The following is a 72089-nucleotide window of genomic DNA, read 5'->3' on the forward strand; positions in this document are numbered from 1 at the left end:
ACACACAACACACACACACACACACACACACACAAATATATATATATATATATATATGCATATATATATACAGAAAATTATAGTTTTGGAGAATTCATGCAAAAGTAAAGAAAATACAGAGAAAAGGAAGAAACTACCATGCAAATCAGATAGTGGGGTGGTGGGGAGGGGGCTGGGGTCCTCTCCTGCAATAACCTCTCTGCTTACCTTGATGATAGGATGTGATCATTTGTTTTATAATATTCTCTAAACTGAACTTTTACATCTCAGGCAATTTGTCTCATTCTTGCTATTTTTAACCATAAAATGCCTCCAAAAATATAATAGGAAGGGATTGTTTTTGATTGCTGCATCCCATTAAATGCGCTTCTGTTTTAAGAATATAAAGATCAGGTGCATGATTTAATCAGCCATGCAATTTGGGGCAAAAAACTCAGAAATCAGGAACAATAGAATCTTCTTTCCCCTAATTGCATCAAGGTGTTTCCAGGCAATTAGTTTCCCAGCCTCCAGTCAGTGTGCCTGTGAGACAGAGAGATGGAGCAGAAATGCCAGAGGAACACTGGCGGGGCACAGCTGAAAAGAACGTTCCAAAGGGAACTGGAACCTGCCATGGCAAGTTGCCTCAGACTTATAATCCCAATACTGGGGAAGCTGAGACAGGAGCATCTCATAAGTTTGAGGCCAATCTAGGCAACAAGAACGTGACTCAAGAAAACAGGAGATGGAGAGAGCTAGGAAGAAATCTAAGTTGATAAAGTGCTTACAAACACCAGTACACATACGCGCGTGCGCACATGCACTCTCTCTCTCTCTCTCTCTCTCTCTCTCTCTCTCTCTCTCTCTCTCTCTCTCTCTCTCTCTCTCTTTCACACACACACACACACACACACACACACACACACACACACACACATGAGGGGGAGCAGTAAAGGCAGAAGTGATGGTGTGAACCTACAATCTCAGCACTGGGGAGGCAGAAATAGAGGAATCCACAAGGCTTGCCAGCCAGCCTTACCTGCCCTTCCAGACCCAGACCACTGAGGAAATTTGTCTCAGAAACAGAGGACCTGCAGGACCAGCAGCCTCTTCAGAGTTGAGCGCTTCTGTTTTTTTAGTTGCCCTGCACTCTTTCTTGAAATGGCTGTTAAGACATGATAAGTTACATTGCATTTATTTTATATTATTGGTTGAAATAAAATTTAACTGACTTTGGAATAAAAAGGGGAATGGCACCTGCATTGCCCTCTGCTTACTTCCCCCATTGGTGCACCCGCATACAAGCACACAGGTCTACAAAAAAAAAAAAAACTTAAAAAAAAACAGAGGTGGACACCTGTAATACCAGCACTTGGGAGGCAGAGTCAGGCAGAGCTCTGTGAGCCCAAAGCCAGCCTGGTCTACAAAGAGAGTCCAGGACAGCCAAGGTTACACAGAGAAACCCTGTCTCAAAAAAAAAACAAAAACAAAAACAAAACAGAAAACACAGAGGTGGAAGAGAAGAAATATATAAATCAGAAATACACCAAAACCAAGCCAGTTTTAGTATTACTAAGGCAACTGTATTCAAAAATTGAAGATTATAAACACTCAAATATCTGGACTGGAGTCATTAACAGAAAGGTGACTTCATTTATAGTCTTGTAGCTCCTAGCTTCCTGATAATTCTTAAGAATCCTTAATAAGATGAGGAGGCAATAAATTTAAAAAACGTCAGTTTGTCCATAACTATACAAGAAAGTTGTTTTAAAAGGGGGGTGTTAAGTGAATATAACCTATATTAAGTGTGCTTCCTTGGAGTCTCGTGTAGTCTCTGTTCAAGTTAAAAGTAAAACCCAAAATACTAAGGGGAATAAACACAGTTCCAAGGGATGGATGGAGAATGTTTCATGTAGCCACTGAAATGATTTGTTGGACAACTGAGTGACCTACCATGTGGAATTACAAAACATAGCCAAGCTCCACTAGCTGCGTGTGTTCACTTCAGACAAACCGAGTTGCAGAAATTAGGCACTTGGGCAATGAGTGACATTCAAATGCTATTGTGATAGCCTAATGAGCCAAGAAACGAAAGGACATAAAATTCAGAAAAGAACTCGATCTTGAAAATTGCCCATTAGCCCACAAACACATTTTGAAGTTAACAAAACAGCCCACATTAGAAAAGCTTCATTGTCGTATAAAGGATAGCTCAGAGCTCTGTTGGATGAGAAAGCCTGCAGTATATACTTAAGGTACTTAGTCTGCTCCAGACTTTTCTAATTAATACAGGGTATCACAGGAAGAATCATTTTCTGCATATAAATATCTAGCCATATTTCCTTAGTACTTTCAAGAACATAAAATTACATACTAGATTTTGGAAAAAAAATTTTTTTGGTTTTTCAAGATAGGGTTTCCTGGCAATGAATTTCTACTTCAAATGTCTATTTTCTTTTAACTGTTTTGTATATGTCTATATTTAAATGTTATATTATATTTACTTTAAGGATTTGTCTATATTTGCACGTGTTAAAAACTCAGTGTACAAGAAAATGTATGCCTAACATGTTGCCATTTCATTAAGCCAAGTAGGACTTCTAGTGGAGTGAGTGGGACACCAACCCACCCATAAAGCCTTCAACCCAAAGTTTGCCCCACCTACAAGAAGTGTAGGGATAAAGATGGAGCAGAGATTGAGGGAATGACAAGCCAATGACTGGCCCAACTTGAGATCCACCCAATGGGAGAAAGCCAACTCCTGACACTATTAATGAAACTGTGCTTTGCTTGCAGACAGGAGCCTAGCACAACTGTCTTCTGAGAGGCTTCATCCAAGAGCTAATGGAAACATGCAGAGACCCACAGCATGGGCTGAGCTCAGAGAGTTTTGTGAAAGACTTGGAGGAAGGAATGAGGGAGCTTCAATGGTCAAGGACATCACAAGAAGACCTACAGAAGAAAGTGGGTCTGTGTCAGTGCATAGAGACTGAACCACCAACCAAAGAGCATTCATAGGCTAGAACTAGACCCCCTACATATATGTAGCATATGTGTAGCCTGTTTAACATGTGGATGCCCTAACAATTGGAGTAGGGGCTGTCTCTGACTCTATTGCCTCCCTTTGGATCCCTCTCCACTAGATGAGCTGCCTTCTGGCCTCAATGGGAGGGGGTGTAGTTAGTCCTGCTATGACTGGAGGTACCAGGATAAATTAGTACCCCTTGGTGGTCTCCCTTTGATAGGGAAGGGGAAGGTGGCATGAGAGTAGCAATGAGAGGCAAGAAGGGACTGAGATCAGGCTGTAAATTGATTAAATAAGCAAACAAACTAATAAATAGAAACATTTTCTCTTGTGCCTTGTGGAGGTTTGGGTGAAAATGGCCTGCATTGGCCCTTAGGGAGTGGAATTATTAGGAGGTGTGGTCTTGTTGGATTGGCCTTTTTGGAGAAAATGTGTCACTGGGATTGTAGGCTTTGAGGGTTAAGAAGCTCAAGCCAGGCTCCGTGACTCATTCATTCTGCCCAGAGATCCAGACATAGAACTCTCAGCTCCCTCTCCAGCACCATGTCTGCCTGTGTGCCGCCATGCTTCCTGCCATGACTAAACCTCTGAACTTGTAATCCAGCCCTAATTAAATGTTTTCCATTATAAGAGTTGACATGGTCCTTATGTCTCTTCACAGCAACAGAAATCCTAACTAGGATACAATCTTCTTCCCCAGGCATCCAGCTCCATTTTCATAAGCAACTATTATTATTGACAAGAGTCAACTCAGAATATCTCACTCTCGTCTCTCCTTCCTCATGGTGAGTAGTAATAGTGAAAGGACTTCACTTATGTCTTCATAAATTCTTTAAAGAACAAAGTAGCTCAGAGACACCTGCAAGTTTGGACTTTAAAACCAGCTTGAGACTCTGAACGTCCCATCAGAGGACAAAGGCTCATCAAACTCATTAGTGTGTGTGTTCATCATCAACAAGCATGATACAGAGATAAGGTCTTCCTCACACTTCGAACTTCCTTGGACATTGAACTGCACTTCCTGCCTTAGGAGGCCTTTTCTTCCCTACAGGCTGAACCTATCTTCCCTGTGTCAGCCTATTGACAACCACTGTTTCCTAGTGCCCTGTTAACTGATGATCACCAGTAGATAGTATACAAAGTTCTACAGAATCAACATTTGTCATTACAGTTGCTCTAAGCATATGTATCAGTGTCTGAGATTTTACTCATCTTGTATGACACAAAACAGCATCTTATTATGTGACACAAAGACTATATATGCTGCCAAATGTATTGGTTTTTTTGGCATGATAGTATTCATTTTACCTCAAAGTAAAGGTGCACAAGGAAAGGGGAGTGATAGAGTAAAGTATAAGTATTAAATTTTCAAATTACATATTCCAATGCACACAGAAGCATAATTACATCAAAATTCGACTCAGAGTACATGCCATTTCTTCCAACAAGATGGGTTCTACAGACAGGCTACCTATACTAGGTTAAGGGCCTAAGGAAGTCATTGCTGAAGGGTGGTTCTCAAAATTGAAGACACGAAGGTAAACAGAGAGTCTCATAGGATGAAGATCAAATTAGTTCTTTCCTCTGGGATACAAAATAAAGATTGAGGGTTTATTTTACCTTTTCTTAGCCTATCTGAAATTTTTCATGAGTAAATAGTTTATGCTTCTGTGACAAAAAAAAATTTTCAAGCAGCCTAGGAAGCTACTGTTCCTATGTACAGACAGCAAAACTGAAGCAGTGATGGTTGGGGTGACTTTCCCCCCTGTTCCCCAGTGATTTGGTACAAAGTGGAATTTCAAATAGAGTCCCTCTAGTTCCTAGGTTTTCTTATTCCATCAACTTCTCCTTCCTCTAAGGATGCTACAACCTCGAAGCGTCTCCTGGAGACACCTCTGAGGTTAACGCCTCAGAGAAACATATCAAACATAATGACTTTGATGGACACCACTTCTACCAGTCTATGTGTCTTAGCTCGTGCTCACAGAAGTGTCTGGCTTTCTCACTGGTTCTAGTTTCTAACAATACAGTAGGGGAAAAAAGAAAGATAAGTTGATCATCTGTAGGGCAAAAAGAAAATGACAGTAGAAAACACTTCTACAAAGCAGAGAACTCTTAATATAACTCCATCTTGGGAACTATCATTATTTTATTACCTAGCAATTACTTACAGCAGACACAGGAAGAAATCCTGGCATCTCCACAAGACCCTTGGAGAAACTTCCTTACCTATTCCCTACCCCCACAAAACATACCCCAGACCGTTCTTTGTAGAGATTTTGGCTACCAATGTACGTAGCTCCAGACCCTGAAATAGGAATATATAAGGGAAACCTTGCAGGTGTCTATGGCAGACAGAGACATGTACTGCAAAGAGGTGAGAGTAAAAATTCAGTTCAGATTGACTTCTTCGACCAGGATCAAACTTCAAGGACTCTGATGCCACTCAGTTCATTGATGAACTATTTAAATAAAACACAGTACAAAGGTTTCCTAGTATAATACAATCCATGGTGCACAAGGAAGCAGTTATATTGAAGCTCAAGTCAGGGTACAAGTCATTTCTTCCAAGAGGATGGGTTCTAGGTCTAGGATATCTGTACTAGCTTAAGAGCCTAAGGAATAATCTGGCGTGGTCTTGGTCATACAAATAGCATACAGGTCATTCGGGCTTTTTGCCATTTCCTGGTGCTGAGCTTGGGGAAGCCCCTGGCCATACAGATAACATAAGAGTCACTCAGACTATTAGGTATCTCTGGATTGGGTTGTGGGAGTTTGAGGAGCCCCTTGCTTTAAGGGTCACTTAGATTACTAGCCACCTCTAGTCCTGATTGTAGAAGCTTGATGTGATCTTGCCCTACAGATAAAGCAGATCGCCAGGCTATTAACCACTTCCAATTCCTAGCTTTCTGGATGGAAGAATAGGTCTTATATCTTTCCAATTGGGAAAAAAACAGTCCTGTGTGCTTAACATTCCTGGCCTCTCTGCAGATCTACAGGTGCAAAGACCTTCTTGCTTTGCTCCCAAAAAATATAACGGTGGGAAGTGGGAATTATGTTTTCAGGCGTGTTAGCACACACCTTTAATCTCAGTACTCCAGAAGTACAGGTAGGCAGATCTCTGTGAGTTATCGATCAGCTGGGGCTACATAATGGGACCTTGCCTTGTCACAAAGAGTGTGTGTGTGTGTGTGTGTGTGTGTGTGTGTGTGTGTGTTATGACACAATACACAAATGGAGGTTAGAGAACAACTTACAGAAGTTAGTTCTATTAGTGTGGATCCTAGGAACTGAACTCAAACCTTCAGGCTTGGCAGTAGGCGTATTTACCCACTGAGCTATCTCACAGGCCCTAATTTGTGAATTTTGATCACTTTCTTTGGGTAAGAGAGGGAAGCTTAGACTAGAGTCATGAAGCTGGCCCAACATAAACAAAGGGATTGGGCATATTAATCACATTAATGTGTCATATGGAGCATCATATGAAGCCCAGGAAAGAAAGGCTGGCTCACAGATCCATTTGGAGATACATTCATGAGCAACCCACAGCTGGTGAAGGTTGACTCTGTAGTCTTAGGAGGGATGGTAACCACTGGGCTTCATTAGAGAATGTCATTGGCTTCAGTGAATAAGCTAAAGGCTTGGCAGGCAACTGAAGTTGGGGACTGAAATTCACTACTCAGATAAAAACAAGAATCACTTGTTCTTTACTTCTGGAGGGTGATTTGGCTGTAGGACCTTGCTCATAGCAGCAGACTGAAGAGCAGAACTTTTAAAGTTAGGCCACCGAGGGCCCTTTTGACTTTTATAATTGTCAAGGAGTACATTTGAGTGAACCACAATTTTACATCTTATTGCACCATATATAAAATGCTTGTATCCAGACCGAGTAGAGAATTCCTACAGATCAAAATTTAACAAGAACAAAAGGCACAATCATAAAATGAGTAGAGTGTTTCAGAAGACATTTTCCAAAGAATATTTGCCAATAGCCAATAAGCACATGGAAAAATATTCCACATTAGCTACCAGGTTATACTACTGTACAGCCACCTGGCTGACTCAGAAAGACAAACAGCAAAGATAAGATGAACTGGGAGCAACTGCTCGTTGCCAGAGCACTGAAAAATGGCACTGGTGCTTAAGAACACGGTTTGGCATTTTCTCAGAGTTTCTATATGAGCCAGGAGGTCTACTCCTAGGTGCACACCCAGGAGAAATGAAGACAGCAGTGCAGACCAAAACATGAATAGGAATGCTCATAACCACATTATTTATAATGCACAAAAGGCACAAGTAGTTGCCATATCCATCACCTACTGAATGGATAAGTGAAATATGGTGATTAAAAGAGCACTGAGAATGGTATGGAAGAGTAGGGGGATGGAAGGACCCAGAGGGGTCAGGAACCCAACAAGGAGACCATCAAGGCCAGTGGATCTGGACCTAGGGGTGTGGGGCTGCACAAACTGTTGCACCAACCAAGGACAATGCATGCAGTAAACCTAGAACCCTGTTCAGCTCTAGCCAATAGACTGCTCATTCTCCACAGTTGTGTGGCAAACAGAGACTGCTTCTGACATGAATTTTGGTACCCCCAATTTGATCATTTCCCCTTGGTGGGGAGGCCCAGCAGGCACACAGAGGAAGGGGAAGCAGGCTATCGGGATGTGACCTGATAGGTTGTGGTCATATGGTGGGGGAGGAGGTCTCCTTCTGTCAGAGGTCTAGAGAAGGGGAATAGAGCGAAAGGGGGAGGGATGGTGGGAACGGGAAGATACAAGCAAAGGAATAGCAATCAGGATGTAATATAAATAATGTATATAAAATAAATAGAAAATTTTAAAAGTGAGATGGCTAAGTGAGTAAAGTGTTTACTGGTAAGCATAAATACAGGAGATCCCCAGCACAGATGTGAAAAACGAGACATGGCAATTCCCATGGTGCTAAGGTAGGAACAAAGGGATTATGGGAGCTCACTGACCAGCTAGCCTAAGCAACTGGTAAGCTCCAGATCCAGTGAGAAGCCCTGTCTCAAAATATGAATGGAAAGTGATTAAGAAAGTCACCCAGCATTGGCCCCTGGCTTCTAAACACCTATGTATACACACACAGACCATATGCAGACACACAAGAATAGGCTATATAAACAACGAAAACAAACTAACTAAAAGGAGTTAATCACAAAGAGCACTCAACTGTACAGCTCAGTCTGTAAGAAATGTTCAGAAGAGGCAGGTTCATCAAGGGCAAAGTAGGTTAGTGCTCCACTTCGGGGGAGCAGTAAGGAGTGACTGTTAGTGAGTGTGAAGAGTGTGGAGGTTGACATTTCTCTAAGATTGCCTACACTCAGGCAATATTTTAAAACATTAAATCATATGCTCTGATATATTAATTACATCATGAGTTATAACTCAATAGAGTTATATATTTACAATTGATATCAACACATATTTTACAAATATTAACCATCCTGCCTCAAGCTCCTGGAACAATGATTCATGAGACTTAAAATATATTCACAAATACTTAGGCCATATAGCTAGGCTCTCCTCCAACTAGCTCATAACTAAAACAACCCATTTATACTAATCTATATTCTGCACATGGGTGGTTACCTCTGTTCAGGTATCATGCACCTGTCCTCCTCACGTTTTCCGGGTGTATATCCCACACCTGGCTCTATTCCAGAATCCTTTCTGACTGATAGGTGTCACAGCTTCTGTTATACTTTTTCCTATAAGCCAAAGATTTTTTATTGACAGGTGTTCCATCCATCCAATGCACAAAATATTCTCTCTACTGTTTGGTGTGTGTGTGTGTGTGTGTGTGTGTGTGTGTGTGTGTGTGTGTGTGTGTGTGTGTGTTTCATGCACATAACTGTGCAGAAGTGAGGGCAGAACAGGACCTCAGGTATCTGTTGCTATTACTCTATGCCCTGCCTCAAGGCTGGGTCTTTCACTGAACCAGACACCCCTAGGCTGTCTAGCAAGCACAGCTGGAGCACCCACTTATCTCCACCAATCAAATGCTTGATTTGCAAGTACAGAGAGGCACACCAGGCTTTTTATCTTGGCACTGGGGGATTCAAACCCAGGCCATTGTGGATAAAGAGAAATTGATCTTTCCTCTGTCCCTCTCTTATTATAATTGCTATCAATAGTGATCCAGGGTCTCACTGTACAATCTGTGAGTTACTATCTGTAAAAAAAAAAACAAAAGAGCTTTTATAAGACACTGGTCGATCTTTGGTTAAGAAGAAAAAAAAAAAAAAAAAGAACACAGGGGACCAAAATGGCTTGCCCTTAGGAAGCTTAATTAAATGCAATAGCACAAAGTCTCTCTGTATGATTTCACCAGCTGTACAGGCGAAGAGGCACCCTTCCTGAAAGTCTCTCTCCACGCTTCTAAAGCCTGTCTCCTCCTCCACCCTCCTACCCAGATTGAACAGGCTCTTCCCAAAAATGTGAGTTCTCTCGATTCTCCCGGGAATAGTCGACTCTAAAAGGTCACCCATCAGAAACCTAAAATGTCAGTATTTCCCCAGACACAGAGGCTTGTCTCATTTCTTTAACCACGAAACTAAATGACAAATCAAAGACATTCTAAGGGATAAAAAAAAAAAAACTATCAGCGGGCCTACTTGTAAAGTAGAATTGAAGTTGAAAAGAAAGTAAGAGTGAGACACAGTGTATAGGCATCAGCAGCCACGGGGGAACTCTGCCAAAAAGTCAGAAATAACTTCTCAAGGGTAACCATTTCCAATCTATTTTATTTCTTTTTATTACTCTTCCCAGGTAACACAAAACTTCAACAGATATGAAACCTTTTACAAAATGTAGCTTGTACCACGCTCTATTTATATTCTCATTTCATTTGATTCCGTTATTTCCTGATAATTCTCCTGGTATTAAAAGTCTTTTTTGATGCCTGCTCTGTTTTCCATTTCCAAAGCCATTAACCCCCATTCCCTGCTCCGGCACGGGGACTGCTTCTTGAGTGACAGCCTTGTTTACAGGAGAGAAGAAGAACTTGGCAGCTGTTCCAAAGTGTCAAATGAGATAGCCTCGAGAATGCTGCAAAAAGTGTCACCAAACGGGGAGGCAACACCACGCTAGCTGGCCTGCCTCTTTGTTGTGCACTAATAGAATTCCCTGACATGCACTTTTCCTAGGAAGGACAAGTGTTTGGTAATTTCTTTGTACCTTTCACATGACTTTCAGTACTTAGACTATCAAAATGGTAGACATCGGCTTTACTACACGTAATGAGCAGAAAGTTTTATTTTTTTAAAAAAAAAACTATTAATTTAAATTGAAACAGTGCCCTCCCAAGGATAAGCAATTTCATTTTTAATATCTCAGTTTATTCTAATGCACCAAACTTTTAGTATAAAATTGATGGTATTTTTAACCCATTTCAAAAGGCATATTTGAAAGCATGTCAGCCTGTTTATTTGAACTGCCATTACTTTAAAAGCATCTGATCATACAATAATTAGCCAAAGTCCTCTAAAATATTTGCTGTATTTTTTCTCTCTTCTACCCTCTTGTTAGATGCATTACCTTGATGGTTTCAGTCTGTTATTTGAATGGGTTCCCTTGAACAAGTAAAGCTGCAATTCCAAGCACTTACGCCCCAGTCAGAGCTCCAGCTGTACTAGCCACATTTAGCTGGTTTCAAATAGTTCACAACCTTGTAAGAAGACTGGGAAGTGGCTCTCAGTGTCACAGTATTCATAGGCATGGCCATGGGAGTGTGTTCCAGTACTGACTCTGTGCCCAAGCCTGATTGTGAGTTCAGACTGCTGCTTTGGTTGGGTACAGTACAGTACCTTTACCCCAAAGCTAGGATATTTAAGATAAATCATTCCATCTTTACCAAGTGCAGCCTGGTTGCCATCTAGACATCTGTCAAAATAGTAACCGTGAAATTACCGCATGAAAGTCCTTGATGTTACATGCATCACAGCAATTATTCAACTAAACTTCAGAAAAGTACTATGAACCAGGCCATAATATTACTCCATTTTAGAAATCAGTAAATAGAGATCTGTAAAGGTGAAAGAGCTTGCCTAAATAACCACATAGCTAGAAAGTGTTGGATGCAAACAGATTAAAAAAAAAAAAATGAGCCTCCAGACACAGGTTCTCAGCCTGTGGGTCGCGACCCCTTTGGCAAACTCTAGTTCCAAAAATATTTACATTATGATTAGTAACAATAACAAAATTACAGTCATGAAGTAGCACTGAAAATAATTTGATGGTTGGGGGTCTCCACAATATGAGGAACTGTATCAAAGGGCCACTGCATTAGGAAGGTTGAGGACTACCACTCGAGAGCCACACCACTCAATAGCTACAAAAAGCTACTAAATATTTGAACTATGGCTAATGCAACCAAGAAGTTAACTATTATATTAATTTTAATTTAATTTTAAAACCAGTACAATTTAGTTGTGCATATGTATGAAATATCTTTTTCAACTGTAAATCTAAATCTATTAAATTTAAATACATATATATATATGATCAAAATTTAGCTTTCAAATTGATGTGTGCTGAGTCATAAAATTATACAGCAAATTTTGAAGACAAGGTATGAAAAATAAAAATATTAAGTACGTATCCCACCTGCATGAGATTCTGAGTTCAATGGAAGTAGGGCAGTATTATATATAATATATATATGTATTATCAGTAACTTGTATAGTGTCTATGTGTTGAAATGATACTTTGCATATATCATGTTCAAAAAAAAGATATAGTACAAGTAATGGCATCTATTTCTTCTTATGATAGAACGTAAACACTCAGATCTAGTTGGCATTGGCTTTCTACTTTTGGTCTAGAGAAGTGGTTCTCAAGTTTCCTAATGCTGCTACTTTTTAATTCAGTTCCCCATGGTGACCCACAGCCATAAAATGATTTGGTTGCTACTTCATAAGTGTAATTTTGCTACTGTTCTGAATTGTAATGTAAGTATCTGATATGCAGGATATCTGTTATTCGATCCGTGTGAAAGGATCCGTCAATCCCCAAGGGGATCAGACCCCACGGTTGAGGACTACTGGTGCAGAGGCTTTCCTCTTAACAAGTGCACACTCTCCACTCCTCCATAGACATAAGCACCTATTACTGAAAGTGGCCAATTCCAGTCGCCTTGCCTTTTCTTGCCTTTTCTTTTGAAATTCCCTTTCCCACTCTATACTCCTGACAAAGACACTTTATTAGCTCCAAACTCAACGCCATAAGAAGGCTTTTCTTGCTGTCTGTTCCAGAATTCTGTTTAATTATCTCACTTCAACATCAAATACAGAACTTGTCCAACTGTCCATCTCAGGACGCTGTTGCATCCGTGGCTCCTGGACCACACATGGCGCCATGGTAGTCTCTAGCAATCCCCTCTTCCTATCCATATTCAAGTTTCCTCCTGCAGTTTTGCCATATAAGTTCCCTCACATAATTTTAATTCACTATAATTTCTGCAGCTCAGTCCCACACAGCTACTTACTTGATTTGTGTAAATGCAGCTCACTCAAGTTTTGAGTAAGGCCACACTGTTTCTTCACAGCTTGGTGAAGACCCTGTGTCACCTCACCCATTGCTACTTCATAAATTTCACTCCTGTCCTGCATTGGCTCTAACTTTGAAGATTGAAGCTGCTTCACCATCCTATAAATGGTAGATATATTTGATCCTTTCATCTTTACCTAGTATTTTTTTTAAAATGTGTTAGGATTGGCCACAGTCTTCCAGGCTTCTAGTGAAAATATAAAAGTATAATAGAAATGTTTCTGTTTAGTCTCTCACTTTCTCATAAAATGCTAGGTTTTTTTTTTTAACTCTGGGCCATGTATCTAGGTCTGATATCACCAGGAACTATTCTGTAACAATCTGTGGGGGGAGGTTAGGTGTCATCTAAAACTTTGATTGTTTGTGAAAGCATAAAATAGTTCTGTAATTTAGTAATTTAATTCAAATTCAATTAAAGTTTTTCTACGTATCTGTGCTCACTCTTAGGTTTTTGCCTCTGTCATTATGTTCTTAGTATTAAACTTGAGGCTAAGAATTAAAACTCGTGTCTAATAGCAATAACAAAACAAAACAAAAATTTGTTTGTTTGTTTTTTAATGAATCGAGCACCATGAAAATAGCTTAGTAGGTAAATGTGTTTACAGCAAATCCTAATCACCTAAATTACCAACCTGGTGAAAAGAGAGACCAACTCCCACAAATAGTCTTATGACACGGACAAGATCAACGAAGGCCAAGTGGCAGTGACTGGAGATGAATTCAATGAGGAAAGCACTGATGGTCAGCCTAATGCCTTCACTTGCCATTTGGATGCAGGTCTTGCCTGAACTACTACTGGCAATAAAGGTTTGGGGCCCCTGAAGCGAGCTGTGGATGGAGGCTTGTCTATCTCTCACAGTACCAAAACAGCTCCCTGGCTTTGACTCTGAAAGCAAGGAAGTTCAATGCAGAAGCACATTGGAAGCACAGCACGGGTCAGAATGTTGCCGACTACATGAGAGACCTAATGGAGGAAGATGAGATGCTTAAAAGAAACAGTTCTCTCAGAACACAAAGAACAACATCACTCCAGACATGATGGAGGAGATGTGCCAGAAAGCTCATGCTGCTGTCTGAGAGAATCCAATCTATGAGAAGGAGCCCAAGAGAGAAGTGGAGAAGCAGTGGAACCATTTCAAATGTCCCTTGTCCAGAAGAAAGATCAAGTTGCTCAAAAGAAGGCAGACTTCCTCAGAGCTCAGGCACAGGATGCTGAGAGCTAAAGCACTTTTCTATGAAGATTGTTTTCATAAAGACAATAAACTTATTAGCCAAGCAAAAGAAAAGAAAAATAGAATATAAAAAAGAAAAATTTATTTATATTCAGTATTTCTTTCAAAAAGACAGTATAAAGGAGAGGTCATAAATAATAATTGGGAGTCACTCATAATATTGAAAGCAAGAATAGATACAACAACTTGCATAAAACCTGCTCAGTAAGATGAAGCAGCAACAAAAAGCCAGAAAAGGATCTTTAAAACTCAGAAAAACTTGACAGCTGACCCTCAAAGAAATAATGACACAGCTGGTAGCCGACTTTCTGTAGCCAAGATGGAAGGCGAATGGAACAGACAGTTCCAATGAGCTGAGCTTGAACTGCACACAGGGTGAAAATTCATTCATAAACCAAACACAAAGCATTTTTCAAATAAACAATCACTGAAAAAAATAGTCCATCAGAAGATATCCACTGGAGGAACTTTATATGGGACACTTATTGAAATAATAAGAATAAAGTTGAGGTTTAAAAAAAAACTGGAAATCTTGAGATGTTTGGAAGATGAGTGAGTAAACAGTGATACTGTCAACCATGGTGACAAATTTAATATGTAACTGTACAAATTGATACCTGAAATGTGACATATCCAAAATATTGACTAAAACTTAGATAGAAGATGAAATAATTGATGAAAGCGAAAATGTGTTAGGAAGGCCTTTCAAAGTGGGGGAGGACATTGAGATGTTGACAACTACTACAATCTCTTCAGATAGAATGAGCAACTTCCACAAAATGTGAGAGAGATTTTAAATTTAAATTTTCGATTAAAAATTTTAAAAACAAAAAGCAATAAATTCAAAACACATAAAATCAAAAATGTAAGAAAAATAAAACAGGAAAAGCAATACATTGAAAATGCCACAAATAAAGTAGTGTAAAAGAAAATATTAGGAATGAAACTAGAAATAAATAGATTAAACTTGTACTAGTACTATAAAATGAGAAACATCTTCAAATTACCTTTTTTCTTTTTGGAAAATGCATCTCTTTTCTGTATACAAAAATCAGAGAACATAGAGGTCATGATGAGGATGTCGATTCAGTGGAAGAATGTTTGCCTAGCGCACGCGCGCACACACACACACATTCTTGTATTAAAACCAGGCCAAGCAGAAAAGACTAAACATGGAAAAGCTATCTTGGTAGAACTAATCAAACAAAAGCCATAGTATTCCAATTATATTGAAAAGAAAAAGAAGGCATGCAGAGGAGGAGGAGGAAGGGCTGTTGGTGTCTGGCACTGGCCAGCCAGAGGCTGGTGTGTGTGTTTCTGGTTGCTGAGCCTCTGCTTCAGGTAGAGCCATGGTGCTCAGGGTCCCTAGGAACTCAAAAGTTAACACAGAAAATAAGGCACGGTCAGCATGGCAGGTGCCAAGCGTGTGCCTGTGGCATTTGCTGCAGCCTCCAAGCCCAGGCTGAGATCAAGAACTGTTCATCGAGACTGGTAACAAAGTCAGCAAACAGGTACAGGTAAGAATGACTCTGAAAAAGAGCGAAAAATTCAGGTAATGGAAAAGTCATTTCTAAAATCTCACCAAAACCTGTGAAGAAGGTGCCTGTGTGTGAGCCAGAGGTGGAACTTTCTGAGGCTGACCCTGAACCTGAACCTGCTATGGAAGAAAAGCGTTCTCCTGAACCTATTTTGGTTGATAACCCCTCTCCAAGCCCAATGGAAACATCGGGATGTGCACCTACAGAAGAATATGTCTGTCAGGCTTTCCCTGATGTAATTCTCCCAGTGAGTGATATGGATGCAGATGATGGAGCTGATCCAAGGTCTGTAGTGAGTATGTGAAAGGTACATATGCTTATCTCAGACAGCTGGAGGAAGAGCAGTCAGTTAGTCCCAAATACTTAATGGGTCGTGAAGTCACTGGAAACATGAGCACCATCCTAATCGACTGGCCGGTGCAGGTTCAGATGAAGTGTAGGCTGCTGCAGGAGACCATGTACATGACTGTTTCCATTATTGACTGGTTTGTGCAGAACAATTGTGCACCCAAAAAGATGTTGCAACTGGTCTGTGTAACTGCCATGTTTATTACAAGCAAATATGAAGAAATGTACCCTCCAGAAACTGGTGACTTTGCTTTTGTGACTAACAACACCTACACTAAGCACCAAATCCGACAGATGGAGAAGAAGATTCTGAGAGGCCTAAACTTCAGTCTGGGTCACCCTCTGCCTCCGCACTTCTTCCATAGAGCATGTAGAATTGGAGAGGTTGACGCTGAGCAGCATTCTTTGGCCAAATACCTCATGGAGCTCACTATGCTCGACTATGACGCAGTTTACTTTGCTCCTTCTCAAATCCCAGCTGGGGCTTTTTGCTCAGTTCTTAGAGGTCAATAAAAAAGGAAAATAATGCTCAGCATACACATGAAAAAAGCTATCACAGATATGTTAATCAAAACTATATTAGGGGTTGTCCCAGTGGTTAAGAGCACTGACTGTTCTTCCAGAGAACCTAGGTTTGATTCACAGCACCCACAACCATCTTAACTACAGTACCAGGTGATCTGGTGCCCTCTTCTGACCTTCATAGGTACTGCATGAATGTGGTAACACACATTCACATAAAGAAAAAATACACTGCAGTTCCATATCACCCCAGTCAAATTGTCAGGCATTAAACAAACAAATAAGAAATAATAGTGAATTGCAGAGAGAACTTAATCCTATACAATGCAGGTGGGAATGTAAGCTAGCCAAGTCACTGTGGAAGTCAGTATGGGGATTTCTCAAAGATTGTGACCTAGCTATGTCACTTGGGTATTTACTCAAAGGACTCCAAGTCAACAAATCACAGATACACTTGCATATTAATGTTGAGGGCAGCACTGCTCCCAACAGCTAAACTATCGACCCAACGTCAGGAATGGATAAAGAAAAGAGGGTACATATATGCAAGTGATTGTTTCCTGCCATAAAGGTGAAGTTAGGTCCTTTGCAGAAACACGGATGCAACCTGAAATGGTGCTAATTTAGTGAATACAGCCAGTCTCAGAGAGACAAATATGATTTCTTTTTCCTCAAATGTGAGTCTTAGATTTCATGTAAATCTGCAAAAGTATGTGTGTGCCTATGACATGAAAGTGGAAGCAAAATTGTGGCGAGAAATAAAGAAGCACTAACAGGAGGATGGAGTGAGAAGAGAAAAGACAAGGGATACGGTGGAGTAATGCCAACATACAATGCATACTCCTATCACAGTGTCCTCATGTAACACATTTTCATGTACAATTTATAAACACAATGAAATGTTCAAAACTAACAGAATACCTTGAGATCTGAGAATGAGGAACAACCAGAAGCCAGCAAGCCTGAATTTAAACCGCCACAGCCCTGTGGTCAGAGACAGCTCTTGGTAGCTGTTGTGAAGAGCAAGAGGGTCAAATGCTGACAAGTTAAAAGGTTCAGGTGGCAGGAGACGTGGCTCAGTCAGTCGAGTGCTTAAGGAAAAGTAGGCCAGCCCTGGGTGGCTGGCAACAGACCTCATCGTTTAAGAGTAACTCTGGAGTTTGATAGCACTCAGCCTGTGATCAGCAGGCCAATCCAGGTCCCCTGGAGCCACCACTGTGCTGCTTACCACCATAGAATCTGAAAACTCTCAAACTCTGGCAAAATACTCTACACCCACTGCTGCGTCCCTCAAGCAGGGAGATCAGCTGCCTAGAGGGTCGGGGAAGAATAGACAGGTCCTTGCCAGTATGTATCACATTGTTATGGCTTACGCTCCACTTCCAGCACTCACGAGGCACCTCCTCGTTAAAGCATTAGCCACTGTGTGGATACGACCTGTAAAACATCCGCTACAGACTGCAAAGCTAAGTATGGCTAGCCGAGGGTCTTTTTATATTCAAAGAAAGGGAACCACAAATGTGAAGATGGCTCCGTTAATATTGTACACTTGGCCCACACAGGCTCAGAACCAAAATAAACCAGGGTAAAGACGGGGGGGGGGGGGGGCGGAGGGGGCGGGGCGGGGGGAAGTCCATGAGTCCAACAGAGCACCCACCTTTTCTGTATCCAACTATGCTTCAAGTGTCAGAGATACAAAAGTAAGCTTCTCCAATGCTTCGTTGTTAGGTTGTTGTCCACTCCACCCCATCCTGTCCTTCGGTGTATTTTTTTAACTACACTTTTCCTAGAATTTTTAACTTATTACATTAAAAGATTTTGGTTCTATTTTTTATTACCCTTCATCTATCCACCTAATTTTATTCATGTATTTCCCCATTTTTAAGCAGTCTTTTTTCTTCTTTTTCTTCTTTACCCTTCCTTTCTCTTTCTATCCCATGTTTCTGTCCTTTTCTCACCAGTATAAAGGAAACATTCCTAGTCATGAGAGCACAAGGAAGAATAAGTTTCATGAAAAAAAATGATGAAAATTAAAAAAGATGGGCACAGTAAACCAAAAGACCCTGCATATACGAAATGGGAAGAAAGTAAGAATGCTGATCCAATCCACCAGGAAAACAACCAATGAAATTACAGGAGATATTAGCCATCTCTAAATAATAACTTAAAGTTGAAATAGTCTCAATTCATCAATAAATACACCATGTTGGTTGGCTGGATTAAAAATCAGAATCAGCTATCTGCTGTTCCTAGGAAACATACCACACTGACAGAGAGGCCTGCAGAGCCAACACTCAGTGGGGGCTGGAACAGTTCCTCTGAGGTCAACAGCATGACAAAGGTGTTCACTTCCCCACCTCAGTAAACATGGTACTCACCATGTTAGAACAGTAGTCAGGAGAACAACCAGGTAAGAGAAAGGATCCGTATCCGCAAACAACATAATCCTGCACTTAAAAGTCTCTGGAGATCCTAAGAGAAAACTTTTAGGAGAAACACTTTGAGGAAAAGAGCAGGACACAAAGTAAACACAAAGTTCAGTAGTTTTTCTATGTGCCAATAACAAATCCCCTAAGAGATTAGGGGACAACATTAACAACAGCTTCAACCCAAATAATCCATCCTCTTCAGGGAAAGATGAAGGGGAGAAGCGTCAGAGTGGGTGCAGTAGCTGTCCTTGGTTGTCCACATGACTATATCTGGAATGAACTACAATTCAGAAACGGAGGGCACACTTGTGAGAGGTTTTCTGCTTAGTTTGAAAAGGGTGGATCCACTTCTTCTAGTCCAGACCTTTGAAGTAGGAAGGCACACACCTTTGATCTGGATCTTGAGGCTGGAAGACACAGGACTTTAATTCAGATATTGGAGTGAGAAGACATACCTTTAGTATGGGCCATTCTTTCTGGAAGAAGGAAGAATAAAGCTTTTACTCATTGCCTGCTTGCCCTCGCCTTGCTAGCACATCCATTCCCTCACTGGCATTGGAGGATTCCAGGATTCCAGCATGTACAGAAGACCGGCTGAGACATCCAGCTTTGTGGGACTGAGCAACTACTAGATTCTTAGATTCTCCATTCATAGCCAGCCATTGTTGGATTACATGGACTGTAAGTCATTCTAATAAACTCCATCTCTCCAGATAGATAGACAGACAGACAGACAGATGATATATTATATATCTATATATAAGTTTATATAATAGATAGATAGATAGATAGATAGATAGATAGATAGATAGATAGATATTCATTCCATAAGTTCTGTGACTCCAGAGAACCCCAATAATGCAGTAGGGTTATAGAATATTATGGAAAAAGTTAGTGGAACTTGCACTTGTTAACAAGTACAGCACCATGCAGTACCTACTAGAGTCATAGAGGTGACCTGTCAACTCAGCACAGGTGTGCCAGCAATTCACCTTCTAAGTATTCTTAAATCTTTTCTGTTATCTAATTTCCGCTCTTGCATATGTATATTTATATGGCTCATTTGTGTTTTAGGGCTGCTGTTTGTTTCTCTGCCCCCTTTACTATAGAGCATTCTCTATTATACTCCTTGGCCATACTGTGTACACCACCTCTCATTTTTAAGTCTTTTCTTCTCTCTTTCATCCTGATCTTATCTTTTTATTTCTTGATTGTAACATTTCACCATTATCACAATATCTAAAATCAGTGTGCCTCAACAGTATCCGATTCTCCTCTCTGCCATTTTATTCACTTCAATTTTTGTCTCATAAAATTAATCTGATACTTAATCTGACCTACTTCCTTCCCATCCCTAATCCTATTGATTAGAATCAAGTATTGTCCATAATAACCTCACTTGTTTGTACTCCAGCTGTTGAAATTGCCTGTTATTGATTGGCTGGTACAACATCTCCATAGCTCTCTTCCAGTTACTATTCTAGTCTGGGAGTAAAAAGAGCTTATACTAGCAACTCTGGGCTCTGATAATGAGGGATTGTTTCCTGAACTGCACACTCAAGCCCCACTTGAACATTAAAAATACTTCAACTGAGAGAATCTCACTGATAAAAAGGCATACGCTAATCAACAAAATGCCATAAGATGCATAAATCCCAACCCACAAGCATAGGAAGCAAGAAAAAAAACAATATAACTTCTCCAAATCGTATTAACCCTACAGTCATGGAATTTAATGTGAGTAAATTAGATGAAATCCGAGATAGACAACAGAAAGTACCTATAAGTATTTTCAAAGGCACAAACAGCTGAATGAAAAACAGGAAGGCAATGGATAATATGAAAGCATAGTAATACTGAAAAAAAAACAATCTGAAAGATTAGACGTGGAAATACAGTAATGCAAGTTTTTTTTTAAAACTATAGAAAGTCTCAGCTATAGAATCATTCAAGGAGGGGTCGGATATCTGAGTTTGAAGACGAGGTGGAGGAAATGATACTATTCAGTAAAAACAAAGATAAAATAATAAATAATAAGGTACAAGTGGGAGCTTCCGGATATAACCAATACTCTGAGAAGACCAAATCTATAGACAATGATCATAGACAAGAGAAAATAATCTAATACTAACAGCATAGAAAACATTTTCAAAAGAGTTTTAACAGATGACTTGCTCTTCCTTTCTTTCAGCTTTCAATACCTTTTCTGTAGTTTGTACTTAGATGAAATCCAAACCTGGCACCACTGTGGGATCAAAACCCTGTGGCTACATAAGTGATGGGCCCTGGAGGAGAACCTTTTTTCCCCTAAATGGACACAGTGTTAAGCCAAGTCCTAATGACTTACCATTATACTCAGATTAGTACAGCCCTCGCCCTCATTAGGAATGCTTCTATTTTCAGTAGACAGCAGTTAATATAGAAGCCAACAACTTGCCAACGTGCAGAGAATAAGACACTGTTGAAAGCTAAGCCATAAATGCGACATCTGTATCATTCCTTCCCCATAAGGTTCAGGGATCACTGCAGAAGAAGAAACAGAAATACTCTAAGAGCAAGGGACAGCGAGTGAATAGAAACAAGGCAACCGCATCCTCCAGATACAACAGGTCAGCTTTACATGTGAACCCGCAGCAACTGTGACAGCACATGCTAGTCTGATGCAAGCTCAAGCCAGAGGAAATATCCATACAAAGATAGACATGAAGTTCCATTCCTAGATGAAGGACTATTAGCAATTTCAAGCTGCAGGGGAGAGGAAAAAGCAGTACCCTTAAAAACGTTGCCTTGTTGAACTGCCTACACTCAGCAGAAAGCCATATATTCAAAAATTCTCCACTGTTGAGTGGAGAAGGAGATCTAACTTTCACACAAACTCTGGTGCCCCATATTTGAACATGTCCCTTGGATGGAGATGCCTAGTGGCACTCAGAGGAAAGATAATAGGTCACCAAGGAGAGACTTGATACCGTATGAGCATATTCAGGGGGAGGAGGTCCCCCTCAGACACAGACTTAGGGGAGGGGAGGGGAGTAGGGGGGAAGTGGGAGGAAGGGAGGAATGGGAGGATACATGGGATGGGCTAACAACTGAGATGTAATATGTATAAATTAATAAAAATGTATTTAAAAAAAGAAAAAAACAAAAATATTTGAGCATCACAAATGGGATATGATGGGGGCAGGGACATAGAGATGGGTTGGTAGAGATGAGGAAATGATTTAAGAGGAGTTTGGGGATGGGCTGAATATGATTAAAACACACCATACAAAATCCTCAAGGAGCAAATTATTTTAAAGGGAGTCGCAACAGAAAATATCCAAGACTTAGAAAAAGAGATGACAGTCCCGATACAGAGACATGTAGAGCACCAAATAGACAAGACCGGGGAATCACTCTTTCTCCTCATGTCATTGCTGGGTTAACTTGTGACTTTACCTCTAGAAATAATGGCTTTATGAAATTAGATGTACCTGTGTCCTGGGCACACGTCTTAGAATCGTAATGTCCTCCTGTTGGAGTGTTCCCTTATCAGCATGCAGTGATTCTCTGTGCTGCCCAGTTTGACGCCAACTTAACACAAGCTAGAGCTATTTCAGAAGAGGGATCCTCAATGGAAAAAATGTCCTCACCAGATTGGTCTATGAGCAAGCCTGTGGGACATTTTGATTGGTAATTGATATGGGAGGCCTCAGCTCCCTGCTGGTAGTTCCAGCTCTGAGCAGGCGGTCCTGAGTTCTATAACAAAGCAAACTGAGCGAGCCAGGAGAAGCAAGCATGAAGCATCACTCTTTCATGATCTCTGCATCAGTTCCTGCCTCTGGGTTCCTGCCTTGGCTTCGCTGTTTGGTGACCTATATGATAAAAAATAATTGTTGACTCCCCAAGTTGTGTTTGGTTGCACTGTTTTATCACAGCAATAGAGGCCACAACTAAGATACCATCTTCATTTTTTTTTCTTATTCATTTAGTTTGGAGTCTATTTTGACAGATATTAGAGCAGAGACATCAACTTGTTCCCTATATCTATTTCTTTGGAATACTCTTTCCACCTATTCATCCTAAGCTACTGTGTCTGTCCTCTCTGGTGAGGTACATTTATTAGAGTCAATAAACAAGTTGTTCTTGCTTTTTTATCCAACCCACTAGCCTGTGCCTTTTGATTGAAGAACTGAAATCATTAATAATCATAGGCATAAGGTAAAATGATACAGACAGTTACCATTGCTCTTGGTTACCCATAATAACTAAGTAATAAGATCTTGTTGCTGAAGACATAATGTGCTTTGTCTAAAGGACATAGAGAAAACAATCAGGGACTGACATGGAAACCTCATTCCCACTGACTGTCTTTTGTAGTGTCAAAATGTGCTATGTAGGTTTCTGGGGAGGAAAAGACATCAATGATTTTACCCAGCACTGGACCCTTTATGCCAAAGTACCAACCAACCAGTAATGCAAGATGTGCTCATTGGTGCAGTAATGGCATGATTGTTAAAGGGTAACCAGTCATTTTCCTACTGTATTTGATGCCTGCTTTAAAAAGGGAACTCATGCCTACTCAAGAGCAATAGTCAAGGAGGCTGTAGCACCTAGGGGATAATCAACTAAGTGGTTTTGCTAAATCAACATGTTGTGAAACTGCTTTGTCAATATGGTCATTGCTGTGCCATTGCACAGCCATTAAAAGGTTAGCCAACCAGTAATTGGAATTGAAGCTAATACAATAAATTCTGTGGGTAAGTTTGATTTACTAAGTTTCATTAAAATTTCATCACACAAGTGAGGTCCTAGAAAGGATGGTTAGCAAAATGAAAATGAAAATAAATACTAATAAGGTCTATATACCTGGTCCATAATTGTTATTCATATGCAAGCCTGGACTCTTATTGACATATCACCATTTTCAATAGAACATTCACGTACTTCCTACATATAAAGATCAAATCAGAAGATCTCCTACTAAAGTACTTCCCATGCTTCTCACAGAAAGCCAAAATTTTGATAGTTTCTAGCTTCAATCATGCACTCCTCTGTCTCCTTTTAGCAGTTACTGGCATGTAATTTTTCACTTTTACTAGATAGAAAAATTCAACCTGTCATCAGGTACAGTCTAGCTTACATATTGTTAGTATCTATAACATAATATCCCTTATTTCAAAAAATATGGAAGGAAATACAATAGATTCATCAAGGTTTATCTCAAATCACTAAAAGGAAAATGCCTATATGAAAGGAAAAAGAACTCTTTGACAAACTGCCTTTGTAGGTGGAGGCTGTGCCACACTCAAGTCCTGAGGACAGGTGCTGGAAGGAAAGCAGAGTTCCCCAGGTCCCCAGAGCAACTCTGAAGATCACTATAAAACTATGAAAGCAGTTTCCTTCACAAAAATGAACTTAGAGCGATCATTGTGGGTTACTCAGCATCTGTAAGCCAGGCTGCTAACCCAGGGCATCACTGGAATGTAGTGTTTATGTTCCTCTCTAAATGTATAACTGTGTTGTGCTGCACACACTGACCATTCACACATTTATAAAAAGCAATGCTAATTTCCTAAAGTGTATGAAGCCACGGCATTGTCAGCGGGAACAGCACATGAAAACAATAGCAGCACACTCCCCATGAGCTCCAGGTACTGAAATGATAACAGCAAAGGAGATCGCTGACCTTGAAATGGCAATGAATGAAGGCAGGACTTGAGGTCTCAAAGGATAATGTATGCACCAGCACTTTCCCGGTTCAGATGGGCAAGCAATGAGGCAGAATTAATGCCCCATGGAACTCGTGGCTCTGCATCAAAATCTACCCTGTTCCCAAGACCCACAGGCCTTCCAGACAGCCAGGTGAAGGTGGCCCTCTCCCCAGCAAGCCTGACTCACAGAATACAGATTCGATTTTCCGACCCTTGAGCAAAACAAAGCTGTTACTTTGAGCTAAACCTCCAAAGTACAACTGTGGTTCGGCTTAGATTTTTATAAGCTGCAACTTGCTGACTAAGGCCATGAGATTTGATCTATGTTTTCCTATTAATGGAGTTTATCAGAATAGAATTGCTCCCCAGGTACCACTCTGAATACATTGGGTTTGCTGGATGCCGAGATGGGCACACTTACTCTAACCTCATTGTGGCCATCAGGAAATGACTTTGCTAATTAATAGTGTAAACCCAAGAATAAACTGAAAGAGTACATACAGAACAGAACTGCCCTTAGCCAGATGACAGACCAAACAAAATACTCAGACTCTGTAATTCGCAAAGAAAAAAAAATCAGAGAAAAAAGGAAAAATCAGCTAAATATAGAAATAAATAACTTTTTTTTTTCTCAAAAGGCCTCCAAAATGCAACGAAGGCTGTTTTAGGTGTAACTGAAATGACATCGGGAATGAAATTATGTTGGAGTTTGGTGAAGGCACATTAGGAAAATATAGTTGCCTGAGTGAAGAACTAACGGAGCTCTCAGCTCAGACTAATGGTGCATAGAAGGCACACTGCAGGGTCACCCACCTCAGCGCCACAACAAATCAACATGATGGAGTACATTGACAAGCCTGGCCAGGACCCGTGAGTGTACAAGTCAGCAAGGCCTCCTCCTCCTCTCCTCCTGTGCTGCTCACAGCGTAAAAAGGAACAAGAAACAGAGCCCAGCCTACCACGAGACAGAAATCCTGGAGACAGTGCCTGTTCTTTACCTGCCAAGGGCAGGGCCCACTGCTCCAGAACTGGAAGGAAAAATATGGTCCTTCAAACAACTGAACAAAATTTCCCACATCTAACCAAGAAGCTATCGGCAATTGAAACCTGCTGAGAAATGGAAAATCAGTTTTCCCCAATGGGGTGTGTGTATATATATACCAACCACACTCCAGGCAGGCCTCGTGGTCAGGAGCAGTTGGTCAACACAAAACAGACTGTATTTTTTTTTTAATTATTTTGTTTCGTTTATTTGTTTTTTTCTTATTGGTTTTTGTTTGTTTGTTTGTTTTGATTTTTTATTTGAGAGAGAAATGAAGCTGGGTAGGTAGGGAGGTGGAAGGATCTGGGGGGCGTGTTGAAGAAAGGGAAAGAATATGACCAAAATATACTGTATGAATTTGTTTCCTTATTTTTAAAAAACCTGATTATGGGCTCGAGAGATGGGTCCGTGGTTAGGAGCGCTGGCAGCTCACTCACAGGACCTGCGTTTGATTCCCAGCACCTCCATGACCACACACCGCCATCCCGAACTCCAGACTCAGGGCATCTGACGTCCCCTTCTGGCCTCTGCAGACACCAGGCACACATGTAGTGCATAGATGTACATACACACAAGACACGAATACACATAAAATAAAATAAATTATATGCATATATACACATACATAATAACCAATTAGTTCAACCAGTATTAACTAAGGTGCGCTGAAGAGCTTAGGAAAACACAGTATTTGTCATAAAGTCACTGCATAGTGGCTGATAAAAACACTGTGGTGCGTTTTGTTTGGTTTTGGTTTTGTCTTGTTTACTAAAAGCATATGTGAACTCAGAATGATTCCGTTTGTCTGAGCGGCCAGAGAGAATGCTCATGCAGAGAAAGATGCTTACCTGTGGCTTGGAAGCATAAGTCTGAATTTAGCACGTGGATGAGTCAGGAGAATGCCACCAGCATTCTGGACCTAAAGGTCCAGAAGCACAGACACCAGGAGCTCTTGAGGAAACTTGCAGCCAGCCCACTGCCGAGCACATCCAGTGCTTGTTTGTTTGTTTGTTTGTTTGTTTGTTTATTACAAGGTTTCTCTATGTTATCATGGCTGTCGTGGACTTGCTCTGTAGACCAGGCTGCCCTCGAACTCACAGCATCCGCTTGCCTCTGCCTCCCGAGTGCTGGGATTAAAGGCGTGCACTGCTTTCCCAGCTCCACACAAATATTCTCCAATCTGTTTCCTTTTTCTTTAACTCCTTCCTGCACATATTTCTGAACCCACTGAAAACAGACCTTTGACTTACCAGTAAACAAAATAGCTTATGCCGAGGTCACAAATAATATTTCTGTTGCTAAACTCAATTACTTTTGCAAATTTTTTGACAATTTCATACATACATGCAAGGTATTGTGCTTATATTACCTTGTTATGTCTGTTATCACCTTCTTTTCCCTGCTAGCCCTTTCTTCTTCCCAACAAATCCCCTAGTGTCTACAATACTGAAGAAAATAACACACACGCACACACACAATACACATGCACACACAGCCCACCCACCCACAGACAGATACACATACATACATCGAACATATAAATACATGTACACACACATGTACATATAGAAAGACACACACAGAGACACATACACAAAATAGACACACTCACATGCACAAATGCCCACAGAGATACACACAGACACTCTCACAGTGACACATGTAACAGACATGCATAGACACACATATAGAGACAAACATACAAACAGGCATGGATACACACACACATTCATACATACATACATACATACAGAGACAAGTACACAGGCACACATACACACACAAACACACACACATTGACATACTCAGACCCCACACACAGACATATAAAGACATACAAAAACACACACATAAAGAACTCAAGAAATTAAACACCACCAAAACCAAATAACCCAATTAAGAAATGGGGCTCAGAACTAAACAGAGAATTCTCAACAGAGGAATATCAAATGGCTGAGAAACACTTAAAGAAATGCTCACCATCTTTAGTCATCAGAGAAATATGCAAATCAAAACAACTCTGAGATTCCGTCTTACACCCATCAGAATGGCTAAGATCAAAAACTCAAGTGACACCACATGCTGGTGAGGATGTGGAGAAAGAGGAACACTCCTTTATTGCTGGTGGGAATGCAAACTAGTACAGCCACTTTGGAAATCTATCTGGAGCTACCTCAGAAAACTGAGAATAGGGCTTCCTCAAGACCCAGCTATTCCACTCCTTGGAATATACCCAAAAGATGCTCCAGCACATAACAAGGACATATGCTCAACCATGTTCATAGCAGCCTTATTCCTAATAGACAGAACCTGGAAACAGCCTAAATGTTTCTCGGTTGAAGAATGGATAAAGAAACTGTAGTACATTTACACCATGGAATACTACTCAGCAATTAAAAACAAGGAAATCCCAAAATTTGTGGACAAATGGATAGGACTAGAAATGATCATACTGAGTGAGTTAACCCAGAAGCAGAAAGACTCACATGGGATATACTCACTTATATCTGGACACTAGCCCACAAGACATGTCCCATGAAAGTCTTCACTTACGAGGAGATTGGGATAGATGTGAGGACATCCTATTGGGACTCTAGGTGAGAGAAATATAGGAGAATGGGGGAAATAGAAGGATCCAGATGGTCCTAGAAACCTACAAGAAGAACATCATGATGGGAAGATCTGGGCACAGGGAACAAGGGGGTTGCTCAAACTATTGCACCAACCAAGAACAATACAAGCAGCAAACACCAAACCTCTACTCAGATCTAGCCAATGGACAAGACATTCTCCACAGTTGTGTGGAGAGTAGAGACTGACTCTGACATAAACTTTGGTGCTCCATATTTGACCACCTCCCCTTGGTGAGGAGGCCTGGTGGCCCTCAAAGAAAGAATAAGCAGGCTACCAAGTTGAGACTTGATAGCCTATGACCATACAGTGGGGGAGGAGGTCCCCCTCAGTCATAGACCTAGGGGAAGGGAATAGGGTGAAAGTGGGAGAGGGAGAGGAACGGAAGGATACAATTGATGGGATAACAATTTAGTTGTAATCTGAATAAATTAAATTAAATTAAAAAATAAATAAAATAAAAATGAAAAAACGCACACATATACAGATACACATTCAAACATGTACACATATTTGACACAGACAAATATACACAGACCCACAGAGACACTCTCACACACAGGCATACACACACATTGACACACACAGAGACACACAGGATCACATCACACACAATACACAAACATAAATAGGCATACACATGGGGACACACATGCACATACACAAGGACACACACATACATACAGAGAAATACACACTGACAGACATAAACACACAGAGAGGCACACACACACACACACACACACACACACACACACACACACACACACACATACACAGACATATACATAGACACTTCGCAACCATTAGTAGTCAGTGGCTCCTCAGGAGAGATGGAAAACTGAAGGTCTCAATCATTGTTCTGTGTTCAGCATTTCGGTGAACTCTTTTTTTTTTATTAATTTATTCATATTACATCTCAATGATTATCCCATCCCTTGTATCCTTCCATTCCTCCCTCCCTCCCATTTTCCCCTTACTCCCTTCCCCTATGACTGTGACTGAGGGGGACTTCCTCCCCCTGTATATGCTCATAGGGTATCAAGTCTCTTCTTGGTAACCTGCTATCCTTTCTCTGAGTGCCACCAGGTCTCCCCATCCAGGGGACGTGGTCAAATGTGAGGCACCAGAGTACGTGTGAAAGTCAGTCCCCACTCTCCACTCAACTGTGGAGAATGTCCTGTCCATTGTCTAGATCTGGGTAGGGGTTTGAAGTTTACGGCCTGTATTGTCCTTGGCTGGTGCCATAGTTTGAGCGGGACCCCTGGGCTCAAATCTGCCCATCATAATGTTCTACTTGTAGGTTTCTAGGACCCTCTGGATCCTTCTACTACAACAGCAACTCATGACATTCCTTTCCATCCTCCAACACGTAGATTCTTACTGACTTTTCTTCTATGGTGTTCCCTTGAGCTGAACATTTGTGTGCAGGGTTCGGGAGTTGATATAAATGTTCTGTTCCTGTCTTACCCCTTAGCAGCCCGTTATTCTCGACACTCTGACCTGACTTGAGTCTCTGGATCAATCACTGTGCTATGACAAAAGGAGCTTCTCTGCCCACCACTCCATGGGTCTAAACATAAAGTTTTCAGAGGGAAGTTTGACAACGTACCCATTTAAGGAAACAACAGAAGTATGTAATCTCCCCCACGTTGGGCTTGTGACCTCCAAAACCATAGGCTCTAGGCCAGGTTTCCAGTGGCAGTTGTTATATATTTCCTCCTGTGGAGGAGACCGCCAATCTAATCACAAAGTGGTTGGTTACCCTCGGTGTAGTCCTGCCACTTAGATTAGGCAGATCTTGTCTATCAGCTCAGCATGGTCTACAGCTTTAATGAGATCACTGATGTTTTTTATAGTACATTTTTATAGAGGAAATTTTGGAGAAAAATGTGTATGAAAAGCTTAACCCATGTTTTCTATTAGCAGTTCCACTCCGGGTGTATAACACAGGAACGCCCTCCCACACGTGTGCAGAGGAAGTGAACACAAAATGTTTACTGCCGCATCATTTGTATGAAGGAAAATGATAGATATCTATTGATGGGAAGTGGCATAAATGCATAATGGTTGTGTTCACAGAGTAGAACGCTAAACAAAGCATAAGAATTAAAGCTTTTCTTTATTCTCTGTGGACCATGGTGAAACATCAGCACTGAATACTCAGATATGGTTTTGCATTTTTTTTTCTACTTAAATGTTAACCAGGTTACAGAGAATGCTATGTAAACATGGATGATCATTTTATTAATTTTCCAGAGTTTAGAGATTTCAATCATGTATGTAGCATAAACAACACATTATTCCCTACCAAATTATCAACGATAAATGCTTCAGTGGGCTTAAGGAGTGCACCAACTAAAAAAAATCTCCAGAAGTACCTATTCTGGGGACACTGGGGACTAGCCTGTCTAATGACAATATAGTAAATGTAGCTTTGCAATAAAGATTTAATAATTTTCAAAAAAAAAAAAAGAATTAAAGCTTTTGACCCAGCCCGCAAGTCGGTCAACAGGAGTCCTTGGAAGGGGGAGGGGGAGTGGATGGGACAAGAGACACGAGAAATAAAGACAAGACAGGATGGGATATGACTTTCTCACATACTCTGGTGCCTCACCTTTGACCATGTCCCCTGGAGGGGGAGACCTGGTGGCACTCAGAGGAAGGACAGCAGGTTACCAAGAAGAGACTTGATACCCTATGAACATATACAGGGGGAGGTAATCCCCCTCAGGAGCAGTCATAGGGGAGGGGAATAGGGGGAAATGGGAGGGAGGGAAGAATGGGAGGATACAAGGGATGGGATAACCATTGAGATGTAACAAAAATAAATTAATAAAGGAGAAAAAAAAGACAGGATTCCAAGCAAGTCTTTGATTATTGTGTAGCAGAGCAGCAGTATACAGGCCGCAGGAGGAGGGGAGGGAGGCAGGGAGAAGTGAGGGAAGCAGGTGTTTGGGTTCCTCAAGGAAAACACCCGATGTGACCAGTGGAAAGGTACGCTCAGTACAAACTCTGAGTGCGTGGCCTTAAGCGATCTTGAGAAAGACAGCATGCCCGAACAGGGCTCCCTACAAGCTTTGTACATTAACCTGGATAGATCTTACAAGCCTTGACCAAGTTTCAAGGGACACACCATATCATGCCACTTGCACAAAATTCAAAAGTATATAGCACAGGGCATAAGTTTATGGAGGAGAATTGTATCTAAGACCTAAAATGATAAACAACAAATTCAGCAGATCTCTCCCTCTGTAGGTGGGGAGAGGCCTCAGGTGTATCCGCAATGGCCTATTCATTAAAAAAGAAAATACATCTGAATGAAATGTATCAAGGTGTTAAAATGTAACAAAGCCAGACAGTATTTTTTTTTTCAGCGCCTTCCTCTGCATTTCTATGACAATGAAATATTTGTGATGGTAAGCACATTCTATTCCTCAAAAAGACAAAAACCAGACAAACGGCCCTCTTGACACACTGCAGTATTAATGGTGCTTGGGTATATTTATAGGGGGCTTCCAGAAGGACGTGACTGTATCTGCAAAACTGCTTATTTTGAGTAACACTGGTAGTCAGAGTTAAGTGATGAAGGCTTTTCCAAGTCATGCTAAGCCATTGTAATTTTATACTGTTGGTAACAGAAGGTCATTAAATTCTAAACACCATTTGAGGGAGATCACTTTGGGGGAAACACCTTGAGGAATTAGGATGGGGCACTACAGTGAATGGAAGCACAAAGACCAGTGTGAAGGCTCTTACAATGATCTTGATAAAATCCTGGACTAACTCAGGTGCTGTGTCTTACAGCCTTCCCAATCTTAATACATTTATTAAGGGCATAGTATGATTCTCAAATGAAGTTTTCCTGCCCCCGACCACTGTAGCAGCTCCTAATGCCCACCCCCCACACACAAACACACAAACACACACACAGACACACACAGACAGACAGAGAGAGAGAGAGAGAGAGAGAGAGAGAGAGAGAGAGAGAGAGACTCCTCGCCCAGTGCTGTGGTCCAGCCTCTCTGGTGCAGTGAGATGCTGAAGGGACCCACACACATGCCATCAAGCTGGTGATGGAAGAAACGCCTTGAGTTTGTTTCACCTAGAAGTGGTCTTGAGAAGCTGTTTGTTTGCCCCCATGGAAACCAATCTGCAGCTTGGCAGCTAGAGACAGCCTCCCTTGCTCTGCTCTGGATTCCGTCCTCTTCCTTCCATTGCCTGCTTCACAGTTGGCGGCACACAGCTGTGTCTCAGGCTCTGTTTTGGGCACTCCTTCACTAAGAGTTGAACCGTCCACATTCAGATATTTTGTAAGATTGAGCTAAAGGAGTGATGAGGATTGCAATTAGCATCTTTCCCTCTTCCATCTCTGAACTACTGCCAAAGAATATGTCACCTTAGGGAGGCACCCAAAAAGACAGGAACGCTAGGGAGCTGCAGACACTTTATTTCACCCAGACCAGAACTTAAGGCAAAATTCTGTCCATACGCCTTAACTCTGTCTAAGAATGAAGCATTCCAGAGGATGTCGTAAGCACTTCTGGAACTCCAGTGGGCTATGAGGAGCGTGCTTCTGACAGTTATAATGAAAACAGCTTGGCGAAACCTGAGTTCAGTCACACGAATTCTTGGTTTCAAGGATGAAAGTTCCTCTGGTGCCAGGAGAGTGTATTTAAGGAAAGTTAGTATTTTCTGTATCTTAACTGTGTATTCCTGACTATTGGAAGAATTCATTAACTTTTTACTAAAGTGTTAGAATCCATATTTGCCTTTTTCTTAGCCCCAGCTGTGTTTACAGCCTCTGTCAGTCATCCTTCTGCAAACTGACTCCTATCTGAGGTATCTTAGATTTAGATTCAGTCCCTAGAAATGTATTACTTACTGTAAATAGGTAAAAGTCTTTAATTCCCCTCTTGTGGGCTGCACACTTCCTGGCATTTTTGGGGAGAGGGAGTCAGAGAGGGTACTTTCCTTGTTGCTGCTACTGTTACAAATTTCCCACAACACGTTAAACTTCACTTTTAAAAAAATTTCTTTGCATGAAAACAAGATTTTAAAAATGTCCCAAAGTCCACCTAGATGTAAGGCCTTGAGTTAGATTTTATGGGGGGAAAAGGATCACCGTTTAATCAGTGTTAACGATCATCTTTGAGGCAGATGTTTTAGTTCTCTCAAGGGCATGCGCAGTTATGTCTGCACACCACAACTAAGAGTGTGACTCTGACCTCAGATCATCCTCAAGCACTTGGAGATTTCCTTGAAACGTTAAATTTACCTAAATATCTAGGCCTCTACTTTCAGCCCTTGGGGAAAGTCCTCAAATGCACAATTTTCAGTTTTGTCGACGGGATTTCACTCCACTAGCCTCGAGCCTTAGATCCCTAACCATGGTGCCTCTAATGAAAGACAAAAACAAGTCTAATTCGGAAGTGGGAAAGTCAGTGTCCTTGAGTTAGATGGAGCCTCTCTGAGCTCAAGTGAGCAATAATTTAGGAGGCTACAGGGCCGGACAATCAATAGCCACTAAAGGGACCCCGAGTCAATAGCTTCTAAGTCTTTTGTCTCGAGAACTTGAAGAATGGATTTCACAGGCAACAGAAAGGTTAGGATATAGGACAGAGCTTAGGGTAGATAGGAGAGAGAGTCGAAAGGAAGCTAGCTAGGCTCCTGGGCCTGGCTTCTAGCACTGCCCTTCTGTCTGTGAGGTGCAAAGAGGAATGTGGATGGAAGAAGTAACTAGGAGTAGACGTTGGGCGGATATATCCACGCTGTACCCCCGCCTGTGTTCTCTGCTTCATGATCCCTGCCTCCAGCATGCATTCTCATCACCCCTCGGAAATCACACGCCAAACTCAACCTTTCCACCCGTTACCTGCTCCTGTTGAGTGCTTTTGTCACGGCGGTAGTCATGTGTGGAGATGCTGTTGGTTTTTGTATGTTGGTTTTTTTATATTCTACCACATTCCTACTTTCGTCGGTCCTAACAGCTTCTCCTCCTCGTACAGTCTGTGAGATATTCCATATAAGATCGTGTCATCTAGAAACAGGAATAATCGGCCCCATTCCACTCATTTCAGTGCCTTTTATTTCCCTCACACAATCATTCCGACAAGGATCTCTAGGGCTAACGTTGGAAAGAAACGAGTAGAAATATCTTTCTCTTGTTCTTATTTTTCCTTTGAATTGATTTTTTATTTATTATAATTTATTCACATCACATCCCTTCCCTCTTAATTTCCTGTTCCCGCCCTCCCTGACCTCTTCCGCCCTGTTCCTCTCCCCTAGACCTCTACAGGAGGGCCTCTTCCCCGACCTGTCTGATGACAGTCTATCAGGTCTCATCAGGGTAGCCCTCCTCCCCTTCCTCTGTGTGCCTGCAAGAGGTAGTGATCAAATTGCTGCCACCAGGCACCAGAGTTCATGTCGGAGGCAGTCCCGCCTGCCTGCCCCCTCCCCCCAACACACACACACACACACACACACACACACACACATACACACACACGCACACATACACACACACACACACGGAGAAGGAGCTGTTCATCGGTTACATCTGAACAGAGGGATCTAGGTTCTCTGCTTGCAATTTCCTTGGTTGGTGCATCAGTTTGTGCAGCCCACACCTGCCCTGGGCTGGGTCCAGATCTGTAGGGCTTGATGGTCTCCTTGTGGAACTCCTGAACCCTCTGGTCCTTCCATCCCCCAACTCTTCTAATACAACTCTCAGCGCTTTGCCTAGAGTCTGGCTGTGAGTCCCAGCATCTGTCCCCATCCCCTGCTGGGTGGAGTGTCTCAGAGGACATCTATGTTAGGCTAATATCCACTTATAAGTGAGTATATACCATGCATGTCTTTCAGAATAGCCACAAATAATATAAAGTGTCTTGGTGTAACTCTAAGCAAGCAAGCAAGCAAACAAACAAACAAACAAATAAAAAAAACCCTTCATGTCTCTGAAGAGCGAATTGAAGAAAATATCAGAAGATGGAAAGATCTCCCATACTCATGGATCAGGAGAATCAACATAATAAAAATGGTCATCTTACCAAAATCAATCTATAGAGTCAATGCAATCCCTATCAAAATATCTACACAATTCCTTATAGACCGTTAAAGATCAATTCTCAATTTCATATGGGAAAGCAAAAAACTCAGAATAGCTAAAACAATCCTGTACAATAAAAGATCTTCCAGAGGACTCTCTTTCCCTTATCTCAAGTTGGACTATAGAGCAACAGTAATAAAAACAGCATGGCCTTGTTCCTATTTTTAGAGAACAGTTTTCAACCTTCCATCATTAAATGTGACATTGGCTGTAGGCCTTGTCATATATATGGCTTTTATTATGTTAGAATACATTTCTTCAATATCAAATTTATTGGGAGGTGTGTGTGTGTGTGTGTGTGTGTGTGTGTGTGTGTGTGTGTGTGCAAAAGATTAGATTTTGTCAGATTTTTTCATGAATTGAGATGGTCACATGGTTTCATCCTCGGTTCTGTCCATATAGTGCGTCACCTTTATTAACCTGCCCATGTTGAAATTGCCACATATCCAGGGATGGTGTCTGCTTGGTTCTGGTGACCCTTCTCATGTGCTGTTGAGCTCAACTTGCCAGCATTTGCTTTCAGCATTTTTGCACCTGTGCTTATCAAGGATAGCAACTATGTTTTCCTTGTACCACCTCTTTTTGATTTTAGCATAAAGGTAATGGCTAGTCTGTAGAGGTACCAACCATCTTACAAGTGATCTTTCTATGTTTGGTACAATTTGACCATGAAACATGAACTTCTGGGCTTTTCTATGATGTTTTGTTGTTAGTTTAACACTGTTACTTATTAATTGTTGGTCTGTGGAAGGTTGGATGTGAAAGGAATTTACTTGTGTCTTCTAGCTAATTTAGTTTTTCTCATATAATTATGCAGTATCTCTTGGATCCTTTAAATTTCTGATTTCCACTTGTCCTATTTTCACTACTATCTTATTATTCAAGTTGCCTCTCTAGTTAATCTAGCTAAAAATCTGACAATTATGATTATCATTTAAAAATCAACTTAATGGGACTATCCAAGATGGTAGCACTGTTCACACACTGTGTCTGATCAGCAGGACTGACCCAAGGGACCTGTCTGGGAGCTACAGAGCACCAGGGCTGAGTGCCCTGGGTGAGAGGGGTTCACACTGTGTGGAACACAGGTGGACCTGGCCTCTGGTCATCCAGCTAGTCCACAGAGGAATCCCTGGGTCCCTGTGGGTGGGTGCCCAGTCCCCAGAGTCTGGACTCATACCTGCCTGCAAGCTGCATTTGCACTTTACATCTCTGACTATGTGTCTTGGACTGAACTGTGGGCTGCAGAGCACCAGGATCTGGGTCTACTAGCCTAGGGGAGAAGCCAGGGTGTGGAACATGGGTGGATCTGACCTGAGATCACCCAGCCAATCCACGAAAGGCCTCAGGGCCCAGATGGGTGCAGACACTGTCCTCAAAGTCTAGCCACATGCTGGCCAGCCAGCACTCTGTCTCAGGCTGAACTATGTGCTGCAGCGTACCAGGGTCTGATGTTGCTAGCCCAGGGGAGACTCCAAGGTGTGGAGCACAGATGGATCTGACTTCAGGTCACCTAGCCAATCCACAGAAAGATCCTGGGCCCAAGAAGGTACAGGTGCAGGCTCCAGAGCCTAACTAGCCATGTGCCAGATAGTAAGCAGCATCCTTGCCTTGTGTTTCATAAGAAACTGTGGGCCTCAAGGCAACAGTGTCTGGGTCTTAGAGCCCAAAGGAGAACTCATGGTGTAGAGCACATGTGTATATGACCTCAGGTCTCCTGGCCAACCCAAGGAAAGTTCCTGGATCTGAACCCAGGTCACCAACATGATCCACAGAAGGGTTCCCTGATCCCCACTGGTGAGGGGTCTCAACCTATAGCCACTCATCTATGAGCTGCTCTCAATGGCCAGTGAGGACACCAGAAACTACCACCCAGTGCCAGAAACAGCAATATGTCTAAAGGCCAGAATAAAAGCATAAGCAACAAAAGCCAAAATAATATGGCATCCCCAGAACCCAGGTATCCCAACACAATCAGCACTGGAAACTCAAACACAACTGAAACACAAATAAATTACCTCAAATCTTGCATAATGAAGATGATAATGGAGGAAGTGAATACAATCCACAAACAACTACTGGAAGATGCAGCCAAGCAAACTGAAGACCTTAGAGAGGCCATGACAGAGGCCTATAGAGAGGAAATGAAGAAATCACTGGAAGAAATTCAGGAAAATGCAAACAATAAGGTGAAGGAAATCAACAAAATGGTTCAAGATCTGAAAATGAAAGTGGAAACAATAATAAAAGCACAAACTGAGGAAATCTTGAAAGAGAATGTAAAGAATAAAACAGGAACTGCAGACATAACCATTCCCAACAGAATACAAGAGAGAGAGGAAAGAATCTCATGTGCAGAAGATACAATGGAAGAATTTGATGCAACCATCAAAGAAAATGCTAAATCTGAAAAAAATTGTGACACAAAAGAGGATACCATGAAAAGAAGAAACATAAGGATAAAAGGAATTGAGGAAAGAGAAGACGCCTGGCTCCAAGGCACAGAAAATATTTTTAACAAAATCATAGAAGAAAAAATTTCCAATTTAAAGAAAGAGATGCATAGAAACATACAGTAGGCCTACAGAACACCAAATAGAGTAGATCAGAAAAGAAAATCCTTCTGCCACATAGTAATCAAAACTCAAAATGGGAACAAAGAAAAAAAATATTAAAAGCATCAAGGGAAGAAGGCTAAGTAACATACAATGGCAAACCTATCAGAATCACACCTGACTTTTCAGCAGAGACCATAAAAGCCAGAAGGGCCTGGGCAGAGGTCTGGCAAACCCTATGAGACCAGAGATGCCAGTCCAGACTACTATACCCAGTGAAACTTTCAATAACCATAGATGGAGAAAACAAGATATTCCATGACAAAAAACAAATTGAAACAGTATCTATCCACAAATCCAGCCCTACAGAAAATAATAGAAGGAAACTCCAACCTCAAGAGGGTAACTACACCTAAGATAACACAGGAAATAGATAACTTACTTTAGCAATATTAAAACCAGACAAACACATGAACACACTACCACAACCAACATCAAAATCAAAAGACTTAACAGTCACTGGTCATTAATCTCTCTCAACATCAATGGTCTCAACTCTCCATTAAAAATACACAGACTAGCAGAATGGATGCATAAACAAGACTCAACATTTTTCTGCATTCAAGAAACACATCTCAGCCACATAGTCCTTATCTCAGGGTAAAAGGCTGAAAAAAGGTCTTCCAAGCAAACAGACACAAGAAATAAGCTGGAGTAGCCATTCTAATATCTAATAAAATAGACATACAACCAAAATTAATAAGAAAATGAAGAAAGACACTTCATACTCATCAAAGAAAAATTCAATCAAGGTGACATCACAATTTTGAACATCTATGCCCCAAATACAAGGGCACCCACATTTGTAAAAGAAACATTAATAAAGCTTAAACCACACATCAATCCCCAAATATTAATAGTGGGAGACTTAAACACCCCCCTTTCACCAAAGGATAGGTCAACAAAAACAGAAGCTAGAACTAGAAACAATGAAACTAACCGATTTCATGAATCAAATGAACCTAACCGATATCTACAGAATTTTTCACCCAAACACAAAAGATTATGCCTTTTTCTCAGCACTTCATGGAACCCTCTCCAAAATTGACAAAATTGGCAAAGCAAGCCTCAACAGATACAATAAGATTGAAGTAATGTCTTATATCCTATCAGACCACCATGGACTTCAACAACAACAGAAATAACAAAAAGGCTACACACACATGGAAACTGAACAACTCCTACTCAATGACAACTGGGTCAGGGGTCAAATTAAACAGAGAGGAAGTCAAAGAAATTCTACTAAAATCAGAGAGTAGACAAGGCTGTCCACTCTCTTCAATATACTACTTGAAGTTCTAGCTAGAGCAATAAGTCAACAAAAGGAGATCAAGCAGATCTACATCAGAAAGGAGAAAGTCAAAGTACTGCTTTTCACAGATGATATGATAGTGTACATAAGTGACCCCCCCCCCAAAATTCCACCAGAGAACTCCTATAACTGATAAACACCTTAAGCAAAGTGTCTGGACACAAAATCAACTCAAAAAAGTAGTAGCCCTCCTGTGTACAAGTGACAAACAGGCTGAGAAAGAAATTAGAGAAACTACATCCTCACAATAGACACAAATAATATAAAGTATCTTGGTGCAACTCTAACCAAGCAAGTAAAAGACTTGTATGAAAAAAAAAACCTTCACGTCTCTGAAGAAGATAACAGAAGATGGAAATATCTCACATGCTGGTGAATCAAGAGAACCAACATAGAAAAATCTTACCAAAAACAATATACAGATTCAATGCAATCCCAGCCCAAAAATTCTGGCTGGACTCTATCAAATACCTATACAATTTTTTTTTAAAGACTTGAAAGATCAATTTCCAACTTCATATGAAAAAAAAAACAAAACAAAACCCCAGAATGACTTAAATAATCCTGTACAATAAAAGATCTTCCAGAGCAATCTCCATCCCAGGTCTCAAGATGTACAATAGCACAACAATAATATAAACATCATGTTACTGGTATAGGGAAAAGGCTGGTTTGTCAATGGAATCAAATCAAAGACCTAGAAATAAATCCACACACCTATGGGCACTTGATTTTTTGACAAAGAAGCCAAATCCATATAATGGAAAAAAGATAGCATCTTCAACAAATGGTACTGGTCCAACTGGATATCTACATGTAGAAAAATGCAAGTAGATCCATATTTATGACCCTGCACAAAACTAAGTGGATTAAAGACCTCAACATAAAGCCAGACACACAAAATTTGTTAAAAGGGAAAATGAGGAAGAGCTTTGAACTCAGTAGCACAGGAGAAAAATTCCTGAACAGAACATCAACAGCTCAAGCTCTAAGATCAACAATTAATAAATGGGACTTTATGAAACTGAAAAGACTCTGTAAGCCAAAGGACACTGTCAACAAAACAAAACGACAGCCTACAGACTGGGAGAAGATCTTCACCAACCCTACATCCAACAAGAGGCTAATATCCTAAATACATAAAGAACTCAAAAAATTGAACACCACCAAACCAAATAACCCAATTAAAAAATGGTGTTCAGAGCTAAGCAGATAATTCTTAACAGAGAAATATTGGATTGCTGAGAAACATTTAAAGAAATGCTCAGTGTCCTTATTCATCAAGGAAACGCAAATCAAAATGACTCTGAGATTCCATCTTACACCTATCAGAATGGCTAGGACCAAAAACTCAAGTGACAGCACATGCTGGTGAGGATGTGAAAAAAGGGTAACACTCCTCTATTGGTGGTGGGAATACAAACTTGTACACCCACTTTTGAAATGAATATGGCACTTTCTCAGAAAATTGAGACTAGTGCTACCTCAAGACCCAGCTATGCCACTCCTGGGCATATACTCAAAAGATGCTCCACCATACAAGGACATTCACTCAGCCATGTTCATAGCAGCCTTGTTTGTAATAGCCAGAATCTGGAAACAACCTAGATGGCCCTCAACTGAAGAATGGATAAAGAAACTGTGGTACATTTACACAATGGAATACTACTCAGCTATTAAAATTAAGGAAACCTTGAAATTTCCACTAGAACTAGAAAAGATCATACTGAGGTAATCCAGACCCAGAAAGCCACAGATGGTATATACTCACTTTAAGTGTATATTAGCCCAACATAGATGTTCTCTGAGAGACTCCATCCACTGGGGAATCAGGACAGAAGCTAGGACTTGCTGCTGGACTCTGGGTAGAGCACTGATAGTGGTATGGAAGAATGGGCAGATGGAAGGACCCAGAAGGTTCAGGAGCCCCACAAGGAGAACATCAAGGCTGGCGGATCAGGACTTAGGAGCGCCTGCACAAACTGTTGCAACAACCACGCACAATGCATGCAGTAAACCTAGATTCCCTGTTCATATCTAGCCAATGGACAGTTCATTCTCTGTGGTTGTGGGGAAAGAGAGAGGAGACTGCCTCTCACATGAACTCTGGTGCCCCCCTCTTGGTGGGGAGGCCCAGCAGGCACACAGAGGAAGGGAAAGCAGGCTATCTGGATGAAACCTGATAGGCTGTGGTCATATGGTGTGGGAGGAGGTTGTGGGGAGAGCCAGAACTACCTCTGACATGAACTCTGGTGCCCCCAATTTGAACACTTCCCCTTGGTGGGGAGACATGGCAGCACACAGAGGAAGGGGAAGCAGGCTATCCAGATTAGACCTGATATGCTGTGGCCATATAGTGGGGAAGGAGGTCCCCTTCTGTCAGAGGTCTAGGGGAGGGGAATAGATTGGAAGAGTGAGGGAGATACATATGAGGGGATAACATTCAGGATGTAATCTGAATAAATTATAATAAATTTAAAAATTTTTAAATCAACTTAATGTTGATATACTCTATCATTCTTCCATCCTCTGTTTTATTTATTTCTGATTTAATCTGAATTGTTTTCTTTCTATTAACCTTGGGCTGAATTTCTCTTTTAAAATTATTTGTTTGTTTGTTTGTTTGTTTTACATCCTGGTTCCAACTTCCTCTTCCTTCTTTCCCTCTAGTCCCTCCCTCTCACCTCATTTCCCCACCCTATCCACCTTTTCCCATTCTTCTCCAAAAAGGGGAGATCTCCCATGAATATCAAACAGCCTTAACATATCAAGTTGCAGCAAGACTAGCTGCATCTTCTCTTATTGGCCTAGGAGAGGCAGCTTAGTTAGGGGAAAGGGGTCCAAGGCAGGCAACAAGAGCTAGAGACAGTCCCAGCTCCCTTTGTTAGGAGCCCCATGTGAGGACCAAGCTGCACAATGTTACATATGTGCAAAGGGATTTATCCACCTAGTTCCTTCTTTTAAAAAAAATGTTGTTTACATCCTCCATCTTTTTTGATTAGTTCTTTAACTTTGTAAATTTGTCTCTTGAGCTGTTACTGCTGGATTTGGGTATACTGGGCATCCTCTAACATTTACTTCTCTGTGTTTTAAAATAAGCCACTTTGGTTTTGATTCAGAGTTCCTCGGGAGTGTGCTGACTTTCAAGACTTTGTGAATATCTTGGTATGATAGAAGGATGTCATTAATTCTCATTTCACATTACTGAGGTGAGAAGATTGCTGGTATTTTTTTTTCAGTCCTTGTAAATTAAGACTCTCGGGTACAACATATAGTTGTCCTGGAAGTGTTACTTCTACCACTATTAGGGAAATGATCTGTTTATGTGTGCTAGGCCATCTATTCTAAAGTGCATTTGAGTAAAAAAGTCTCTGTCCAGATGACATGTCCATTGCTAAAAGGAGAGTATATGTGTCCCATGAGATTAGTGTATCAAGTCTATCTCTGCATCAAGATTTATTAATATTTGCTTTATGTTCTTACATTCTCCATGTAGGGTCCAGGTTATTTTAAGTAACTCTTATTACATAACAAACACAATTTTCTACACCCTTAGGACACTTGAGTTTAATATCACAACTTATATCTTTTTACATATGATAGTCCTTTAAGAAATAATTATAGCTATACTTGTTTTGAAGAGCTTTGTCTTTCTGCCTTCACAATTAGATATGTGATTTTTCACACTACCATTTTAGCAACTACTCTGAAATTGACTATACACTGCTTTTACCATGTTTTACACTTTCATATATTTTATAGAATTTTATACTTTTATATAGTTTTGTTATTAATTACAATTATTTTATTCCATCTTTAGAAACTTCCTTTGAACTATTTCTTGTAAAATAGGTTTGGTGGTAATGAGTCCTCTCAGCTGTTGTTTTCTAGGAGAATATTTCTCCACTTTGGTTTCTGAAGGACAGTTTTGGTGCATGCGAGTCTCTCGGTTGCCACTTATTCCTTAGCACTTTAAACACGTCATCCTGCTGTCAACCCACTCAGCCCTGTCTCATTATAACACAGCACCCTCACATGTGGTCTTCCTTCCTTTCTCCTGCTGCTTTCAAATCCTCTGCATCTTTGATTTCTGACCATGGTACTTGATTGAAGAACTATGGTTTTTCTGACCAGAAAAATATGCTTATGAATTTATTATAGAGCTTTTGGTATCTATCTATCTATCTATCTATCTATCTATCTATCTATCTACCTATCTCTATTATCTCCCTATTAAGTATCTATCATCTATCAATATATCTATCAGCTATTATCTATCATCTATGAGGTATCTATATATCTGTTCATATATTTATCAATCATCTATCTAGTATCTGTCATCTACCATCAATCATCATCTAGCTATAGATTTTGCTATTGATTTAGAGATTTTCTGATATTATTTCTCTAATTATATTCTTATCTCTAGCCTCCCCTTTTCTCTTTAATTCATGTGACCCAAATATTTGCTCCCATAAAGCTCATAGGCTCTCTTGATTCTTTTTGCACTTACTGGTTTTGTTTATAAATGTAATTTGTGTACATCAAAAATCAACTGCTTTTCTTTTTTATATGTAATGACTGTAGTAATCACTTATTATACAGATTAATCATTCCTGAACGTACAAGCTCCAGAGGAGCAACTGCGTCTTTAAATATACACAAGTATTTCCATCAAATGAATTTTCACTCTTACATCGAAATAGGCCTAAAGCAGCTAAAAACATAAGAAAAAATAAGAGTTATTTTTGTGTTAATGTGTTTGTATGTGTTAAGTGAGAAACCACATACAAACCAAAGAGTGTGGAAAGGGGCTAACAGGAGGAAGGCTGGAAGGGCAGGGAGATGGGAAAGTGTCGGGAACAAAACCCATCACCCTGTATGTGCTAGCGGCTCCAGTCCATGTGAATGTTGATCAGTTAAACCTAGACCTTAAAATACGCCATGAAGGTAGAGTTTAATCTGTTTGGTCCTAACTTGCACCTAAGTTGTAGGTTCTACAGGATGAAATGAACACAGAAACAGCTTCATCTTCTCCACCTTGCTTTTTATGACTGTTACAACATTAGATGGATTCCACTTAGGAACTATCCCCTATGGGTCACTGGAGCTTTTCTCCTCCCACACTGTGTACCCACTACCCCTCACATTTGGCCATTATCCAAATTTAAGTCAATAAAGAAAGCTTTTAGTATCACATCTAGGTTAGGCCTGGAGAACTGGCTTCTCTCACACGCATACAGGAGGCAATGTTGGTACAGAAGTACAGTCTTTCTAGTTTGCTGTTCCAAGTATGTACAACACGCAGCACGGCCATGTCAGGTAAAGGTACACGGGGAGGACAAGACGTGGGATCATAGAAAACAGTCAAATGGAAATCAAAAGGACTTTCTCTTTCAGGCTGCCCCCAGGTTTATTTGTAGACAGGACAGGCTGAGGGCCCAGGCCCACTGAGCCTGCCCAGCAATCACCACATAACCCACCCATCACGGCACTGCCCCCACAGCTTCCACCACTGTACCTCAAAAGTCAATTTCTTTTCAAATATTAAAACTTGTTTTAGAAAAGGTTTAGCCACTAGCATGGAATTATGTGAAATAGTATGCAGAATTTTTATTTTGATTTATCTGAGAAAAATACTTGAAGACTAAAAAAGGAAACAAAGGATTTGTTTCCTTTTGCTACTATAATAAATTGCCATAAACAGCATATGAAAACAATACATATTTATCATCCTGTTCTGTAGGTCAGGAACTTGCCATGGGTCTCACTGAATCTAAATAAAGGTATTGATAACTCTTCGTTCCTTCACGGGGATCTAGGAGACTCTATGCCTTTTCCAGCTTTGGAACTAGGACATTGGCTGTCTTGTAACCTCATTTTTCTGTCTTTAAAGTCAGAAAACATCAAAGCAATCCCACCTCTTTGTCCTCTCTGTGGTTTTCACTTCTTCTGACTCTGTTGGGTCCACCTTGGTAATCTTGGCAAAGCTGACTGGCAGACAGACTCAATTCTTACACTGTTCTGCTGATCCCAGTTCATGGTCAGAATCCCATCCGCCTCTTCTCTGTCTGGTATCACAAGCTATTAGTCTCTCCTACCACAAACACCAACAAACTCCCATTTGTTTTGTCCTCGGCAACAGAGCATTTATCTCTTAGTCACCACACAACAAGTTGATTACGCAGAAATACACAAATGCGCGCCATTTAAGTGAAGATATTTTGTAATTTGAACTTCTTACACTGAATATCTAATGCACGAAGACCCTTCGTTCTGTCTTTCACAGCCACACCCAAATCAGCACGCTCCTCCAGCACTTTCTCAGCTTGAATTGTTGGATCTACTTCACTCATCATTAAAGCCTAGGGCTGCAGTTCTGTCTCTCTTTATTTGACAGCCTGTGATACAGCCTTGGCTATTTGCCCATGTTGAGACTCCTGGCCTAGCCTTTCTCTCCCTGCCTGCTCACACTGGAGGGATCCTTGCAGACTCTTCTTCTGCCGTGGCATCCAGGCATTTTGCTTCTCTTTGGTATTCTGTCATAAACCCTGACATAAACCTGCATGGTCTTCCTGCCTTTATTACCTCAGCTTTATTGCCATCTGTAGGCAAACTGCTCCAAGATCTTATCTCTAGCCAGACCCAGCTCCTTGACCTTCGGACTTGTAAATGTTCCTACTGATGGAACTTACCTGTCCCACAGATACTTATTTTAGCATGCTAAACCTTTACAATTTAGCTTCTGCACCTCAACCTACTTTTTTCTCCATTTTTCCTTTCCCCTTCCCTATCTCAGAGAATGCCATAGGCAATAGTTGGTTGAACAAGCCAAAATCCAGCTATCTTCCTGGTTACCGCCATCAGTTATTACCAGACTCTGTCATTTCTCCTTCCTAACTACTTTGAATCATCCACATGGCCACTTCCGAAGCCCAAACCGCTGTGGTGTCTTGCATGGATCGCAGGTCTCCCTGCTTGCAGCTTTGAGACCTTCTTCCCTTTCACTTCATTCTCAACCAGGGCCAGAATGATCGATTGCCTTTGCTTCTCTTAAACTCTCCATGCTGAAATATCCAAGAGCTGAGAGCAAGCAATGGTGTGGGACACAGAAAAGCTAGAATTTCACATTATTAACGGCACACATGAGGATCCAGAGAGGAGCGGAGTAATACCACACAAACACACACACACACACACACACACACACACACACACACACACGCCCATGGACAAAGTAAACAAAGCTCATGAATAGGGTCTTGGAAGAAGGATCAGATGCTACCAAAAAAAAAAAATCCATGTTCAATGGCTCACATTCAAAGTGAGTATATTAGCATGTCAGTCCCTCTTATGTACTGGCCCTGTGCTTGCTCAGTGGCAGAGAGAGTTCTACTGGGGAGCTAGGGTTGTGCATAGGAAGCAGTGTGCTGCCTCTGTTGAGACAGTGAGAGGTTAAGCCCATGGCATTTCTCACCCAGTGAGGCCGAAGGACCTCATGATAGCCTTTGGTTTTCTGTAAAACTATCACCTGGATCAAGAATCTACTCAAGCTCAGTTTTGGAAGCTGCGTCTACTAAAAGCTTCATAGCATCCATACAAACTGGAAGCCTGACATACGATCTACTCCCACCGCGGTGCAAATACCAGGGCCCAGCGTTAGAAACAAGGGCAAGAAGACTAAGGGCCCAAGGAGAACAAAGGAACTCCTAACTCTGAGTGCAAGCCATGCCGAGGACTTAGGGAGTGAGAGGGATGATGTTACAGCGGAGGCTGCACGGCGTTTGAGCAGATGAAGAGAGAAGAGTGTCTGCAAGGTGCAGCCTGTCACCAAGCTAGGGAGCAGTTTGGTTAATAGCAGAGCCAAGGGTAATGCCGTTTGAAGGAATGCAGAGACTTTACTGAAGCCCAGGGTTACAGTGGCTGGGAATGAGAGGAGTTTAGGTCGAAGCTAAGCAGTAAATAGCTCCATATGCATATCAGGAGGACTTAGAGGGACTCCTATGGGTCACAGTCAGTCAAGAAATTCCCTCACAGGAGAGAAGACTGAGGGACTTAGACTTCTTTACAGTAGGAAACCATGCAGGTCGCAGCACAAAGGATGGAGGAATGTGAAGAAAGGACCAGAAGAAAGGCACCTGCAAGGCACGTAATGGGCTCACCCCACTCAGGCTGTTGGAGGATGGGGTCAAATCATATGTACATAGCATTGCATTATGCCTTTTGGATGTGGTCAGCAGTAGACACTGAACTGCAGAAAGGGACCCTCTGGAAGTCCTACCCAGGAGTACCTTGACTCTCTAGGCCACCACTGACAGTTTTCAAACAGCAGCATTTATTATACGAGTCACGCTTTGCTGTAGTCCCTAATCTACTATGTCCCCATGCGGCTTCCTACCTCGGGAGCAAGGAAATAGCCAAAGGAACAGCCACACTAATTAAGCTTGAGAATCACGTGAGTACACAGGGAGCTCAGGCCTGGGGAAAAGAGAGAGCTTTAACTCGGGGTTACTAGTTTCCTCCTGCTGGATCCCACTTCCTGTTCAGAACAACAATTCCACACCTGGTGAGAGATGGCTGTCACCCTGCGAGAACAGCTCCGAAAACTAATGGCATTTTTAGTTCTCTGTAGAAGTCTGGCTCCGTGCGGCATCCTTTACCTTAGCATCTCACAATCCTCGACAAAAGCAAAATTGGCTGAGGCCATCACTGCATCATATGCATTATCTGCACTTCCCGCTCTGACAAAAGGGAGTGGAGGTGTTTCTCAGTAACCTGTCCAGGGTGAATGCTGGTGACAAGATGGTAAATCCCAAACATCACCAGGCAGCTTTGCATTTCCAAGTAAAGCCAAAGTAAGTTCGCCAAACCAGAATAAATGAACTTTTTTGAAAGGATAGCCAGGTGTGGTGGCATACGCCTTTAATCCCAGCACTCGGGTGGCAGAGGCAGGTGGTTTTCTGTGAGTTCGAGGCCAGCCTAGTCTACAAAGTGAGGCCAGGATAGCCAAGGATGTTAACACAGAGAAACCCTGTATCCAAAAGCAAAACAAAAACAAAAACAAAAAAAAGAAAGAAAGAAAGATAGAAATGATGCTGGTCTAACATGTAGAAAAATGCAATTAGACCCATATTTGTCACCATGCACAAAACTCAAGTCCAAGTGGATTAAAGGCATCAACATAAAACCAGAGACACTAAATCGGTTAGAAGAAAAAGTGGGGAAGAGCCTGGAACACATTGGCACAGGAGACAACTTCCTGAACAGAACACCAACAGCTCAAGCCTTAAGATCAACAGTTAATAAATGGGATCTCATGAGGCTGAGAAGCTTCTGTAAGGCAGGAGACACTGTCAAGAAAACAAAGCGACAGCCTACAGACTGGGAAAAGATCTTCACCAACCCTACATCTGACAAAGGTCTAATATCCAAACTATATAAAGAACTCAATAAATTAAACACCACCAAATCAAATAACCCAACTGAGAAATGGGGCTCAGAACTAAACAGAGACGTCTCAACAAAGGAATATCGAATGGCTGAGAAACATTTAAAGAAATGCTCACCATCTTTAGTCATCAGAGAAATGCAAATCAAAACAACTCTGAGATTCCATCTTATACCCAACAGAATAGCTAAGATCAAAAATTCAAGTGACACCACATGTTGGCGAAGATGTGGGGTGAGAGGAACACTCCTTCATTGCTGGTGGGAATGCAAACTAGTACAGCCACTTTGGAAATCTATCTGGTGCTATCTCAGAAAACTGGGAATAGGGCTTCCTCAAGACCCAGCTATTCCACTCCTTGGAATATACCCAGAAGATGCTCCAGCACACAACAAGAAAATTTACTCAACCTTATTCATAGCAGCCTTATTCATAATAGCCAGAACATGGAAACAGCTTAAATGTCCCTCAGTAGAAGAATGGATAAAGAAACTGTGGAACATTTACACTATGGAACACTACTCAGCTATTAAAAACAAGGAATTCCCAAAATTGGTGGACTAATGGATGCGCCTAGAAATGACCATGGGTCTCTTCATCTGCTCCCATCTGCTGCTGGAAGAAGCCTCTCTGATGATGACTAGATAAGACATTGATCTATGAGTATAGCAGAATATCATTAGGAATCATGTTACTGATCTTTTTAGAATAGTAGTGTTTGGTTCTATACTGCTTCTCTGGGCTATCTAGTCACTGGTTCTTGGTTACTCATGTAATGTTGGCTATGAATTCCTTCACTGAGTGGGCTTTAGGTCAAATCAGATATTAGTTGGTTACTCCCACAAATTCTCTGCCACCATTACCATAGAATATTTTGCAGGCAGAATAGATTGTAGGTCAAAGATTTTGTGCCTAGATTGGTGTCCACATTTCTCTCCGGGTAGCCTGCAGATTAACTTCCCACACCAATGTAGGAGTGAAGGCTTCATGTAGGCACCAGCTCAACACCTCCATGTTCAGTGGGTTGTGTGGGTGTTGTCCACAGCAATGGACCCCACTTTCAGTTTTTAGAGAGAAACCTTTTGTCTTATCAATATCCTGGATTGTCTGGAGAGTTCCATGGGACCCCTCGGCCAACAGTTCAATTGAATGCAACCTCATCCTGCCTCTGGAAGTGCCACCTGGCTACAAGAGATGCCAGTTGAGACTCAGCAAAAGAAAGGGAAGACTTTAAAGAAACATTCACTCATCAGAGAAAATTAAATCTAAAATTGTATATAGGTATATGTGTGTATAAAACATTTATATAAAATATGTGCAGAAAACAGTAGAATTTTAGATGTAAAATAGAATGGTTGAAAATATAGCATGGACTTCAATAATGTATTTCATAATATTTAATTTTAAAAGATGTAATACCATAATAGTAAGCCGAATTTCTATAAGGGTATAAGAGCATGCATTTTTAAAGGTTATTTCATAATTATGATGAAATCTGTGCTTTAAAATATGTTTTTAGGAATAGATGTCATGTTGAAAAATGGTAGGGAGCTAAGGTAATAAAGAAATACATTTTGGAGAGAAAAACCAATTTCTTCAAATTAAGCAAACACCTACTTATAATTGAATATGTAAGAGTAGATAGTAAAGTATGTTTAAGAATCAATAGTCTGTACATAAAATTTACATAGTAGAATGGGTACAATATGACTCCACTAAAACAGGTGCACCACGCTTGGAGAAGCAGTGAAGTTTAGAATTTCAAGACATAAGTAGTAATTTTTTACTTTTAAAAACCAGAAGATACAGGAAAGGGTTGAATACTGGTATGTGTGACTTACAGGGTACAATAGAGGTTTGTCAACGGTTTGGCTCAAATTGTGATATATGCTCCATAGCATGACAAAATATTGGATACAAAGAAAATGTTAACTTCCTATTTTTAATTATTTATGACATTTTGATTTTAAAAGTGTGTGTTTGTTATTCATGGTGCTGCTTGGCATTATCACACATCTATGTTATATGTGGTGCATATCCCATGCATACCACTTTCTCTCTGCTCACCTCCTATTAGTCCTTTATTGTTCCTGGAAAGTTTCACCTCTACAAGTTTCACCTCTACTTTCACGTTAGATAGATAGATAGATAGATAGATAGATAGATAGATAGATAGATAGATAGATATGTATTTATATAAAATCTAGAAACCACATATGGGACAAATACATGCAATATTTGCCTTTCTGATATTGGCTTAATTCATAGTCTGTCCCCAGTTGCATCTACTTGCCTGCAAGTGGCACAACCTTGTTCTTTATGGCTGAAAACAATGCCACTGTGTAGCTATGCCACATTTTACTTATCCACCCCCAACAACCCTGCTGGTTCTCCATTGTTGTAAATCTTGGTTGGTCCCATACCTTGGCTATTTGGGGAGGAAAGACCAGATTCTCAGAGAAATGCCCCAAACAAAGTAGCTATTCAGACTTTATATCTTTGTTGGAGAGGCTGGTCTTTGTATTCCCCCACCCCCCACCCCCAGCGCCAATCCACTCAAGATCTGTGTCATAGCAAGAACTGTCATCATCTTAAGGAACAAACTACAGTAGACTGTGACCTGATCCCTCCAGGCTGTGGATATGATTTCTTAGAGTGATTAGCATCTAAAAGTCATGATCTAACATTGTTGACTGGAATCCTTTGAATAAGCTATCCAAGAGTGGTGGCGGGGTCATATGATAGGTCTATTTTTAGTTTTCTAAGAAGCCTCCGTATTGATTTCCTTAGTGGCTGAACTAGCTTACCAGCAATATATGAGGGTTCCTTTCTGCCCACATCTTCCTTAATATTTGTTGTAAAAAAAAAAAATTAAATAACCGCCATTCTGATTGAGGAACAGGGAATCTCAATATGGTCTTTATTTGGACTTCTCCAAGGCCTAGTGAAGTTGACATTTTTTTCATGTGTTTATTAGCTACCTGTATTTCTTTCTTTCTTTTTTTTTTTAAAGCTGTATGTTCATTTTATTAGACCATTTATTGGTTAGGTGGTTTGATTTATTTACATCTAGGGTTGTTGTTGGGTTTTTTGTTTGTTTGTTTGTTTGTTTACATTCCTCTGCATACTATAGATGTTAATCCTGATCTTTGTGTAGCTAGCAAAGAGTTTCTCCCATTCTGTAAGTTTTCTTTTCTTTTTTTAATATTTATTTATTTATTATTACATATACAGCACTCTGTCTGCACATACACCTGCAGTCCAGAAGAGGGCATCAGATCACATTATAGATGGTCATGAGCCACCATATGGCTGATGGGAATTGAACTCAGGACCTCTGGAAGATCAGACAGTGCTCTTAACTGCTGAGCTGTCCATCCAGCCCAAGTTTTCTTTTACTTGGCTGTACAGATACGTCTGATCCACTCCAGTGAGTGTTTATATATTTCCTGAGCAGCTAGAGTCTTCTGATTTTGAAAGTCCTTACCTACTTAAATGTTTCACAACATTTTAAAAACAGTTTTTGGAGTTTCAGGTCTTCTGTTAAATTCTTTTATTTATTTGGAGTTGATTTGTGTGTAGGGTGAGAAATAGGAATCTGTTGGAGAAAGGTGTTTTCAAATGCTAATTTCAGTGCCTTGAGATCTGGTTATTGCTCTGCCATGGGCATTGTTATAAAATGCCCATGTTAAGTGTCCCCTGTGACCATGTTATGATAAAGAATGCTCCCCAATTGTCCTTGATTGGCTAAATAAATATGCTGAAGCCTACAATTGCAAATATAGAAGAGAGAGAGACAGAGTTTTAGGTGCCCAGGTTTGGGCTCCAGGAAGGAGAAAGCAGCAGAGCGGCAGGAGGGAAGGAATCAAGAGAGAAAAGAGTCTCAATTAGGCAAGATGGCACATGGATGCAGGAACAGACTGATGAGTAGAAGCCGGCCAGGACTCATCAGAATGGCAAGTATGTAGGTTTAAAAAAGTACTAGGATTAGGGTAGCTCAGAATCTGCCCAGCATAGTGCTTACAGCTTAAAAACAAATCAGTTTCTCTATATCAGTCATTGGGGCACTAGCTGGTTAAAGAAAACTATTGCCTTAATAATTTACTGTACTGCAAGAATAATTAATCTTCCTACAGGGATTTACTTTCTTTCTTCTACATATGGATAGCCAGTGATCCCGGCAACACTTATTAAGAATTCTGTTTTTCCTCCAACGTATATTTTTGGCATCTTTGTCAAAAATCAAGTGACTATACTGTAGGAGTGTAAGTCTGTATTTTCTATACCCTTTCATTGAATTGTGTCTGTTTTGTGCATTTTTCATGCTGTTTTGTTACTGTAGCTTGGGAGGATTAGGACAACAAACACAGGGAAAATTACAGGGACATCGTAAAGGAAAGAGGCCCCTTACCTTGAAGTTTGATTGAAGCCTCTTTCTAGCTGAGAGGAAGAATCCCAAAACAATAATCAGTTTCTGTGAAGGTTGTCAATACAGAAATGACCCTCCTGTGATGATTAGTTCTAAATACTAAATTGGTAGTAGAATTGTCTGGAAAGAAAGTCTCTGTGGGAAATTGTGTGGATCTGGTCGACTTGTGGGCATGTCTGGGGGGGGCACTGTCTTGATTTTTAATTGAAATAGAAATAACTGGCTCACAGAGGGAGCAGCACGCTCCAGGAGGTGGTCCAGGGCTGGAGAAGTATAGAGAAGGGACGAAGCAAGAGTGGGCATGCATGTTTAATTCTTTCTACTCTTGACTGTGAGTATGATTACTTGCCTCAAATTCCTTCCTTGACTTTCCCTGCAATGATGGACTACAGCCTGATCTTGTAAAGCTGGATACACCCTTTCTCTGCTTGGAGGCTTCTTGTCAGGGTGCTTTGTCGCAGAAATGCATCAGACACAGCACCCAGAAGTGCCTGAGCTGAAACTGATCTGGAAGCCTCCTCCGTAAGGAATGGATAGCATTCGTAGTGTAAGAAGACATGATGCAAGCTTTCAACGGGGTAGGGGAAGAGTCCTATCCGCAACAGCAGCATGGCGTAACTCTAAAGGAGGAAGTAGTGGCATCAATACCTTGGTGATACCCACAACTCTCTAATTGGACTTAGGACCCACTCAACAGGGGAATACTGGATAAGTAGCCAACTACTCACTGCTAGCGAAGTCACAGATCTTAGAAGAGAACCTACAACTACCATTTTATAGAGCCAGCATAATTTCTAACTACAGTCTATATATTTGTTCTTATGCCCACAGATAAGTGTAGCCTACATCCCTCATGAAGGAAACTTCTCTTTGCAACAGACGGAAACCACTACAAAAACCACAACCAGTCAAAATGTAGAGTGGTGGAGCCCAGTCCCAGTGAACACATCCACAGAGCAACTCCTGCATGTAAAGCTGTGAGAACACTGGAGAAGACGGGTGGGCCGAGTGTAAGAGCCAGAAGATTGGGGAGTTCGCTGTGGGATTATATCTCCTAGTAATGGAAGAAACTGCACCCATAAAGTCTCACCAACAAGACTGCCTAAGCATGAGCTGAGCATGAACAACAATAGACATGCTAACGTGGATGGGGAAAAACCCGAAAAGCTTCAACCTTACACACACACACACACACACACACACACACACACACACACATACAACAGCAACAAAAAACCTGAAAACACCAACAACAAAACTGCAGGCAACTAAGGAATGCTAAAGGCTGAAGAAATAGTCTTTCCCAGGGAAGAACATACCAATTTGTTTTTCAATACCTAATGGTCAGCCCTGAAAACTTTATATATACTGATCAGGCTATATTTGTGTATTCGGGAATATGTATGTATGTACATACATATATATTATTCGTATGTCCACGAAGCAACAACTAACAAAAAAGAAGCATGAATCTGAAAGAGAGCAAGGAGGAGTATGCGAGGAGTTGAAGAGAGGAAAAGAAAAGGAAAAATAAGCTGGGCATGGTGGTACACGTCTTTAATCCCAGCACTCAGGGAGGCAAAGGCAGGTGGATTTCTGTGAGTTCAAGGCCAGCCTGAGCTATAAATGGAGTCCAAAACAGCCAAGGCTACACACGAAAACCCTGTCTCAAAAAGCAAAACATAACAAACAAATAAACAAAAGAAAATAAGAAGAAAAAAAAGGACATTAATCTCACAGAATACAAGTAATTTCTTCAAGAGTCTGATTTAATTCAGTAGTGAATCCATTTGAGCCTGGGCTTTCTTTTAGTTGGGGAGTTTTAAAACACTGCTTATATCTCATTGTTATAGGAATACTATTGCTGTTTAAATTTATCTAATCTGATTTAATCACAGTTGATCAGATATGAATGTTCTGTTTGTACCTTCTTATTAATTAATCCTTGTAATTCTCTGAGCGCTCAAATTCCTGTTTTGCCTTAAGCATGTATCTTCTGTCCTTACCTGTTGATCCATTCTGTGGGCAATGCTTTCCACGTATTTTTTATTTGGCTTACTAAAATTTTTGTCTCCAGTATTTCAATTCAGTTTTCATTTAATATTCCAATCTCTTTTTTGAATTCTACTTTCACGTCCTGAGTTCACTTCCTTATTGCATTCAGCTGCCTTTTGTGTTCTCTTGCAATTAATTCTGGAAGCTATACGTAAATTGCTGTCTTTAGCTGTGTTCCAGTACAGCCTTATAAAGAAGCAGCAGGTTGGATTTAGGCCAATATGATCCCCTCCGTGCCCGGCTGATTTTTTTTTTCTTCTTTAGAAAGGGAGTCTTAAAACAATAGCTTTTGAGTTGTACTTTTCTATTTATAAGGAAAATTTTTTGATCCTGTTTTTTTTTTTCTCGAGATGTTGATGTTCTACTAATTTAGGAAAAGATTATACTAGTTAAAGACTATCACAATATTTCAGAAATGAATTGGTAAGACCTTGGAAACAGTGGACATGACCAACAATGATCTCACTGTGCATGTATTTTGATGGTAGAAGCAGCATAAATGGATGCAGGAAGTGAAAGGAAGAAAGAAATTGAAGATGTCTCCAAGGACTTTCACCCACTAGATACTAGCAGTCATTGTGTGTTTATAACTAATTAGATTTATTGAGCTGACCTTAGTGTGATAAAAGATGCTTTATCCGCCATCAGATTTTCATATCACTGCTTTGTGATATGGACACAGTACTCTCAACCTCAACAACGTATTCCATGGAAATGGTGCTTTAAGAATCGTGTCACTTACTGTCATCTCACTGTTCTCCCAAAGGCAGCCTTCAGTTCTGGTTTTCCTCCTTTTCGTCATGGAGATGCATTGGCTGGTTAAAGCTCCCTGGGATGTAACACTAATAAGAATCTTCACCCCTGTGTAAGCAATTTGGTGCATGATGTCTTTTTTTTTTTATTTTATTGATTCATTCATATTACATCTTAATGGTTATCCCATCCCTTGTATCCTCCTATTCTTCCCTCCCTCCCGTTTTCCCCTTACTCCTCTCTCCTATTACTGTGACTAAGGGGGACTTCCTCCCCCTGTATCTGCTCATAGGGTATCAAGTCTCTTCTTGGTACCCTGCTGTTCTTCCTCTAAGTGCCAGCAGGTCTCCCCATCCAGGGGAAGTGGTCAAATATGGAGCACCAGAGTTCCTGTGAAAGTCAGTCCCCACTCTCTACACTCAACTGTGGAGAATGTCCTGTCCACTGGCTAGATCTGGGTAGGGGTTTGAAGTTTACTGCACGTATTGTCTTTGGCTGGACCCCTGGGCCCAGATCTGCCCATCATAATGTTCTATTTGTAGATTTCTAGGACCCTCTGGATCCTTCTATTTCCCCATTCTCCCATGCTTCTCTCACCTATTGGGCATGACGTCTTCCTTAGGCTCATCATCAACAGTCCCCAGGACCAGCACACTCCCGAGACAGAGTGACTCAGAATCATTTGTATTTGGCTTTGACACACAGGTCATTAACATAAAACCACTGCTGCATGACTCTCACTGTGTTCATGGGCTGCTACATGGCGAGCTTCTTAGAGAATGTAAATGACTAAGTGAAGTTTCAGGGTCCTGACACATCCTCTTTGATTTAACTGAAAAACAAATCAGGTGAGTAAGTCCTGGAAAACCATCCAATTTTAGTATACTGAAGGGCCAGTCAGATAGGGATTATTTACGTGTGGTATAACTTAGCACAGTGGGCCAGCCTAAATGCCTTGAGATTTTTGCCTTTTAAATTTTTATTTATTCTAAAATGTATATTTGAGACTGGAGAGCTGGACCAGTGGTTAAAAGTGCATACTGCCCTTCCAGAAGACCTGGGGTGGTGCCCGCGCCTGCATCTGGTGAATAATGATTACCTGTAGTTCCAGCTCCGAGGGATCTGATAGCCTCTTCCTGCCTGCAGGGGCACTGCAACCTCCCTCCCCCGCCCCCCCCCCCCCCGCACATACACATAAACATATAATTTTTAAAAATCTTTAAACATGTAAAGTATACATATTAATGAAGTGCCATGCAACATTTTGGTTTATGTTGTATACTGTTAAGCCCAGCTTAAATGTATCACCTAAAATATTCAACATTTCTTTAGACTGAAAACTGAAAATCTGCCTAAGTGTTGAAAGCTCATGGTGTAGTTTTGTTGTTTATAGTGCTGTACTGAGGACGAACACACCAGAACCTTCTTAGTGCTATTTTTACATCCCTCTACTCCCATTCTCTGTAGCTTCCAGTCACCACTCTTTTACTTTCCAATTTCTGTGAAATCGTGGTTTTTTGTTTTGTTTTTGTTTTTGTTATTTTGTTATTTTCTTGAATTCCACATATGATTGATATCATGCAGAGCTTGTCATTTCTAGCATTTTTTATTTAATTTAACATGATCCCCAATTGTATTTGTTAACACAAGTGTTTTCATTCTTTTTTATGGCATTGAAGTTTTATAGCACTGCATTGTATACGGGCATTGCACTTTATTCATTAATCAGTAAAGGACATTCCTATTGTCTCTGTTTTCTCAGTATTATGAACAGTTTTTCAGTGATCAAAGAAGTCCAAATAACTCTTCGTGACTTCATATTTAGTAGCGTTGGTTCTATGAAAGTGAGTCCACTTGTGTTGTACGTATGTTTAAAACCTTAATAAGATATGACTGTTCTATAACTACTGAAATTATATTGCTTTCTTAATTTTTTTCAGCTATTTTGTTCTTAATGTATAAGAATCGTCTAAGTTTTTGCCTGTTGATTTTTATGTCTTGGAACATGGCTGAATCACTAGGTGAATTGCAGTAAATTTTAGTTCATCGTTGGGGTGTTCTAGTTTTTTCTATATAAAATAATGTTGTCAGTCAATATTAACACATTGCTGTTTATGTTCCCATCGGCACGTCTTTTATTTCTGTCTCTAGCACTATTGGTCTGTCTCGGGTCTTCCAGAATTCTGTTAGGTGAGCAGTTTTGATAGAGGGCATCTTTGTATCTTTATAATGCCTCGCGTGCTACAGAGTGGTCAGGTCCTCCTGTTTCAGCCTGACGCTAGTTCTGAGGTTGTTAGGTGTGGCCTCTCATTGTGCGGATCTGTGTTACCCTCTATACTGATTGCTAGGAGGTTCTGCCATCCATGTTGCTGACGTCCATCAAGTGTTTCTCTACACTGGCAAAGCTTCCATATCATATTGTCCTTTGTTGTAGTCATGTGGACTATCAGATTCTTTAATTCACATAGGTTACGTTGTTCTAATACTCCTGGTGAGTCCTGCTTCATTACAGTGGATAGTCTTTTTAATGTTGTGACTGAATTTTTCAAAGGCTGTTTACATCTGGGCTCACTTGTTTTTATTTCTTAGTCTTTTTTTTTTTTTTTTATGTATCTTTTGAGTAAACTGGGGCGTTAATGTTCCTCTACTGTTTATACTAGAACCTATTTTAGGGCTCAGAGTTGTTGTAGGGCTCTCAGGCGTTCAGTGCTTAAAGACTGACATTCATTGTATCTTTTTCTTTCCTATAAAGGAAAACATTTGACTGGGGCTGGCTTACACTTTCAGAGGTTTAGTCCATTATCATCATGGCGGGAAACATGGCGGCATGCAGGCAGACACGGTGCTGGAGGAGGAGCTGAGAGTCCTACCTCTTGATCCACGGGCAGCAGCAGGAGACTGTCACACTGTGTGTAGTTTGAGCACATATTCTCAAAGCCCACCCCACAGTGGCACACTTCCTCCAACAAAGCCACACCTACCTACTCCAACAAGGCCACAATTCCTAGCAGCGCCACTCCCCGTGGGCCAAGCATTCACACACATGAGTCTATGAGGGGCCATTCCTTTTCAAACCATCACCACACTAGCTAGGCCCTCTAACTAAAAATACTTCTCTTGCCTGTAATTCTGAACTGGACTTTTGGTGCCATTGTTGTTTTGTCTTTGCTTTTCTACTGTAATGTGTTGGCTAGTTTTATGTCAACGTGACACAGCTAGAGGGAAGAGGAAACCGCAACTGAGAAAAATGTCCTCACCAGACTGGCCTGTGGTGCAGTCTCATGGCTAGTGATCTTCGAGTGGTAGGTAGTCCTGGATGTGATAAAAGAGCAGGCTGAGCAAGCCATGAGGAGCAAGTCAGTGAGCCTCACTCCTCCATGGCTTCTGCACCAATTTCTGGCTCCAGGTTCTTGCCCTGCTTGCCTTCCTGTCTTGACTTTGTCCCTCAGCAATGGAGTGTGACCCGAGAGTTAGCTATAAGCTAAAAATAAATGCTTGACTCTCCAAGTTGGTTTTGGCCAGTGTTCTATCACAGCAGTAGAAAGCCTACTGAAGACAGGTAGGGCCTTGTGTAACCCAGGCTATGCTGGAATGCTAAATGTAACCCAAGCTGGCTTTGAACTCCTAACCCTGAGAGCAGGTAGTATGGATGTGTACCACAACAGTTGGCTTTTCACAGGTCTTTAGGAAACCCTGGGAAATGTTCTCATCTTTTTTATATTAGTGTTTAACTTCTGTGTTTTAGTCCTAGTTTCTAAGCCTTGCTTCTTTGCTCTCTAACGCCACTAATTTAGAAATAGCAGATCATTCTTGCTATCGATCAAGTATCTTCTTGTGTTCTTGGAGAGTGGTGGTGACATTGTTTTTCCTTAAGTTTTAGCCTCCACCTGTCTGATACGATTTCATCTCCTCTCAGTCCCTCCATTGTCCCTCACCCTACTTTGATCTCTACCATGGATCCTATACACGTTGCCCACATTCTGATGACCTCATGGTGTCTGATCCCTTTAGGGATGGCAGATGAGAGAGACTGCACTGGGCTCCCTGACAGCATCTATAGGTCTTTTCAGATGTTCCTATCTTGCTCAGCCTTTTCAGACTGATATGCATACTCTGCATTTGATGCCTTCAAATTCTTAGCACGTGGACCCACTGTCTGTTTGGTGTTAGGGATCCTAGTATCTTCTGTATGGTATGCAAATACTGTGTCCACGTGCCACTGCAAATCCTGCACACGGTGTTACACTGATCATTCCATTCATTAAATCTTATTGAGCCAATCCCTTGCTCATTATACAGTAACTTCTTTGAATTCTCATAGCTTTTCTCATCAAGTCCATTTTATGAGACATAAGTACAGATAGTCCTCCTCACTTTCTTTTTTTTTTCATAAGCATAGATTTTTTCAGATTTTTTTATTGATAATATTCTTATTACATCTCAATTGTTATCCCATCCCTTGTATCCTCCAATTCCTCCCTCCCTCGCACTTTCACCCTATTCCCCTCCCCTATGACTGTGACTGAGGGGGATTTCCTCTCCCTGTATATGCTCATAGGGTATCAAGTCTCTTCTTGGTAGCCTGCTATCCTTCCTCTGAGTGCCACCAGGTCTCCCCATCCAGGGGACGTGGTCAAATATGGGGCACCAGAGTTTGTGTGAAAGTCAGTCCCGACTCTCCACTCAACTGTGGAGAATGTCCTGTCCATTGGCTAGATCTGGGTAGGGGTTTGAAGCTTACTGGCCGTATTGTCCTTGGCTGGTGCTATAGTTTGCGTAGGACCCCTGGGCCCAGATCCACCCATCATAATGTTCTTCCTGTAGGTTTCTAGAACCCTCTGGATCCTTCTATTGCCCCATTCTCCCATACTTCTCTCACCTAAAGTCCCAATAGGATGTCCTCCCCTCTGTCCCACTTTCCTAGTAAGTGAAGACTTTCATGCCCCTTGGGCTAGTGTCCAGATATAAGTGAGTATATACCATTTGTTTTTATTTTTTGTTTGTTTGTTTGTTTGTTTGGGGCTGCAGGGCCCAGGGTCTGACCTTAACAGCTCTTCTAACTACCTCCTAAGTCATACCCTCTAGCTTGGGTGCTGGTAGAGTGGATGGAGTGTTAGAAAAGTTCATAAGCAATTAGCCATGGGGACTACCGGGAAAAAGAATTAATTTCCTTTCCCATATTCCAGGATGGAACATCCTTTCTGCTAAGCCCCACACCTGTTTTAGTGAACACCGTTTATTTATTTATTTATTTAGTTTTTCAAGGACAGGGTTTCTCAATGCTATCTTGTCTGTCCTGGACTCGATTTGTAGACCAGGCTGGCCTCCCCTGCCCACTTTCTACATGTGTTTGCTTGGGATGCTATTTATGTGTGTTCACTGTCATGTTGAGTATGTTTTTCTTGGTGTCATTTATTGCTTGGCCTTGTTCTCTTATACATTTTTCCAGTAAGTATCTTTAACTGGAGTATACAGTCTATCCATGTACATGCAAGGTTATTACTGGGGAGATGATGACATGATTATAAAATTTATTGCTTTGTTCACCTTCTAATTATTTGAGTCTTTGTTTTTTTTTTCTGTCATAGTAATCTTTTTTCTTATATTCATCTTAATGATTTTTCTGTACTAAGGTTTTCTTTTTATAGTTTTATTTTAGACACCGACTGTTCTGATAGTATTTGCATTGTTGCCTGCTTTTATTGCAGTAGCTGCAATTCCTTCATTTCTGGCTGCAGAACTCTCACAAGCATCCTTGCTAAGGCCAGTCTGTCATGTTTCCCTCACTGATGCTGGCCCAGCAAGGCTTTTGTTTCTCCTTCATTGCTGAAGGACAGCCATAAAGTACACTGCACTGGGGGGGGGGGGGCTGGCAGTTCTTTTCCTCTCGGACTTAAGACTGCTTCATTCCACTCCCTCCTGGCCATCAGGTTTGTGCTGAGAAAAGTGCCATTAGAGCCACAGGGATACCATTAAATGCAACAGCGCTCTTATATTGCAGAGCTTACAATTTATCCCTTTTCGTATGCTTGTGACAATTTGACAATATGCTATAGCGAACACTTTTTCTATATGAGATCCCTTGGGCATTCTAGTGATGTGGGAGCTTGTTCACTTGATGGTGCCTCAATTATCTTGAGTGCTCCAACTTATTTCATATTTTTCTTATTCTCTTTGTGTGTGTGTGTGTGTGTGTGTGTGTGTGTGTGTGTGTGTGTGTGTACGAGTGTTTCACTGAGACATTTTGAAGGACTCACCTTCAACTCACAAATTCTTTCTTCCAGTTGATCCAGTCTGTGTTTGAGGCTTTCCACTTTTCATTGTTTGTTTACAACATCTTTATTTCTAAATTTCCTATCTGTACTTGCAAAGCTTTGTTGCTAGATTTCTCATTCACATCCTGAATTGTCTTTCCAGTTTTCATTTCATATCTATATTCTCTTGGACGTTATTGAGATTCCAAATCTTTGAAATGATTCATTTTGTCCATATTGACTTGGGGAGAAGAGGCCTCCGGTGGGTTAGTAGTCTCCCTCACTTTTGTAAGGTAGCCTTTGGGTGGCTGTCTTCAGCTGTGTCAACATTCTATGCATTTGGCCTTGTTTCTGTCTAGGTACCACAGTGCAGTCTCTCTGTAGTTTCTTGAGTTGCAGCTCCTCGGGTGGAGCTAAAGAGCTCGCATTTCTCTTGGTCCTTTTAGTGTAGAGTCTGGGTGTGAAGCAGCCGCTGCTCTGGTGGAGTTGCTCAGGTCTCAGAATAGGCCAGCAGAGGGACACCAGTGGTAACCAAGCCAAAAGTAACTGGGAGAAGACTTGTAAGTCTGTCATTGGGGAAAGCCAGGGCAGGAACCTGGAGGCAGGAGCAGTTCAAGAGGCCATGAAAGAGTGCTGCTTACTGGCTTGCTCATTATGGCTTGCTCAGCCTTGTCTCTCCTCTGCTCACAGCACTGGCAACAACAGGCACCTAAAGTGGATATGGAAGGACGGAGTGGAAACCGTATGGGTGCCTGTCTTCAGGCCTGTTGATATAAGTAGATACACATGTGGCTGGCCTTTGGCCTCAGAGTCAAGCACCTGCTATTTCCTGGCTTTCTAGGGTAGTAACCTGTATTCCCTCTGTGACACATAGTGGTCCCCTCCAGTCACTCCCAAGCCAGTGTAATGAATGTGGAGAATCTGCAGGGGAGGCGGGGTTCTGATGCACAGAGCAGCCCCACTTCAGGTACTGTCTCGTGTCTGCTGAAGGCTTCTGGCAACTGTAGCCTGGGGAACCACGGAGATGATGGGGAATCCTTTTCCAAAGCAAAGACTGTACAGATTTCAGGTTGTTTACCCGAGCTGCAAGCCAGCACAGACTGAAACTGTCCCATAGCCAAGCTTGCCAGCAGCCACGCAGGCAGGGCGCTGGGACTCTTCCATTCACTCTACAGTGAAGAATCTCCCTCTCTCCGGGCTGCGAGGTCAGTGTGGCAAGGGCTAGGATGTACAGATGTCTTCTTTCTCTGTACTGTTGTCTGACTCTAACAATGTTCCACTCTCTCCCCAATGCTCTCCTTCCGAATGCTGTCACAGGCCCTTTATGCTGGGGTTTCTCTGTGGAGACGGGGAGTGCTGGCTCTCATCAGTCAGGAGTGGTACAAACCTTTTCCTCTAGTCACCGTGCAGGGCCTGTCTTTCTCTGTAGGTCTATTATATTTTTGCTTTGTATATGTATGTGCTTCCACAGTAAATGTATGTAAACACATTATTTTCTTTCACTGACTGGTTCCTTTGTCATTATATAGCAGCCTGCTTTGTTTACTTTTTAAGAGCTGCCCTCATGTGAAGTCTACTTTCGTCTAGTGTAAAACTATGGTTACTTGTGCATTCCTCTGTGCTCCATGTCTTGAATTAGGTTCCTTCAGACTTCTTTACATCTCCTGTACTTGTGGAATGGCTCCGTGAATTCGACATTCTTGCTCGGAAGGTGTCCTCTATCCCACTTGCCCCACGCCTGTTAATATTCTATCCTGCCCCACGCCTTCCTGGCTGATAAGGTTTTTGCTAAGCTCTGTTGTCAGGTAAATTAAGACCCACGTTATTTCGTTTCTCTTGCCTTCTCAGGAGCCCGATTTTATCTGGGCTGACTTGGTTGCGTTGAATCTGACTGGTGACCTGCAACCGCATTTTACCTGGATATCTTTATCGCATTCAAGGCTTTGAGACATTTTCTGTTATGTCTTTGAACAAGCTTTCCACCTATTTGGTATTCTCGTGCAACCTCAAGATATTTGCTTTTTTAATGCAGTGTCAAAGTTCCTGGAAGCTGTCTCATTCTGTTTCCATTTGTCTTCTCCAAAAGTGTTTTCAAGCAGCCTTGAAAGCAGCCTTGTGTGTGTGTGTGTGCTGATTCCTTTCTTTGACCTAGATGGCTAGTGATGACTTCTAGAAGCCTTTTATTCCATCTACGGTACTTCCAGTGTGAGGACTTTTTAAATATTAAACATTTATTATTGTGAAGGGGGCTTGTCACAGTGTGCACAGGGAGGTCTATGGACAACTTTGTGGAGTTGCCTCTTTTCATCACCTTTATGTGGGTTCTGGGGATTGATCTCAGGTCGCCAGGCCTGTGCAATAAGTTCTCTACCCACTGAAGTCATTTGTGATGACCCCAGTATGAGGATTCCTACTTGCCCTTTTTTTTTTTCCAAGTTGCATCCATCTCTGTTAAGTTTCTCTTATAATTGTATTTTTCCTGTTTGTATAAGTCTTGTCTACTTAAACACATGTCAACCATTCAATCCTTAGAATTTTATTTTGCCCTTCATGGTGTGTCTTAGCAGATGGTGAGACCCGCATATTCCAGTCTTCACAATCTGGACTGTGGTTTTTCTTTGACTTCATTTTGGAAGTCAAAATGTCTCAGTATGCAGCCCAGACTGGCCTTGTGGTCTTAAGTTCGCCAGTGCTGGAAATATACTCATGGTCATTTACTTATTTTTACCCATCCTTCCAGAAGTTCTAAACAGGCTGTTTAATTTTTCCGAGCCTGTGGCCACTGCTGACATTTCATCTGACGGAATCCTCAAGTAGGGTTTGCACTGAGGCTGGTCACTGTACTCACTGTGTTAGCCACAGAGAGGTATTTGCCATAACTGCAACCTTGCCTATCAAAATGGGCTCTCAATTACCTAGAAAGAGCAGTCCATCCTCCCCACCCTCTGCAAAGCCTCTGCCTGCCCTGTGAGACTACAGTAGGCAGCCTTGGTCAGGCACCGTAGCAATCTACCTTATTATTTGGCCTCAGTACCACAAGGCTGAATAACATGTAGCGCTCACAGCCACAGGCAGCTCCTCCCAACAGCAGGAGCAGGGGCCACACTGCTATGCTTGCCTGGTGCTCAGGTTTACTCATGGTCAAGACCATTACGTCTGCCTAGCGGCAACACAAGTGAAAATACAAATGTCCCTGTGGGGCCCCCATGTGACACCAGAGCAGGTTCAGGGGCCTCGTGTATGAGCACTGACCCAGGACCAATGGGCTCTGATGAATGCTGGGTGTCAGCATGGTGGGCCTAGCACTGAATTCCAAGGCCAAATTCCATGCTTACTTCTCTGACCTACAGTACCCCAGTGCTTGAATTCTTTCCCAATGTGATGCTGCCTGAGGCTGGGTGAGGGGTCCTGAGACATTTGGCTAATGTGACTGACTGCAGAGGCTCTATTTATAGTCAGGGGGATATACATCATGTGCTAGGCCTAGGCCTGCAGTTAATTAATCTGTCCTTTCCCCAAGTAAGGAGGCATCTCTCTTCTCACTGCTCTGCTTAAAGGAGGTTGCAAAGGCAACAGCCCTTTCCTTCCTGATGCCTTCAGTGCAGCTTTAAGGATGCTAAAAACCAGGAGCTGTGCTCTCACTGTTCCCTTAGCTGTACACCTCGACATTTCAGTGGAGAGACTTGTCACTGGATGGCCTAACCCTACTGCCTGAATCTGTCTCTTTTCTTTCAGCTGTGTGTTGAAGTACATGATGCATAGGGCTTACATATTACAGCAAATTTACATTTAGGTATTCCATATTTTAGAAGCTATCATAATGGTATTTGTAAAATCTTCAACTATTTATGATTGCTAGGAATGTTTGTTTTGACCACTAGGACCCTGCTGCACTCACTGATTCATTCTGAAGACTGGGTAGAATTTTCTAATGACACAGTCATGTCACCAGCAATGAAAAAGTTTTATCTTTTTTGCCTGTATAACTTGTTCTCTTTCTTGCCTCATGTGGTGGTTTGAATAGCAATACCCCCCCCCCATTTTGAATGATTTGATGGTTTGAATGCTTGGCCCATAGGGAGTGGCACTATTTAGGAGGTGTGACCTTTTTGGAGTAGGTATGGCCTTGTTGGAGGGAGCGTGTTACTAGGGGGTAGGCTTTGAGGTCTCTGAAGCTCAAGCCTCTTACTGCCTACAGATCAAGACGTAGAACTCTTATCTCCAGCATCACTTCTGCTTGCATGCTGCCATGTTTTCTGCCATGGTGACAATGGACTACACCTCTAAATTGTAAGCCAGCCCCAATTAAATAGTTTCCTTTCTAAGAGTTGCCAGAGTCATGGTGTCTCTTCACAGTAATAAAACCCTCACTAAGACAGAAGTTGGTATAGGGACTGGCGTATTGCTGTGATAAGCCCTACCACGCTTTTGTTTGGAGGATTTGGGGACTTTGAATGAGAAAAGTATTGAATATTGTAAGTGGAGCTTACTGGGCTACGTTGACAGTGGTTTGAACTGTGGGTGCCTGGTCCAAGAGGTTTCAGGGGAGAATTTTATTATGTAGCCTAGAGATTGTTCTTATGATGTTTTGGCGAAGAGTGTGGCTACATTTTGCCCTTGTCAGAAAGCCTGCCTGAGGGGAAATTAAAGTTATGGATTGGTTGTGTTGGCAGAGGAAATCTCAAAGCAGCCTTGTACTGACTCTGTCCTGGAGTTATTAGTGTTCACTTTTATGACTATCTATAATGAAAAGGAACAAGCTGAGCAAGAAAAAAAAAACACAAAATGTAAAATTCAAGGAGAAAAGGGACACCAGGAAGTGGAATGCAGCTAAGTCTAAAGTCTAATATTAAATGGAATTTTTAAAAACTGGTGACCTCAGGGCAAGACCCCACTCAGCTAAGCTTCCAACTTATGAAAAAGAATTAAAGAACATCTTAGGCCCAGGCTTAGTGAAACGTGTCTTTAATTCCAGCACTCAGGAGTCAAGAGGCAGGAAGATCTCTTACGTTTGGGGCCAGCCTGGTCTACAGAGTGAATCCAGGACAGCCAAGCTTAGGCAGTGAAAGAAACCATCAAAACTAGAAAGCTAGTGAAGATGTAATTGACAGAGGGGCCTCGCAAGCAGCAGACCTTGGCACTAGGCCACATGGTTCTAGCTTTAGGGTCAAGCATAGAAAAAAGAGGTTATAGATTTTCCCTCTGTGACTAAGGAAAGTGACTGAGGCCAGGAGTATGATGTGGTGTCCCTGTGTGGAGATCCAGAGAGGACATTGTATGAAGCTGTGGTGGTAAAGCCTGCATTGCTTTGGAGACCTCCAAGGTGTTGGAGACGCCAGAGGCCTGGGATACCTGCTGAGGAAAGCTGCTCACAGGGAGTGGAAGCAGTCCAAGAGAAAGAAGAATGTTGCAGATAACAAAGCTGAAAGGAGTTGACATCAGACATGGAGACGCAGAGTTTAGAGTCTGCCCAGTTTGTTTTCAGTCTTCCTTTGTTCCAGAATTTTCTCACTCTGCTCCCTTTCCTCCCATTGGGGATGGTAATGTGTATTCTGTGCCATTGTATGTTAGAAGAATGTGGTCTGCGTTTTCAGTTTGATTTTTACAGGGGATCACAGTTAAGAGATTGCATGAGTATTGGAAAAGCTAGCCCCAAGTAAATGCTTTCCTTTATAAGAGTTGTGGTCGTCATGGTGTCTCTTCACAGCAATAAAATGCTAACTAAGACACCTCATTACAGTAGGTAGAATTCTTAGTACAATGTTGAATAGAAATGGGGAGAATGTGTGTCCTTGTGACTACCTTCCGCCATTAAGTATTGTACCACCTCTAGGATGTACATAGATGCCTTTGTTAGATTAAGGACAGTCCCCTATATTACCGCTTGCTGATAAGTTTATCATGGACAGATGTTACTTTATCAAATGCTTATTCTCTAGTAAATGATCATGTTTCCCCCTTTGTTAACATGGTAAGCTACATTGATATTTGCACATTAATCCAACCTTACAATCCTGCAGTAGACCCCATTTGATCATAAATTTCTAATTTATTTGTTAAGGATTATTGCTTCTAAGCTTGAGAGATATTGGCCTATAATTGTTTTCTTGGCTGGTTTTAGCTGAAGGGCAACGCCAGCATCAGAGCATATGTTGGGAAGTTCCAGCTATCACCTCTTGTTTTTGTGTAGAACTGTTATTATTTGTTTTTAACATTGGACAGGATTTGTCAGTGGAGGTAACTGGAACTATTTCTTGAAGGTGTTTGAATCATATGTACTGTTCTGAATAGATGTATCTAGACAAGTATTAGTCACTTTTGTTCATTTGCATCCTTCAACTAGTGTGCTCCTCTTATGGGTCAGTCATTGACAAACTGTTTCCCACAGGTCACATCTGGCCCCTTTCATGCTCCAAACCGTCACATTAATTTGCCCATGTGTTGTACGTGTTTTCTTTTCATTATTCAAAGAGCTGAATAGTTACATGAGATCCAAGAGTGTCCACAACATAAAGTACTTACTCCTTTGGTTTAGAGTTGAATAGTGCTTGTTGCTGGTCATGAAGGATGGGTATATCCAAGGACTCAAGTAGGCTGCACTCACCTAGCGAGTGGTGGAAACCTGTGGATTTTTTTTCCCACTGACTTTGTTTTAAGCAACTGTTAATACCTTCCCAAGTAGGCTGACTCTCCTCATAAAAATAAGCCGTATGAGTCATTCCCTCTTCCTGTCTGCCTTGGTGCATTTTACAGCCTACAATGTGGGTAAAGACAGAAGTTGTGTGCAACTCCTAGTTCTTACTTTGATGCATAGATCTAGTTGCTAGAGGGATCAAAGTGATTTGCTTCATATGACTCACAGTCTACAGCTATTTAGCAGTGCTGACTGGGGAGATCAGCCACCGTATTACCTGGAACCACACAGGACAGCAGGAGAAAAATCTGAAGCTGTTCTTTCTGGACTACCCAGGTCACTTCTTATGGGAGACTAGTTCCTGTGCCCATAAAAGATTGAGCTGGGAGAATAGGGAATTTGCCCCACTGCTGACAAGGGGCTTGAACATGTGGTGCCCACGGGGGTCAAAGAGGGCATTGGAGACCCAGCTTGAGTACCACCCCTTGTGTGCCACCAAAACAGGTGCTGGGAACTGACCTTCAGTCCTCTGTCAAGAAGTGTACACTCAAGAGTGTTGAGCCATGCCTTCACCCTCCACAGCCCAATTTTACTTGCAGGTTTTGGAAACACGGAATTTGAGATTCCTGTGGGATGACGAGCAAGCAATGATTCATTGCCATGCTTAATGAGGGCCTGAGACAGTCAACCATCTGCCTATGAATAAGATGCGATGCTGTTTACTAGGAATTCACATGTGAAAATGAGTACCTACATTATCTATAGCATGCGTCAGTCGGCTTAAATGTGACATGGAGCCCACATGGGATTAGAAGGTATAAAGCAATGTGGGTGCCAGGGAGGTGATTCAGCAGGTCCAAAGCACAGCACTGGATTACAGAATGAATGAATGAAGCCCAGGAAACAGGTGAGGGTATCAAGGAAAGTCTCATGCACAAAGCAATATGGAGGTGATGGAGAGTCGCGGGAAGAAGACTCCATGAGGAGAAAAGTACTTAGGTTACATTTTGAGAAGAGAAATGGGAAAGGGACCAGGTTCAGATATAAGGTGATGTCCATTTAGATCATCTAACACGTCATTGGTATACTTAGAAACTTAATCATTTACTTATGTTCCCTTTCATCAGACTATAAAATCTTTGAGTATGGGAAATGCTTGTGTGTGCCATGTGCTCATATTTCAAATCCTAATAATTAGAATTGTATTGAGTTCATAGTGTAATGCACGATAATCCTGCTACTCGGTAAATATGCTGCTAACAAATAGGAAGGACAACTTAACGTGGTCCCAGTCATAGCACCACTCAATGTTTTGGGCCAGACGTTTTGTTTTGGAGTAATACCGTGTAGGGGGCTTGGCAGTCTCCTTAGTACCTATCTCCTAAGTAAGAGGAGCAAGTCCCTGTCAGTTGTAAGCACCAAAACTGTCTTAAACATATCTCCAAAGGCAAAGTTACCCCGAGTGAGCCCTACTGGTTTAGACATTTAATCAATTTCTTATATTAAACAGACTCTCAGGAGGATTTGAGTATCTGGGGGAGAAAAAAGCAGACTTAGGAAGAAAGAACACAAGCTTAATTTTAGATACATTATGTATAAGATACAGGGTAGGAGCTCCTCATATAGATGTGCAGGGGGCAATTGGATGGAATGGTGTGTGTGCACTTTGAGCAGATTTCATAGGAGGTAAGGCATGGGAGTCATTTGCACAAATATGTGAGAAGTAATACCATAGAGTGGGTGGATGGACTCAGCCAGGGAGACTGGTAGAGTGAGTTAAGGACTAGGCAGGAACTCAACAGCAAACCAAAGGCTAAAGGGGGCACCAAATTACTAAATAAGCATTGAGTCAGTAGAAAGGAAAAATAAAAGAGACATATGCACTACAATGTCTTTTTTAGTAAGTAATTTTGGTACCCTCTATGGCCCATGTGGACGCTAAGAATAAATATATCACATGAATGGAGGTAATCAGGAAAGTGTGATGATTCACTCCCTTATTACAGAGAGTCTTAAATGCATTGTTTGCCAAATTTGTCTTCTTTCTAAGCTTTCAGTGTAAAAGGAATATAAGGCAAAACCCTAGAGTTTCATAATTCTATTACAGTGAACTGAAAATCCTATCGTGCATTTATTAGCAGTATCATTTCACTACCTTGTCATCAATGTTCAAAAACAGAACCCCAAAGAAAGGCTCAGGGGAAATATAGAGGCTTTGTACAGAGACATACTTCTTAGCTGTTGATAAGATGCTGCAGTCACAATTCGTGGATAAAATGAAATGTCACGGAGCAACAGACAAAAAGAGCTTACTGGATAGAAAGCGAATCTAATAACAGGAAATAGTATTGCTTCTGGCAGGATGGTCAGAAAAGTCAGAAGATAATTTCCTCAGTGACACAATTTCCATAGAGTCACAAAGCTAATTGTCTGCAATGCCAATTATGGTAAGAAGGCTTAGATGAGGGCAAAGACCTGTCAAAAGAGGACTCAACACCAAAAAGGCAGCCAGACGCTCTGGGTAAATATAAACCAGCTACTGTATGAGAAATACTCTGATGTACCACTGGAGGTCCAGCTCCCAAATGATGCCTATGGCTAGTAAGGAGCAGTAAAACCAAACCTTCCAAGTCGGACCTGCTGAAAACGCAGCCTCCGTCCTGATGCTATCTGTGTTGAAAATGAGACAAACCAGACATTGTCCCTGAAATAACCTCTCCATCTCACTCATTAGTTGGGATATTTATCGCTGTGTGACACAGAGCCCTGTTTACCCCGGTATCCATAGGGAGGGCCAGCCTGTCCACCTTTTCCCTTCCTCTGCCAACATTAGGGAAGAAGTTAACGATGGATCTGGTTACCACAGTGTTTTGAGGCTTCTTAACATTTTCTCCCTTCCAGCGGGGAAGAAGTCCTCAGATGGCTTCAGAGGCAGAACGGCTGTCAGACTCTCACTTTATGGGCGCTTATGTTTAATGTCAAGCTGATGCCTGTGGAAGTCCGTGATTAAATTTACAAACTGCACACTAACCCAATGAGAACTTTAGAGTTGTCTCATTTCATCTTCCAAGCTTAAGCCCCACACGTTTCCTTCTCAGAAAACGACAGAAATTTGCATGAACAGTGCGGAGCATCAGTGACAAAGCATGCTACAGCAAGTGAGACATCCTTCCATGATCGGAGAGAGATCCCTCAGCTCACTGTAAATCCATATGAATTAAAGATCTTCTCCAAGCTTTATTCCACTCTCAACACATTCAAAATCTGTAATTGTTCTGTCTTATGGGTCTGTAATATAACAAGTCCTAAAAGGTTTACTTACAGTGTTCTCTTATGAACATGACAGCTAAGAGCTCTGTATCCTATGTAGAGCAGCATAAAAGAAAACCAGTAGCGTCTCCACGACCAGTGTCATCACTTCAACAGCTACACAGTCCCACCTTGTTTTTCTTCGACTGTTTCAC

General features: G+C 41.4%; 1 pseudogene across 1 annotated transcript; it reads left to right on the forward strand.

Annotated features, from left to right (window-relative positions):
• Positions 1-15181: 15181 nt before the first annotated feature.
• On the forward strand, positions 15182-16210 carry LOC311581816 (G2/mitotic-specific cyclin-B1-like; annotated as a pseudogene). Its single transcript has one exon. The product of its transcript is annotated as a G2/mitotic-specific cyclin-B1-like (transcript).
• Positions 16211-72089: the final 55879 nt, after the last annotated feature.

The sequence above is a fragment of the Acomys minous genome, assembly GCF_964271855.1.
Source record: "Acomys minous genome assembly, chromosome: 13".
Taxonomy (NCBI): Eukaryota; Metazoa; Chordata; class Mammalia; order Rodentia; family Muridae; genus Acomys; species Acomys minous.